The 72,089-nt window shown below is 47.8% G+C and overlaps 2 protein-coding genes across 3 annotated transcripts; one reads left to right on the forward strand and one right to left on the reverse strand.

Moving 5' to 3' along the window:
• The first annotated feature begins 33,816 nt into the window (after window positions 1–33,816).
• LOC119301631 (AT-rich interactive domain-containing protein 4-like) lies at window positions 33,817–40,732 on the forward strand. Of its 2 annotated transcripts, none has more exons than XM_037578627.1 (16): window positions 33,817–34,901; window positions 34,999–35,236; window positions 35,325–35,513; window positions 36,037–36,090; window positions 36,284–36,372; window positions 36,463–36,739; window positions 36,820–36,876; window positions 37,589–37,620; window positions 37,992–38,127; window positions 38,202–38,372; window positions 38,611–39,210; window positions 39,306–39,443; window positions 39,550–39,648; window positions 39,966–40,066; window positions 40,153–40,243; window positions 40,322–40,732. In XM_037578627.1, exons 2-16 carry the CDS (start codon window positions 35,066–35,068, stop codon window positions 40,457–40,459), a joined length of 2,343 nt encoding a protein of 780 aa, XP_037434524.1. In that variant the 5' UTR covers window positions 33,817–34,901; window positions 34,999–35,065; the 3' UTR covers window positions 40,460–40,732. The 2 variants fall into 2 exon arrangements, with proteins under 2 accessions (XP_037434524.1, XP_037434525.1); XM_037578628.1 differs by having other exon boundaries at window positions 33,819–34,901; window positions 36,463–36,718.
• Window positions 40,733–40,905: 173 nt separating this feature from the next.
• On the reverse strand, window positions 40,906–45,727 carry LOC119301632 (alanine aminotransferase 2-like). The gene is made up of 15 exons (XM_037578629.1): window positions 45,583–45,727; window positions 45,435–45,485; window positions 44,993–45,043; window positions 44,849–44,914; window positions 44,696–44,757; window positions 44,408–44,486; window positions 44,042–44,146; window positions 43,837–43,947; window positions 43,522–43,659; window positions 43,321–43,395; window positions 43,119–43,239; window positions 42,866–43,020; window positions 41,981–42,055; window positions 41,626–41,829; window positions 40,906–41,275 (listed from the first exon to the last, which is right to left on the reverse strand). Exons 1-15 carry the CDS (start codon window positions 45,631–45,633, stop codon window positions 41,135–41,137), a joined length of 1,485 nt encoding a protein of 494 aa, XP_037434526.1. The 5' UTR covers window positions 45,634–45,727; the 3' UTR covers window positions 40,906–41,134.
• Window positions 45,728–72,089: the final 26,362 nt, after the last annotated feature.

The following is a 72,089-nucleotide window of genomic DNA, read 5'->3' on the forward strand; positions in this document are numbered from 1 at the left end:
ATAATCCATAGAAACTAGAAAATAAGCAAACTATGCATCAAAAACAGAACAGTCTGTAGTAATTTGTAACTCTCGAATACTTCTGTAACTCCAAAAATTCTGAAAAATTAGGACAGCCTAAGAAATTTGTTTATTAATCTTCTGTAAAAAGAATCAGTATTTTATCACGCTTCTGTTAAAAATTAGAATTGTTTTCCTGAGCGCAAAAGTTTCTGTTTTTCAGCAAGATCAAATCAACTATCACCATAGATCATCCCAAAAGTCTTACTTGGCACTTTATTGAAACAAAAGCTATAAAACATGATCACTACAGTAGCTTAATCGTGTGAACACACAAAAACAGTAGGTATAATTGTTGGGTTGTCTCCCAACAAGCGCTTTTTCTTTATTGCCTTTCTAGCTAGGCATGATGATTTCAATGATGCTCACATAAAAGATAAGAATTGAAACATAATGGGAGCATCATGAAGAATTTGACTAGCACATTTAAGTCTAATCCACTTCCTATGTATAGAGTTTTTGTGAGAAAACAACTTACGGAAGCAAGAATCAACTAGCATAAGAAGGTAAAACAAGCATAACTTCAATATTTTCAACACATAAAGAGGAAACTTGATATTATTGCAACTCTTACAAGCATATATTCCTCCTTCAAAATAATTTTCAGTAGCATCATGAATGAATTCAACAATATAGGTATCACATAAACCATTCTTTTCATGATCTACAAGCATAGAAATTTTACTACTCTTCACATAAGCAAAATTCTTCTCATTCATAGTAGTGGGAGCAAACTCAAAAAAATATCTATCATGGGAGGCATAATCCAATTGAAAATTAAAATCATGATGACAAGTTTCATGGTTATCATTATCCTTTATAACATACATGTCATCACAATAATCATCATAGATAGGAGGCATCCTTTCATCATAATAAATTTGCACATCAAAATCCGGGGGACTAAAAATATCATCTTCATCAAACATAGCATCCCCAAGCTTGTGGCTTTGCATATCATTAGCATCATGGATATTCAAGGAATTCATACTAACAACATTGCAATCATGCTCATCTTTCAAAGATTTAGTGCCAAACATTTTAATGCATTCTTCTACTAACACTTTGGCACAATTATCGGAATCCTTATTTTCACGAAAGACATTAAAAAGATGAAGCATATGAGGCAACCTCAATTCCATTTTTGTAGTTTTCTTCTATAGACTAAACTAGTGATAAAACAAGAAACTACAAGGTTCAATTGCAAGATCTAAAGATATACCTTCAAGCACTAACCTCCCCGGCAATAGCGCCAGAAAGATCTTTGTTGACGGTATGTGAGTACCGCTTACCTAGCCCCCCCCCCCCAGCAATGGCGCCAGAAATGAGCTTGATGTCTACTACACAACCTTCTTCTTATAGACTTGTGTCGGGCCTCCAAGCGCAGAGTTTTGTAGGACAGTAGGAAATTTCCCTCAAGTGGATGATCTAAGGTTTATCAATCCGTGGGAGGCATAGGATGAACATGGTCTCTCTCAAAAAACCCTACAACCAAATAAAAAAGAGTCTCTTGTGTCCCCAACACACCCAATACAATGTTAAATTGTATTGGTGCACCAGTTCAGCGAAGAGATGGTGATAAAAGTGCAATATGGATAGTACATATAGGTTTTTGTAATCTGAAAATATAAAAACAGCAAGGTAGCAAGTAGCAAAAGTGAGCAAAAACGGTATTGCAATGCTTCAAAATAAGGCCTAGGGTTCATAATTTCACTAGTGCAAGTTCTCTCAACAATGATAACATAATTAGATCATATAACAACCCCTCAACATGCAACAAGGAGTCACTCCAAAGTCACTAATAGCGGAGAACAAACGAAGAGATTATTGTAGGGTATGAAACCACCTCAAAGTTATTCTTTCTGATCAATCTATTGGGATATTCCTATAAGTGTCACAAACAGCCCTAGAGTTCATACTAAAATAACACCTTAAGACACACATCAACCAAAACGCTAATGTCACCACAAGTATCCGCGGGTTTGATTATACAATATGCATCACACAATCTCAGATTCATCTATTCAAACCAACACAAAGAACTTCAAAGAGTGCCCCAAAGTTTCTACCGGAGAGTCAAGGCGAAAACGTGTGCCAACCCCTATGCATAAGTTCACAAGGTCACAGAACCAGCAAGTTGATCACCAAATCATACGTCAAGTAGATCACGTGAATATCCCATTGTCACCATAGATAAACACATGCAAGACATACATCAAGTGTTCTCAAATCCTTAAAGACTCAATCTGATAAGATAACTTCAAAGGGGAAACTTAATCCATTACAAGAAGGTAGAGGGGGGGAAACATCATAAGATCCAACTATCATAGCAAAGCTTGCAGTACATCAAGATCGTGCCAACTCAAGAACACGAGAGAGAGAGAGAGAGAGAGAGAGAGAGAGAGATCAAACACATAGCTACTGGTACATACCTTCAGCCCCGAGGGTGAACTACTCCCTCCTCGTCATGGAGAGCGTCGTGATGATGAAGATGGCCACCGGTGATGATTCTCCCCTCCGGCAGGGTGCCGGAACAGGGTCCCGGTTGGTTTTTGGTGCCTACAGAGGCTTGCGGCATCGGAACTCCCGATCTAGGTTCTGTTCGGGTTTTTTTTGGGGATTTATAAGAGGTGTTGATGTCGGGAACAAGTTAGGGGGACCCACGAGGCAGCCATAAGGTCGGGGGCGCGCCCTAGGGGGGCCCTCCACCCTTGTGGTGGCCTCGGGACTCTTGTCTGGTATCTTTTCGTTCCACTATTTTTTATATTTTCCAAAAATAATCTCTGTAAATTTTCAGGTCAATTGGACTCCGTTTGATATTCCTTTTTTGCGAAACTCAAAAATAGGGAAAAACAGAAATTGGCACTGGGCTCTAAGTTAATAGGTTAGTCCCAAAAATCATATAAAATAGCATATAAATGCATATAAAACATCCAAGATAGATAATATAATAGCATGGAACAATCAAAAATTATAGGTACGTTGGAGACGTATCAACGAGGTAGCGGTGGCCTCCGCCATGCCTGCCTTCAACGCGCAGGGGCTTGTGGTGCTCACGCTCCTCAACTCCCCGGTGTTGGTGTCCTCCGGCCAGGTCTCCGGGAAGGAAGGGGACTCAGAGGCGACCCTGGAGGAGGTGGGGGAGAGCTCTCCCCCATGGCAGAGCGAGCTCCTCCGCGGTCTCTCTGATGATGATGATGCTGGCGAATATCTGGTTGAGGGTTCCCCGCGCTCCATCGGGGGTATCATGAGGTCCGGGAACCCCTTTGCGGAGGCCGGGATGAGGGACCCCGGAGAAGGGCAAGGCTATATTGCTTCCCTGGGGCAACGCACCCGCCTTGCCGCCCGTTGCCGCTACTCCAGAGCCAGCCGATCTTGAGGGTGCGGCGAGGCCTGTGATCAAGAAGCTTGGAGGCGCCGCGCTCCTGTCCAAGAGGCGGGCGTATGTTGCTGACGACGAGTAAGTACTTCACCTTGCATTTGCTCCCTATCTTTGATGTCGTGCTCATGAGGTTCTCGTCCTAGTGGCCAGGCTACAGCCAATGGTGAAGAGGAAGAGGGAGGAGGCCAGGGCCTCTAAGGCCACGTGTCCTGCTGTGGTCACGACGACCCCGACGCGGGAGGAAGGGCCCGCCCCACGTCTTCCCACGACAGAGCGAGCCTCTCGGGGCTCGGCAGCCCAGCCTCGGGAGAAGACTGCCTCTGTGGCCAAGCCGACTCCGGGGGCGTCCGTCTCCATAGCACCCGCTGGGGGTTCGAGGGCTCTGGAGCCCCCTGCCATCCTTGCCGCTTCTACGTCGCCAGCCCAGGCGTCGGTGTCACCTCCTCCCCAAGTCCTAAAGTTGGCGGATCATGGCTCCTATGCCTTGCCCAGTGCTTTGGAGGAGGCCTTCATCGTGTTGGGCCGGCTCCGGACAGATCTTCAGGGCGCCGACCGGCGCGTGGTGGTGGGGCACCTGGAGCTGATCTCCGGGTGGCTTCAGGCCGACTCGTCCATCAGGACGGCCTGGGGTCAGGCCGAGGCCGCCGTCACGGAGGGCAAGAGGGGGACCGGTGAAGCCATAGCAACTCATGATACGGCGCTCAACGAGGCGGCGTCTACCAAGGAGCGCTGCCGTACAGTGGAGGCCGAGCTGAAGGCCCTCCGTGACGAGCAGGCTGCCCGCACCCGTCAGCTCAAGGAGCAGGAGGAGGAACTGAAGGCCCGGGAGATGGCACTCACCAACCGCGATGCCGAATTGGAGCAGGTATCCCAGGAACAGGCTGCGGAGCGGAACCGCCTGGGGAAGCTAAAGGAGGAGCTGGAGGCGGCCCAGGCGTCCCACACCAAGCTTGTCTCCGAGGAGAAGGCCGGGCTGGAGGCCAGGGAGAAGTCCCTCGTCGCGGCTGAGCAGGCGGTCGCCACAGGGTGCAACGCCTTTGTCTCCATCGAGTCGAGGTCCCACGCGGCGCTGTAGGACCTTTACGAGGAAGGGTATGAGAAGCCGTTGGCGACTCTAGAGGAAGGCCCCGCCGGGCTGCTCCCCAAGCTTGCTGTGGTGCTCGAGGGCATCATCGTCGAAGGGGGCCCCATGGTGGAGGAAGAGGCTCGCACGCTTTTTACCTTGGTTGCGACGGGCATCTTCAGCCACCTCCACCTTCGGGCCCCCATCTTTCACCTTGGTGTGTTGCTCGAACCCGTGGCCCCTGAGCTCCACGATGCTGCCGCTGAGGCCGTGAAGAAGCAGGTGGAGGCCCTGCTGCAGAAGTTCCTCTGCGTTGACCCCGCGACCGCGACTGGTGGCAAGGACGGCGGCCGTTGTTGATGACGGGCCTCCCCAGGCGAGCGATGGCGGTGTCCAAGGCTGAGGAAGAGGCTCGAAGGTGGCGCTTCCCCCTATTTTATTCCTGCAACATTTTATCGTGCCTTGTGGAGGCGTAAAAACTTATGCTTTGAGTTTCAAGAGACATTATGTTTTGTAATAATTTGCTAGGATTTCGTGACTTCCTTTCCACTTGCTTTAGTGTTCTGCGTCGGCAGGGCCCAGCCCTGCGCATACCTCAGCCGCCGTTGGGGCGTCCGGATCACCAGGACGAGACCAAGGGGTGAGGGGCTACGTGACCGGTTAGGCCCCTGGGTCGTGATGCCCAGAGGTCCTCCTTGACATATGGAAAGCTTTCAAGAAGGAGGCGTGACTGTTGTTTTTAGTGTTCTGCATCGGTAGGGCCCGGCCCCGCGCATACCTCAGCCATCGTTGGGGCGTCCGGATCACCAGGATGAGACCATGGGGTGAGGGGCTACATGACCAGTTAGGCCCCTGAGTCGCGATGCTCAGGGGTCCCCCTTGACGTACGAACAGCCCTCCATACCTTTCCTCACCGGGCTTTCTCTCAGGAGGGACGCGAGAAGACCAGGTCCAAGGGACCTGTTGAGGTGGCGTATGCCAGACATGACCTGACCATAGCCCCCGTGCACAGCCCCCTTGCGCGACCCTCCTGAGGGGAAGGCATTGCGGTGAGACTGAGCAACGAGCCTGGTGGCTCTCCTGAGGTTGATGTAGCCTCTAGGTTGCCCTCAGTTGTTTATTCACTAGCACGGAGCATGGTGCTTCCGCTCTTGCATGGGCATAGCCGCTCCTCGACCATGTCATCCACCAGCCTGGAGCATGGGGCTTCCACTGGTTTGTGGGTGGGAGCTCCCTCTGAGAGGAGACTCTAGGATGTGTACAACCCCGTCCTGGCACATGGCTTGCACGACAGGACTAGAGGAGGTGTATATGGGCACTCGTGAGCCTGCACGGGACTGACGAGCCCCTACCTCAAGGAGGGTTGCGCCTGAATTTGATTTGGAACACTTGTGATGGTCCTGCGAGATGGTTAGGCAACCTGCACCGAGTGAATCTATGAGGATATCGCATGAGAAGGCCAAACACCAACGACCCCAAGAGGTGACGTGAACGGGACCGGGCCGCCAGACAGAGCTCAACCGTTGGGTTTGTCGATGCTGCAGGGACTGACCTGAGAACAGACGTCGTGCCCAGTCTTCTCATGCGAAGGTCCTCAAGAAAGACAACCGGCACGCGGCTCCCGCGGCGGCGAGGCACCGGGTCGTGCACCCTAACTTATCTGTTCCCGATTAGCTCATGCGAGAACAAGGCACCAAGGACCATGGGAGGTGACGTGCACGGGAGCTGGCCCACGAGCCAGAGCTCAGCCACTTGGGTTTAGCGACGCTGCAGGGACGGACCCGAGCACAGATGCCGTGCCAGTCCTTAATCACGAGGCAGGCGTGGGGGGGGGGGTTTGTAAGGGCATACGATGTTCATGCCGACGAAGCGCCGGACAGACAGGTTATAATCATAAAGCAACTCATGGAAGGGTAAGGCCAGTTCTGATAGATGCAAAGAACGATAATGCCGCAGGGACAGACCCACATGACTTGGGTATAATGCAGCCCAAGGGGCGCCCCCAACTGAATAAACCAAAAAGTGTCACCTGGCACCGTTGCTGAAGAAGTGTTGGAGTAGCTGAAGACGCGCACTGCAGAAGTCGCTCCTCATGAGTCGTCCAGGTCCTGAACCTCATGAGGCTCTGGAGGCCCGGGGGCTCGCGAGGATCCAAGGCTACCTCCGCTAGGATCACTTGGTGCCTGGCCTCATGAGCCGCCAGGACGCCCCGCATGTGGTGCTGGTGTGTGGCAGCCTTGTTCAGCAAACCGAAAGGCATGCGAACGTAGCTGCAAGGGGGGCCACCGCACCGACCAACATGGGACGGCCAGAAGAGCTCCTGAGACACGACTCTGTTGAGCCCTGGGATGTTGACGCAGACACGCAGCTCACTGCCCTCGTCAGGGGAGGGAGCCGTGTTGCGTGGTGCAGGGCAACGGTTGCCTCGCATGGCTCTTGCCTCCTGAAGCTCCTTGGTTGCCTTGGTGATGAACTCCTGAGCACTTGGCGCCTCGCGCCCTGCGCCCTCCTCATGGAAACACGCGTTGAAGCACGCCTCCACATGGTGCCCGAGTGCCTCCCTCGTGACGTTGGCCAGGCCAGAGGCCCTCCAGAGGAGAGCCCCCGAGCCCAGCTATAACACCCTCGATGTGACTATATCTCCCACGTGTCGAGGCACGACTTAGAGGCATAATCGCATTGAAGGCATATGTCGCAAGTTAGGCAATCTTCACAACATCCCATGTAATATAAATAATAAAGGGGAGATAACATAGTTGGCTTACACTCGCCACGTCAATCAAGTACATAAATAACATTACATCATCCAAACACTCATGGCCCGACTACGGCACCAAAATAAAAGATAACCCAACATGCGACAACGGTCCCGTTCACCCCCAACTGGGCACCACTACTGATCATCGGGAAAGGAAACATAGTATTGTTGAGGAGTCTTCGTCGAACTCCCACTTGAGCTCATACATGTCTCCTGGAGCGGAATCATCAGGGCCTGCATCTGGTGTAATAGTAATCTGTGAGCCACAGGGACTCAGCAATCTCGCACCCTCGCGATCAAGACTATTTAAGCTTATAGATAAGGCAAGGTAAATATATGTGGAGCTGCAGCAAGCGACTAGCAGGTATGGTGGCTAACTTATTCGCAAAAGAGAGCGAGAAGAGGAGGCAAAGCACGAGCGAGAAACTAGAGAACAACCTGCGCAAACATTACTCCAACACCGTGTCCACTTCCTGGACTCCGCCGAGAAGAGGCCATCACGGTAACACACTCGGTTGATTCATTTTAATTAAGTTAAGGTTCAAGTTATCTACAACCGAACATTAACAAATTCCCATCTGCCAATAACCGCGGGCACGGCTTTCGAAAGTTCAATCCCTGCAGGGGAGTCCCAACTTAGCCCATGACAAGCTCTCACGGTCAACGAAGGAATAAACCTCCTCCCAAGACGTTCCGATCAGACTCGGTATCTCGGTAATTCAAGACACTTCGACAGGTTAAAACAAGACCAGCAACACCGCCCGAATGTGCCGACAAATCCCGATAGGAGCTGCACATATCTCGTTCTCAGGGCACACTCAGATAGGTCAAGCTACGAGTAAAACCAACCCTCAAGTTTCCCCAAGGTGGCCCCGCAGGCTGCCCGGTTCGGACCAACACTCAGAGGAGCACTGGCCCGGGGGGGTTAAAATAAGATGACCCTCGGGCTCCGGTAACCCAAGGGAAAAAGAGGCTAGGTGGAGAATGGTAAAACCAAGGTTGGGCATTGCTGGAAAAGCTTTAATCAAGGCGAACTATCAAGGGGTTCCCATTATAACCCAACCGCGTAAGGAACGCAAAATCCGGGAACATAACACGGATATGACGGAAAACTAGGGCGGCAAGAGTGGAACAAAACACTAGGCGAGAGGCCGAGCCTTCCACCCTTTACCAAGTATATAGATGCATTAAGATAGCAAGATAATATAATGATATCCCAACAAGTAAATAATTGTTCCAACAAGGAACGCCTTCAATCTTCACCTGCAACTAGCAACGCTATAAGAGGGGCTGAGCAACGCGGTAACATAGCCAATCAACGGTTTGCTAGGACATGGTGGGTTAGAGGTTTGACATGGCAATTTGGGAGGCTTGAAATCAAGTGGTAGGCATCGTAGCAATGGCATAGCAAAAGAGCGAGCAAACTAGCATAGCAAAGATAGTAGTGATTTCGAGGGTATGATCATCTTGCCTGCACAGTTATCAGAGTTGACTAGATCCTCGAAAGCAAACTCAACGGGCTCCTCATTAGCAAACTCATCTCCCGGCTCTACCCAAACAAGACAAACAAGCAACAAGGGCACAATCAACCACGTGCAAACTCAAACAACACAATGCAAAGATGATATGCTATGCGGGATGCGATGCGGGATGCAAAATGCAAGATATGACAGGAAATGCATGAACCTGTCCTCAACTTGGAAATCCAAGTGTGCCACTGGAAAGATGAGACTAAATCGCTTGAAAACTATATAAAGAACGTCGGAATCGGAGTTACGGTTTGGAAATGGCAAGCGATTCAAATATGACACCGGTCTGCGATTTACAGCAAGTAGCCAACTAAATGCAATGAGATGAACATGCTACAGCAACCAAACATGACAAAAAAAGGCATGGCAGGGATGCATTCAAGATGCTTAACAAAAGTCTAGCACTGAGCTACGGCCAATTCATCCATTAACAGGTTCAAACAAGCATGGCAAAAATGCATATGGCAAACAAATCTCAGACTTAGTGAAATTAACACTTGTCTGGAATTTCAGATCAGGTAGCCCTCTTCGGAGCCACAAAACTACAAGCTACAGGATATGAACATGGCAAAGTAAAGCATGGCATGGAGCTACTCAAAGATCTTAACAAAAGTCCCTTAGTGACCTTCAGCCAAAAGGGATCAGAAAATACAATTGCAAGCATGTGAACATAGCAAAAACATAATCAGTTTTCAGACTTAGTGAAAACTGGCACATGCTGAAACATAACTCAAGTAGGCATGTTTATGAGCTCGATGCACTCACTACGGTGCAAGTCATGGCAAGACAAGCATACATCCATCAAGAAGGCACAAAATGCAAGCTAGACATGGCAAGAACAATAGCATAGCATGCACGGATCGACTACAACACCATCGGCAAAATTGCAAACAAGTTGACAATCTGCCCAGATTCACAGAGTAGCAAAAGTAGAGCTCGATTAACTCAAGCTAGGGTGCTCCATAATTGCAAACAAAGACATGGATGGATAGAGCACTACAAGATTAACAAAACATCCTTACTGATCATCCTCAAAAGAGGCACGGATCACTAGGAAACAACATGAACATATGGCATCATGAGATAAACAGCTCCAGGACTTAGTGGAAATGCTAAGTCCCTGAAAACAGAATTACTAAGTGCACCACTTTGCAAGCTTGCACTAGTCACCTCACACATCACAAAAATACATGGGTTGCACCTCTGGAAAGATGACAAAACCCTTAACAAAACACATGTAGAGCATCAGGGCATATCATGCACACATTAATCATGGCAGAAATGACAAAAACCTAAACGGAGCAGCAGATCTGACAATAATCTCAAGTAGCCCTCTTCTAACAGCATTTAGGGCATCAAGATAAACTCAAATGAAAATGATGCAATGGAATGAAATGATGTACTCTCTGAGATGAACATTTTGATATGCTATATGCATGAATCGGAGCTACGGATGCAAAGTTACGGAGCCACGAACATGAGCACTTGAACTGAAAATTTCAGGGACTTAGACAAAAATTCAACCTCCCAGATCTAGGGTTTCGGCGGCACGCAATCCGAGGCAAGTCCAGCGAGCTCCTGGCGGCTCTGGCGAGTGAAGAGGCGGCGGGGAGGCGAGGGAGAGGTGGATCCGGTCCGTCCCGACCGGATCCGGCGGCGGGTGGCGGTCTCCGGCCACCAGAGATGGTGAGAAGGCGCGGGGCAGCGATGCTCGCGGTGGCCGGGGCGAGATCTGGCCGGTGAGGGCGGCGGGGAGGCGCGGCGGGCGAGGGAGGCGAGTCCGGGCGGCGGCGGCGGAGAACGGGCCCTCGGGGGCCGGCCTTGGGCTTCCCGGGCCCGGCGGTGCGGCGAGCGGCGAGCGCCACGTGGCAGAACACCACTGGTGCGGGGGCGACGGCGCGGAGTGTCCGCCCCGGGCGGACAATGTCCGTCGACGGCGCGGTGGATTTTAGGGTTTGGACGGGGGAGGATCCGGATTTTTCGAGAGGGGTTTATATATAGGCATAGGAGGAGCTAGGAGAGTCCAAATGAGGTGCGGTTTTCGGCCACGCGATCGTGATCGAACGCTCTAGATGATGGAGAGGGCTTAGGTGGGTTTTGGGCCAAATTGGAGGGGTGTTGGGCTGCAACACACATGAGGCCTTTTCAGTCCCTTGGTTAACGGTTGGAGTATCAAACGAAGTCCAAATGATACGAAACTTGACAGGCGGTCTACCGGTACTAAACCAAGGCCGCTTGGCAAGTCTCGGTCCGATCCGGAAATGTTTAATCCCCACACACGAAAGAAAGCTAGAAATGACCACCGGAGGAGAACGAAGCGCCGGAATGCAAAACGGACAACGGGGAAAATGCTCGAATGCATGAGACGAACACGTATGCAGATGCAATGCACATGATGACATGATATGAGATGCATGACAACGACAACAACACACAGAGACAAAGACCTGAACCCGAGGAAATAAATATTAACTTAACACCGGAAATGGCAAGAGTTGGAGTACAAATTGGGAAAGTTACATCCGGGGTGTTACACCAGCCTAAGAGGGGCGCCAGGCGCACCTTCCTATGGGAGAGGGGAAGGCGCCCCGTTAGTGGGCGCAGGTCCCGGAGCACGGCCGTCAAACGCCCCATCCTCCTGAGGTCCTAGGTGGAGCAGCTGCTTCTTCTTCTTGGGGACGGCCTCAGGAGGGTAGGCAGCGCCCTCGTCATCTGGGTTCTCGACCGCCGCAGCTTGGTAGGCGCGCTCGAGGGAGCACACCACGTCCTTTTCATCGCAGGCGACCGTGATAATGCCTCCGCTCCCTAGCATCTTGACGACATTGTAGCCATGATAAGTCATAGCCATGAACTTGGCCAGGGCCGGATACCCAAGGATGACGTTGTACGGGAGGCGAATGTGAGCAACGTCGAAGTCGATGAGCTCAGTGCGGTAGTTGTCGCACTTGCCAAAGGTGACAGGGAGGCGGATCTGCCCTATCGGGGTAGTGGAGCCATCAGTCACCCTCGAGAAAGGCTTGGTAGGCTGAAGCTGGTCATACGGCACCTGGAGCCAGTCGAACGTCTTGACAGAGAGGCCATTGAGTCCCGCGCCGCCATCGACGAGTGTCTTGGTGACCAGGACGTCACTGATGGTGGGCGAGAAGAGCATCGGGAGGGCGCCGGCAGTGGCCGCGCACTTGAGCTGATCAGTAGAGTCGAAGGTGATGGCGTACTGGGACCACCTGAGCGGACGTGTTTCCTCGAGCTTCGGGTGGGCCGCATTCACCCCGCGAACGAACTGCTTGAAGATGCAATGAGAGGCAGGGGCCTGAGTGCCGCCTAAGATGCAAGCGATGGCACAAGGCTCTTGGAAGCCCATGGCCCCATCATCTTGGTGGTGTTCTTCATCCCTCCTTGGTGGCGGTGGCAGCGGAGGAAGGCCAGTGTTGCCATGAGGACGGTCCTCACGAGGCTGATCCCTCCAGGCGCCCTCGCGAAGCTGGCCCTGCCAGCGGTCCTCACGAGGCTGATCACGCCAGTCTTGGCGGGGTCGCGGTTGTCCCAGCGTCCCCTGCCTTGGCCTCCACCACGGCCATAGCCTCGGTCGTTGCGCTCGAGGCGGCAACCGAGGTGCCCGTCGCGGATGGCCTTGAGCTCTTGGCAGTCATTGTTTGTTGTGGCTGTGCACATTGTAGAAGATGTAGAACGGGCGGTTGCCCTTGGATGACTCTGGGTGGTCGCAGCCACGCTTCATCTCAGGTTCAGCCGCGAGCACATCTGGACCCTTGCGCTTCACGTCCTTGGCCTTCTTATCTTCTAGGTCCTTCGAAAGCTCAAGGAGGGAGAGGCGACCTTCCTTAGCCCTTGCACACCTGGTTGCCATGTTGAACATCTCCAGAGCCGAGCACAGGTCCTCGTGTATGGCAAGCTCTTTCTTCATCTTGACATCTAGGACGCCATCGGTGAACGCCGAAATGATGGCCTCATCTGATACCTTGGGAATCTTCAGGCAAATGTTGGTGAAACGTTGGATGCATTTGTGCAAGGTCTCCCCTGGCTACTGCTTGATGCACCGTAGGTCACCCGCGGTAGGAGCGCGGTCGCGAGTACCCTGGAAGTTGGCGATGAAATGCTCGCGCATCTCATCCTAGGAGGAGATCAATCCTGCGGGGAGGTTCAGGAGCCACGAGCGCGCGCCATCCTTGAGGGCCATGGGAAACCAGTTCGCCATGACCTTCTCATCGCCGTTGGCCGCCTCGATGCTAAGCTCGTAGAGCTATAAGAACTCGGCAGGGCTGGGGGTGCCATCGTAGCGTGGAGGCAGGTCTGGCTTGAACTTCTCAGGCCAGACGACGCGGCGAAGCTCTGGGGTGAATACACGGCAGCCTGCCGCACTCACCGGAGCCCGCCGTGGAGGTGGGACCTGATCTTTGTGCTCCCGCACCATCATCTCGGGCGGCACGCGGTCTTGACGTCGCGATGCTGGGAGCACACACGCCTCTCCTTGGGGCCGCTGCACCACCTAGCAGCTTTCCTCGTCGCTTGTCGGCGCCTTGCACGGTGGGTCACGCCGAGGAGCCTCATGACTTGGCTCAAGGATGAAATCTTGCTTGGGAGGTGGAGGGGGCGCATCGCGGGCCACGTCGCCCACAAGAGGCGGCGGGGGAGGCAGCGAGCGGGATGGCGCAGGGGCCTCTCCCGCGGCGCTGACGAGCTCGACGATGCGGTCCAGCCAGTCCTCGTAGAGGTCATCGGTCGGGCAATAGCGCAGAAGCTCGCATGCCATGAGCAACGCAGCCTGCGCGTTCACCGGCTCACGACGAGCATGGGAAGATGAAGCAGCCGCCGGAGTCAGCGATAGAGTGGCGGTGCATCCATCGCGCCGCACAGAAGGCGGCAGTGATGAAGCCTGGTGCTCGTGGGCCACTGGGCCGGTCGTGGCGTTTGCCGCTGGCGATGGGGAACGACGGGAGCGTCGTTGCCTGCAGGTGCTGTTTGGGCGACACGGGCGGCGAGGGCAGCCCGACACTCAACACGAACTCGACGAGCGTCAGCCATGGGGTCGGCGGAAGGGTGACGAATCAACCGGCGAAAGAGAGGCTCCGACGCACCCTTACCTGGCGCACCAAATGTCGGATTTGGGGCTCCGCGGACCCAAGATAGATTCAAACTCTGGGGTGCGTGCAAAGAACTCAACCTCCCTAGTCTGCCAACTCGTCGATCTCACGGCCTAACTCGATGAACTGAGGAAGAATAGGACAGGGCAAATTACCTAGGTTCGGGCCACCTTGCGGTGTAATACCCTACTCCCGCTTTGTGGTGGATTAGCCTCGAGGTGGGCTGAGGATGAACTAGTACAGTGGAAGAACAACCTCAGGAGGTGTGTCCTTGTGCATGTGAGGGTGTGGATGGTCTGAATGATCCGTCCTCCTCTATGATGGTGGCTATGCTATACTTATAGTGGCCTTGGTCCTCTTCCCAAAACAGAGGCGGGAAGAGATCCCACAACAGCCAAAATCGAAGCGGGACAACTAGTACATCTTATCCTGACGAAAGGTGGTCTACGCCTACAAAGCTTCTGGGTGTGACGTCATGGTGGGCTCGGCGATGACCTCCATCCTGCCGTCCGGACAATCTTGGTATTGTAGCATGGAAATGAAAACCTTTGGTTGAATCCTCGGGACTCCGCGCCTGCGCTTGCCTCTTTAGCACCAAAGAGGAAACATGCTGTATTGCGCCCGCTGGCGCCCGCCCGGCCTTGGTCGTCATGGCTTGCGTCATCTGAGCCTCACGAGGTGAGGGCTCGCGTGGAAATCTCCACTCCTCAGGAGCCAGCCTAAGGAGGCCACTCCCTCTGGAGGTTTTGGCGTCGTCCACCTCGCGAGGCTTGGCCCCTCGCGAGGGTCTTGTGCTGTTGGTGCTGAAGATGGGCCGTACCAGGCCGTCGATGGAGCCACGTCGTGGGCCGCAGGCAGGAAAGTCTGGGTACCCTGGTTCCTAGAACACCGACAATAGAAGTAGACCCGGGGTCCATAGTTTTGACGAGAGGCTTCTCTCTTGAAAATATCATCTGTCCCAATGCTCGGCTGACACATGGATCCTCCGGCGAATCCGAATTTACACGTGGAAAATCCCCATTGGTCCTGGCTGTTAACGGGTTGTCAAATCCAAACCGAAACCCGATAGCTTAACGGCGACCTGTTACGGTGGATGCCACGTGTCGGTTACACTTGACGAAAACACTTCCATGACGCATCATTTATTGTCATGGAAGTGTCCCACTTCCGTGATGATAATTTCGGTACTGTCATGGAACAGTTCTATGACAGCACATGTATGACTATCTTGATTCTGTCATAAAATGTCATGGATGTACATGCATGACAGAAAACGTGACCTACTGTGACAAACACGTATCATCACAAAAGTGTTTTTTTGTAGTTCTAGCTACTAGATACGGACCTGTAGGTCTGTGGTAAACTACTCACATATCATTGGAGGGCAACAAGGATGATGTAGAAGCCCTCCGTGATGGATTCCCCTTTGGCAAGTATTGGAAAAGGCCTCCAGATGGGATCGCAGAAGAACAGAAGCTTGCGGCGGCGGAAAAAAGTGTTTTGGGTGGCTCTCTATTGGTTTCAGGATTTATGGGAATTTATGGAGTTGGGGGTCAATCGGAGCTCTGGGGTCCCACAAGCTCAGGGGGTGCACCTGGTGAGCTTGTGGCTCTCCCGTAGCTCCCCTGGTATCCTCCAAAGGCTCCTAGGGTCTCTTCTAGTTCAGAAAAAATCATCGTAAAGTTTTATCATGTTTGGACTTCGTTTGGTATTGATTTCTTGAAAAAACAAAACAGGAAAAAACAAGAACTGACTAGGCACCGAGTCAATAGATTAGTACCCAAAAATGACATAAAGGTGCATATAAATTATGTAAAATTGGTAATATAATAATATGAAACAATCAAAAATTATAGATGCGTTGGAGACGTATCACCACACGACTTGGAAGCTCTCTGAAAACACCAACCATTTAGGGTTCCCCACAAACCCAAGAGTAACAATATTTGTGAGGATCTCGCAGGGAATCAACGAACTCATGTTTTACTTGGATGGATTTGTAGATCGGGTGTTCCTCTTTCTCTCTCTAAAGTATAGAGTAGATAGATTGGCCAGAGAGGGAGGAATCAAATATCGTAGCTTTGAAGAAGAAAGGGTGCTTTATATAGGCCCCCACGATATCTATTTGTTATGCACACTATACAAATAAGTCGGATAGTCCGACTTGTCAGACAGCCTAGGCCAAAGTTCGACATTGTATTCGACCTAATACAGAGAGCTGGACAAAGTCGGAGCCTATGATGAACAGTCCGACATGTCAGATAGTCCCACGCAAGTCGGATTTTCTGGCCTGGCCCAGGCAACCAAAATAGCGGCAAAATAAATGAACATTTGGGTGCTCTTCCTCGCATGTGATGTAGATGTATTTAGCTTGAATTATTCAGTGATTCCCACACTTGATCCATGGTGTGTCCCCTCTTAATAATACAACATACTTCACTCAAAACTGATAAATCGTCGGTGCAAGTTTGACGTGTTGCCTTCTTTTGTCCTATTAGCTTTGGGGTTGCCGACCAACAATATGTTTCTTTTCCAGAGGTGTGGAAGTTGAAAGCAAGCTCGAAACATAGTTTTCTAATCTCTATTGCCAGTAACACCGAAACCCTTATTAGGGGTGGATGTCCTTTTAGGAAGCCATGTCGCGGTGTGACGGTTGGACATGAACCGCAAGTTTCCTTTGACCATGTACCCTGATACCATGGTAGTTGTGTTGCTACCTCTCAAGAGAGATGCATCGATAAGATGTAGGACCTTTAAGACTTACCACAGTGGGAGTAACTTCAAGAGTAACATTGGGTCCAAGTCAGCAAATTTGCATATGTGGCAATGCGTTAATGAGGAGAGAGATAAAATGAGTAACTTAGCTAGTTACTCATTATATGAGTAACATCTCACTTACAAAGACAAAATGAGTCTATAACCTAATAAATGAAACTTTGCATGACACTACACATATGTTACTATTCACTATGAAGATAGTAACATAGTCTAGGATAGTGTGTATGTTACTAGTGTAAGTTACTCTCCACTGTGACTAGTCTAAGGGGGAGAAACACATGGAAGAGGAGAGCTCGGGACCTCTTCGCGCTACAACTGCAATAGCTGCTTTGTCTAAGCGCCATCGCTATCGGCACTCCCTTTGGGAGCCGATACCACTGGTCTCGCTCGACTCCACCGCCAGTGCCAAACTTCTCCTCTCGGAGTTGCCGACCATCACTGCTTTTTGCTGTTGGCGTAGGGGTGACGGGGCGAGGGTGAACAACTAAGGGGAAAAGCCGAGCAGTGCAGATAACTAGGAGTGGAAAAAAGAAGAAGAATTCAGTGATGCACAATTCAAAACTTTTTACATCCAAACATAAGCTGGGAATGGCGCTCGTTTGATACAAACTACCAATGTTTTATACAACCAAACAACAAAATTGGCCTTGAAACTCGATACAATGTCCTGGGATACCTGGCATTTGGAACCAATGCAACCAAGCCCTCCAATGTCTATGTCCAAACCGTGCCTTAGGAAAACTCATGGGTTAATAATTTTAGTATATCTACCAAGCATACTGCATATTCGAATTTGAGTACGAATTGGCAATCATATCTGTAAACTGCCGTAAATGCAAAAGAGAAAAAGAAAATGCAATAGCCAACCAAAAAGAAGATGCTCCGGCTCCTAGCGCTCTGCGGCCTCCGCTGCCCTAGCGGCTCCGCTCTCCCCTAGCACTCCGCTCCCCTGCATTGCGCTCCGGCCGGCTGCCACTCCGGCGCCGACGGCCACCATAGCACCGTCCCCGCTCCGGCGGTGGCGCCCCCTCCTCCTCCTCCTCCAGCCATGGCCTCTCGAGTCTCCCTCTCGGGCTCGCTCTCGTCCGGATCTGGGTTCTCTTCCCCATCCCCCGCTATCCCGCCGGCGCGTTCCCCTTCCCCTCCCCCGCCGCCCCGTCAGGATCCTCCCCCGTCCTCCTCGGCAAGGCCGTGCCCCCTCCTCCGCTCCATCATGGTGCCACCCGTCCTGGGCACGGCCTTTGGCCCCATCGTCCAGGGTGGGGCGGCTGGCCCGCCCCGTCCCCCTGCGTCGCGGCCCGTGGAGGAGCCATGGCATACCAAGGTGAGCCGACGCCCGCGCGCGCCTCCTAGGCGGACCTGGCGGCAAAGGCATCACCTTCCGGCCGGACGGGCCCGTGCGCTACCGGCCCCTCGTCCTCATCCTTCCTCGCGGCTTCCGGCGGAGCTCCATGGGTGCTGCTACAACTGTGGGAGCGATGGTCACATCTTGGTGGATTGCCCCAACCCTCCCTTCTGCGTGCGCTGTCGTGGGGTCGGCCACATCTCACGTGGATGCACCAGGACGCGTAGCCCCTCCCCGGTCGACCAGCCTGCGCTGCCGCCTACCCTACGGCGTCGTGTGGGGGAGGCGGATCCCTCGTCGCCGCGGCGCTCGGACGCCTCGCTGTCTCTGCCGCCGCCGCCTGGCCCCCTCCTCCGGGCACTGTTCGGCTCTGGTCCGATGTGGTGCGTGAGCCTTTTCGGGGTGCAGTGTCGGTCCTGGGTGCTGCTTCATGGTCGGCCGCTCCTGGGGCTGGAGGGCCGGAGTTCTCGGTGCCTTTCGACCAGCGGGCCCCTGGCGTTCCGATGGCGGTGGATGAGCGCGACGATCTGGTGGAGGCCTGCTTCCTTGAGGCGGCCAAAGACACCCGGCAGATGGAGGCTGAGCTCGCCCGCGCGGTCCTGGTCACGGTGACTGGCCACCGGCCTACGGTGGATTTGGAGTCGGCGGCGGAGGCCCTGCACGCTGAGTTTGACCTGGGTCCGACGGACATGTCCATCCGGGCCTTCTTCCCCGACGACTTCCTTGTGCTCTACAGGGAAGGGGCGACCCGGGATAGGATGGTACGTGCTGGCCATGCTAGTTCTTCGTGGTTCGAGCTCAACTTGCGGCCGTGGAATAGGCAGGCGCAGGCCACGGCGGCACCGTTGCCTTTTCTGGTGCCGATCGCCCTGCGCGGAGTTCCGGCGCACGCGTGGAACCAAAGGACGGTGACTGTGATCTTGTGCGGCCTTGGGTATGTCGTGAGGGTGGATGACAGCACTGCTCGGCGCCTAGACATGACGGATTTCCGAGTTTGGTTGCGTACTTACCGGCCTCGCCGGATCCCGCGCCGTCGGCTACTCTTCATCGACGAGCCAAGGCAGAACCTTTGGGCGGGAGATGTTGGTCAGCAGGTGGTCTCTGGTCAGTGTACTAACACGCTGTGGTATCCGATCGATATCTCAGTCCTCGCTAAGCCGGTGCTGGTTGACGATGGCGCTGCGGGCGTTCGCCTCCCTCCACTGCCACCGCCATCGCCATCGCCCTCTTCCGGCAGTGATGATGCGCCGCCCGATGGAGGCGCGAGCAGACCCGCGAGGGGCGTTGGCGGCGTCGGCAATGCTTCGGTTAGCTCTGTTGGGTCGTCGACAGCGGCGCCGCCACCGGCCGGGTGGCAGGTTCGTGTCGCCCCGGGTTCGGTCGCCAGGCCGGTCAGCACCAGCCGCGTGGCTGCCGTCACGGGGATTCGCTTGGGTCAGGGTGTGGGGACGGAGGATTCAGCTTTTCGGCAGCCAATCATCGAGCAGTCCTGATCGCCCGTTGGCCATGCAGAGCAGGTAGGGCCCGTTGCGATCATGATTCGAACTGATCAGACGGAGATACAGCCTGTCTCCCCCGCCTTGGTTCAACTGATGAGGTGGGCGCATGCCGACAATTCTGATGGTGGGCATGCGAGGGTCCGGCCTAGGGAACTAGAGAATGCTGGGAGTGGTCAAGACCTAAACTCCATTCTGATTGGCTCCTGCCAAATCTCCTTTTTTGGACCAAGCGGTGTGGACAGGGACAGCGGCAGCCTTGCAACGGCATCCTGGGAAGAGCTGGAATCTTTGCCCCACGAACCAGGGGACAGCACATGCAGGATTGGATGGGATAAACAGGTGGAGGCCTTGCAGACCTTCCAGGTGTGCCTATCGGAGAGCAGTTGCACCCATGCAACATGCAACGTATGCAGTGTACGTAGTGCGCAGCTGGATCCTGAAGTTGCGCCCGCGCCAGCCCTTGATTCTGGGGTGGAACTGATGCCGGACTCAGCGACCTGCGGTGGTATGGACGCACTGCAACCTGGTGACATAGAGAGGATGCGGGCTGACATGTGTGTTTCCCTTTCCCCGCTGTTGCCATTACCATCAAGTCGGCCTGTCGCGGTGCAAGCGCGCAACCAAAGAAAGAAGAGGATAGTGGAGGGGACACCAAGGAGGAGTGCGAGACTAGCCAAACACGGTGCATCAAAGCAACAGCAAGTTCTCATCCGCAAATTGTGTTTGGCGCATGAAGGTGAAGTGATTTCGGAGGATGCCCTAAAGATGTATGTGGAGTTGTTCTCTCGGCCGCTTTCAGATGCCCACATTGCCGCAATCCTGGTGCTATTTGGTTGGGAGTCGCCGCCGGTGCCCCTAGAGGAGGCAGCAATGTGCTGAGGAGCGCGTAGGTGGTTTGGTAGGCCTTTATCATGAATACTCAACAGTTGAGAATGTTAGTGTGGAACGTTCGTGGGCTAAACGCTTCGGCCCGGCGAAACACTGTCTTCCAGGTGGTCACGGCGGCCAGCCCGACTATCGTGTGTCTTCAAGAGACTAAACTTCATGATGTATTCGTGAATGTTGTAAGACAATGCCTCGGGGCTAAATTTGAAAACTTTTTCTACCTTCCTGCGTTAGGTACGCGTGGTGGGATCTTGGTGGCATGGGTTGCCACTTCGGTTCAACTCTCTAACCCGCACCGTACCAACCATACCTTAACGGCTCTGGCTAAGTGTCCCGATGATGAGCAACCATGGTGGCTCACTTGTGTCTATGGCCCGCACGAGGAGTCCGACAAGGTGGAATTCCTCCAAGATTTGGTGGATATTAGAGACTTGCACGCGGGGCCTTGGCTTGTGGCCGGGGACTTCAATCTCATTGCCAACGAGGAGGACAAGAACAATGCCTTGATCAATCGCCGGATGTTGGGAAGGTTTCGCTCCAAGCTCAACTCCCTCGAGCTAAAGGAGATCTACCTGAATGGGAGAAGATACACGTGGTCGAACGAAAGGAGAATTGCCACTTTGGAGAAAATCAACCATGTTTTCGTGTCGAATGAATGGGATCTGGCGTACCCAACCTGTTTTCTTTCAGCCCTGGGTACGGCTATTTCCGACCACTGCCCGTTGGTGCTGGACGTGAATACTTGCATCAGTTCGAAAAGCCAGTTCAAATTTGAATCATTCTGGACCAGAGCGGAAGGGTTCATGGATGTAGTTAAACTTGCCTGGACCTCAACTCCGGTGGCTTCTAACGATTATCTCACGCTTCAAAACAAACTAAAAGCTACTACAGTGAGCCTCCAAAGGTGGAGTGCCAGGTGGATTGGGAACGTGAAACTACAAATCGCTATTGCTCTTGAGGTTATTAAGCAGTTGGACACAGCTATGGAAATGAGAACCCTCTCTGATGTCGAGCAGGAACTAAGATTGTCCCTGAAGAAAAAGCTACTCGGTCTGAGCTCCTTGGAGAGGACTATTGCGAGGCAAAGGTCTCGGTTACTTCATCTGCGTGAGGGAGATGGCAATACTACGCTCTTTCACCAACAGGCTAGCCACTGGCAGCGGAAGAACACCTTGCGTGTGGTGAAGCACAACGGCAACCTCTATACCGGGCAAGAGGAAGTAGCGTCGGCAGTTGATGCATATTTTGGCGCAACATTTGGCACCTCGGAAGCTAGAAACTATACCATCAACCTAGGTATCCTTGAGCTCCCACGACATGACCTATCACATCTCGAGCAGCCGTTTACCGCAGAGGAAGTGGAGAAGGTAATCAAGAGCATGCCACTGGACAAGGCCCCGGGGCCGAACGGGTTTACTAGCAGGTTCTACGCCGGGTGTTGGAGCATTATAAAAGAAGATTTCATGAAAGCAATGGAGTGTTTCTACAAGGGCGACATGAGGGGTTTAGCCGCCATCAACAAAGCCCTTGTTTCCCTCTTGCCGAAGAAGGACGGAGCACTGGAAGTGCGTGATTTTCGGCCGATAAGCCTTGTGCACGGGGCTATCAAGATTTTTGAGAAAGTGCTCGCCTGTCGTTTGGTCGAGGAGCTACCCATGCTAGTTGGCAACCACCAAAGCGCGTTTGTGATGTTGGGGAACGTTGCAGAAAACAAAAATTTTCCTACGGTTTCACCAAGATCCATCTAGGAGTTCATCTAGCAACGAGTGATTAGATGCATCTACGTACCTTGTAGATCGCGAGCGGAAGCGTTCAAAGAACGGGGATGAGGGAGTCGTACTCGACGTGATTCGAATCACCGAAGATCCTAGCACCGAACGGACGACACCTCCGCGTTCAACACACGTACGGAACAGCCACGTCTCCTCCTTCTTGATCCAGCAAGGGGGAGGAGAGGTTGAGGGAGATGGCTCCAGCAGCAGCACGACGGCGTGGTGGTGATGGAGCTGCAGTACTCCGGCAGGGCTTCGCCTAGCACTATGGAGGAGGAGGAGGTGTTGGAGAGGGAGAGGGAGGCACCAAAGATCAAGGTAAGAAGTCCTCCATCTCCCCCACTATATATAGGAGGGCCAAGGGGGGGGGCGCCGGCCCTAGGAGATCTAATCTCCTAGGGGGGTGCGGCCAAGGGGAGGAATCCCTCCCCCCCAAGGCACCTAGGAGGTGCCTTCCCCTCCTAGGACTCTTCCCTCCTTGAAACCCTAGGCGCATGGGCCTCTTGGGGCTGGTGCCCTTGGCCCATGTAGGCCAAGGCGCACCCCCTACAGCCCATGTGGCCCCCCGGGACAGGTGGCCCCACCCGATGGACCCCCGGGACCCTTCCGGTGGTCCCGGTACAATACCGGTGACCCCGAAACTTGTCCCGATGCCCGAAATAGCACTTCCTATATATAATTCTTTACCTCCGGACCATTCCGGAACTCCTCGTGACGTCCGGGATCTCATCCGGGACTCCGAACAACATTCGGGTTACTGCATATACATATCCCTACAACCCTAGCGTCACCGAACCTTAAGTGTGTAGACCCTACGGGTTCGGGAGACATGTAGACATGACCGAGACGACTCTCCGGTCAATAACCAACATCGGGATCTGGATACCCATGTTGGCTCCCACATGCTCCTCGATGATCTCATCGGATGAACCACTATGTCGAGGATTCAAGCAACCCTGTATACAATTCCCTTTGTCAATCGGTATGTTACTTGCCCGAGATTCGATCATCGGTATCCCAATACCTCGTTCAATCTCGTTACCGGCAAGTCACTTTACTCGTACCGTAATGCATGATCCCGTGACCAGACACTTGGTCACTTTGAGCTCATTTTGGTGATGCATTACCGAGTGGGCCCAGTGATACCTCTCCGTCATACGGAGTGACAAATCCCAGTCTTGATCCGTGTCAACCCAACAGACACTTTCGGAGACACCCGTAGTATACCTTTATAGTCACCCAGTTACGTTGTGACGTTTGGCACACCCAAAGCACTCCTACGGTATCCGGGAGTTACACGATCTCATGGTCTAAGGAAAAGATACTTGACATTGGAAAACTCTAGCAAACGAACTATACGACCTTGTGCTATGTTTAGGATTGGGTCTTGTCCATCACATCATTCTCCTAATGATGTGATCTCGTTATCAATGACATCCAATGTCCATAGTCAGGAAACCATGACTATCTGTTGATCAACGAGCTAGTCAACTAGAGGCTTACTAGGGACATGTTGGTGTCTATTATTCACACATGCATTACGATTTCCGGATAACACAATTATAGCATGAGTAAAGACAATTATCATGAACAAGGAAATATAATAATAATGCTTTTATTATTGCCTCTAGGGCATATTTCCAACAGTCTCCCACTTGCACTAGAGTCAATAATCTAGTTACATTGTGATGAATCGAACACCCATGGAATTCTGGTGTTGATCATGTTTTGCTCTAGGGAGAGGTTTAGTCAACGGATCTGCTACATTCAGGTCCGTGTGCACTTTACAAATATCTATGTCTCCATCTTGAACATTTTCACGAATGGAGTTGAAGCGACGCTTGATGTGCCTTGTCTTCTTGTGAAACCTGGGCCCCTTGGCAAGAGCAATAGCTCCAGTGTTGTCACAGAAGAGCTTGATCGGCCCCGACGCATTAGGTATGACTCCTAGGTCGGTGATGAACTCCTTCAGCCAAATTGCTTCATGCGCTGCCTCCGAGGCTGCCATGTACTCCGCTTCACATGTAGATCCCGCCACGACGCTCTGCTTGCAACTGCACCAGCTTACTGCCCCACCATTCAAAATATACACGTATCCGGTTTGTGACTTAGAGTCATCCAGATCTGTGTCGAAGCTAGCGTCGACGTAACCCTTTACGATGAGCTCTTCGTCACCTCCATAGATGAGAAACATTTCCTTAGTCCTTTTCAGGTACTTCAGGATATTCTTGACCGCTGTCCAGTGTTCCTTGCCGGGATTACTTTGGTACCTTCCTACCAAACTTACGGCAAGGTTTACATCAGGTCTGGTACACAGCATGGCATACATAATAGAACCTATGGCTGAGGCATAGGGGATGACACTCATCTCTTCTATATCTTCTGTCGTGGTCGGACATTGAGCTGAGCTCAATTTCACACCTTGCAACACAGGCAAGAACCCCTTCTTAGACTGATCCATATTGAACTTCTTCAATATCTTATCAAGGTATGTGCTTTGTGAAAGACCTATGAGGCGTCTTGATCCATCTCTATAGATCTTGATGCCTAATATATATGCAGCTTCTCCAAGGTCCTTCATTGAAAAACTCTTATTCAAGTAGGCCTTAATGCTGTCCAAGAGTTCTATATCATTTCCCATCAAAAGTATGTCATCTACATATAATATGAGAAATGCTACAGAGCTCCCACTCATTTCCCATCAAAAATATGTTCCAACTCCGAGATGCTTGCACCAGCCCATAAATCGAGCGTTGGAGCTTGCACACCTTGTCAGCATTCTTAGGATCGACAAAACCTTCCGACTGCATCATATACAATTCTTCCTTAAGGAAACCATTAAGGAATGTCGTTTAGATGGACGTTTTGATGTCCATCTGCCATATTTCATAATCATAGAATGCGGCAATCGCTAACATGATTCGGACGGACTTCAGCTTCGCTACCGGTGAGAAAGTCTCATCGTAGTCAACCCCTTGAACTTGTCGATAACCCTTAGCGACAAGCCGAGCTTTATAGATGGTCACATTACCATCCGCATTTGTCTTCTTCTTAAAGATCCATTTATTTTCTATGGCTCGCCGCTCAACGGGCAAGTCAGTCAAAGTCCATACTTCGTTTTCATACATGGATCCTATCTCGGATTTCATGGCTTCTAGCCATTTGTCGAAATCCGGGCCCGCCATCGCTTCTTCATAGTTCGAAGGTTCACCGTTGTCTAACAACATGATTTCCAAGACAGGGTTGTCGTACCACTCTGGTGCGGAACGTGTCCTTGTGGACCTTCGAATTTCAGTAGGAGCTTGATCAGAAGTATCTTGATCATCATCATTAACTTCCTCTCTAGTCGGTGCAGGCACCTCAGGAACATTTTCTTGAGCTGCGCCAATTTCCGGTTCAAGAGGTAATACTTCATCAAGTTCTACTTTCCTCCCACTTACTTCTTTCGAGAGAAACTCTTTCTCTAGAAAGGACCCATTCTTGGCAACAAAGATCTTGCCTTCGGATCTGAGGTAGAAGGTATACCCAATAGTTTCTTTAGGGTATCCTATGAAGACGCATTTTTCCGATTTGGGTTCGAGCTTTTCAGGTTGAAGTTTCTTGACATAAGCATCGCATCCCCAAACTTTTCGACAGCTTAGGTTTCTTCCCAAACCATAATTCAAACGGTGTCGTCTCAACGGATTTCGACGGTGCCCTATTTAAAGTGAATGCGGTAGTCTCTAAAGCATAGCCCCAAAAAGATAGCGGTAAATCGGTAAGAGACATCATAGATCGCACCATATCTAATAGAGTGCGATTACGACGTTTGGACACACCATTACGCTGAGGTGTTCCAGGCGGCGTGAGTTGTGAAACTATTACACATTTTCTTAAGTGTGTGCCAAACTCGTGACTCAAGTATTCTCCTCCACGATCTGATCGTAGGAACTTGATTTTCCTGTCACGTTGATTCTCAACCTCACTCTGAAATTCTTTGAACTTTTCAAAGGTCTCAGACTTGTGTTTCATTAAGTAGACATACCCATATCTACTCAAGTCATCAGCGAGGGTGAGAACATAACGATAGCCACCGCGAGCCTCAACACTCATTGGACCGCACACATCAGTATGTATGATTTCCAATAAGTTGGTTGCTCGCTCCATTGTTCCTGGGAACGGAGTCTTGGTCATTTTACCCATGAGGCATGGTTTGCACGTGTCAAATGATTCATAATCAAGAGACTCTAAAAGTCCATCAGCATGGAGCTTCTTCATGCGTTTGACACCTATGTGACCAAGGCGGCAGTGCCACAAGTATGTGGGACTATCATTATCAACCTTACATCTTTTGGTACTCACACTATGAATATGTGTAGCATTACGCTCGAGATTCATTAAGAATAAACCATTTACCATTGGAGCATGACCATAAAACATATCTCTCATATAAATAGAACAACCATTATTCTCGGATTTAAATGAGTAGCCATCTCAAATTAAACGAGATCCTGATACAATGTTCATGCTCAAACTTGGCACTAAATAACAATTATTGAGGTTTAAAACTAATCCCGTAGGTAAATGAAGAGGCAGCGTGCCGACGTTGATCACATCGACCTTGGAACCATTCCCGACGCGCATCGTCACCTCGTCCTTCGTCAGTCTCCGTTTATTCCACAGCTCCTGTTTTGAGTTACAAATGTGAGCAACCGCACCGGTATCAAATACCCAGGAGCTACTACGAGTACTGGTAAGGTACACATCAATTACATGTATATCACATGTACCTTTCGTTTTGCCGGCCTTCTTGTCCGCTAAGTATTTGGGGCAGTTCCGCTTCTAGTGACCACCTTCCTTGCAATAAAAGCACTCAGTCTCGGGCTTGGGTCCATTCTTTGGCTTCTTCCCAGCAGCTTGCTTGCCGGGCGCGGCAACTCCCTTGCCGTCTTTCTTGAAGGTTTTCTTACCCTTGCCTTTCTTGAACTTAGTGGTTTTATTCACCATCAACACTTGATGTTCCCTTTTGACTTCTACCTCTGCTGATTTCAGCATTGCAAATACTTCAGGAATGGTCTTTTCCATCCCCTGCATATTGAAGTTCATCACAAAGCTCTTGTAGCTCGGTGGAAGCGACTGGAGGATTCTGTCAATGACCGCGTCATCCGGGAGATTAACTCCCAGCTGAGTCAAGCGGTTATGCAACCCAGACATAGTGAGTATGTGCTCACTGATAGAACTGTTTTCCTCCATCTTACAGCTGAAGAACTTGTCGGAGACTTGATATCTCTCGACCCGGGCATGAGCTTGAAAAACCATTTTCAGCTCTTCGAACATCTCATATGCTCCATGTCTCTCAAAACGCTTTTGGAGCCCCGGCTCTAAGCTGTAAAGCATGCCGCACTGAACGAGGGAGTAGTCATCGGTACGTGCCTGCCAAGCGTTCATAACGTCTTGTTTTGCAGGGAGAACAGGTGCATCACCTAGCGGTGCTTGTAGGACATAATCTTTCTTGGCAGCTATGAGGATGATCCTCAGGTTCCGGACCCAGTCCGTGTAGTTGCTGCCATCGTCTTTCAGCTTGGTTTTCTCTAGGAACGCGTTGAAGTTGAGGACTACGTTGGCCATTTGATCTACAAGACATATTGTAAAGATTTTAGACTAAGTTCATGATAATTAAGTTCATCTAATCAAATTATTCAATGAACTCCCACTTAGATAGACATCCCTCCTGTCATCTAAGTATAACATGATCCGAGTTAACTAGGTCGTGTCCGATCATCACGTGAGACGGACTAGTCAACGTCGGTGAACATCTTCATGTTGATCGTATCTTCTATACGACTCATGCTCGACCTTTCGGTCTTCTGTGTTCCGAGGCCATGTCTGTACACATGCTAGGCTCGTCAAGTCAACCTAAGCGTTTGCATGTGTAAATCTGTCTTACACCCGTTGTATGTGAACGTTAGAATCTATCACACCCGATCATCACGTGGTGCTTCGAAACAACGAACTGTCGCAACGGTGCACAGTTAGGGGGGAACACTTTCTTGAAATTATTATGAGGGATCATCTTATTTACTACCGTCGTTCTAAGTAAACAAGATGCAAAAACATGATAAACATCACATGCAATCAAATAATAATAGTGACATGATATGGCCAATATCACATAGCTCCTTTGATCTCCATCTTGGGGCTCCATGATCATCTTGTCACCGGCATGACACCATGATCTCCATCATCATGATCTCCATCATCGTGTCTCCATGAAGTTGCTCGCCAACTATTACTTCTACTACTATGGCTAACGCGTTTAGCAATAAAGTAAAGTAATTTACATGGCGTTTCTCAATGACACGCAGGTCATACAAAAAATATAGACAACTCCTATGGCTCCTGCCGGTTGTCATACTCATCGACATGCAAGTCGTGATTCCTATTACAATAGCATGAACATCTCATACATTACATATAGACATTCATCATTCATCACAACTTTGGCCATATCATATCACAAAGCACTTGCTGCAAAAACAAGTTAGACGTCCTCTAATTGTTGTTGCAAGTTTTACGTGGCTGAAGTAGGGTTCTAGCAAGAACGTTTTCTTACCTACGTGAAAGCCACAACGTGATTTGTCAACTTCTATTTACCCTTCATAAGGACCCTTTTCATCGAATCCGCTCCAACTAAAGTGGGAGAGACAGACACCCGCCAGCCACCTTATGCAACTTGTGCATGTTAGTCGGTGGAACCGGTCTCACGTAAGCGTACGTGTAAGGTTGGTCCGGGCCGCTTCATCCCACAATACCGTTGAAGCAAGATAAGACTAGTAGCGGCAAGAAAGTTGACAACATCAACGCCCACAACAAATTGTGTTCTACTCGTGCAAGAGAACTACGCATAGACCTAGCTCATGATGCCACTGTTGGGGAATATTGCAGAAAACAAAAATTTTCCTACGGTTTCACCAAGATCCATCTAGGAGTTCATCTAGCAACGAGTGATTAGATGCATCTACGTACCTTGTAGATCGCGAGCGGAAGCGTTCAAAGAACGGGGATGAGGGAGTCGTACTCGACGTGATTCGAATCACCAAAGATCCTAGCACCGAACGGACGGCACCTCCGCGTTCAACACACGTACGGAACAACCACGTCTCCTCCTTCTTGATCCAGCAAGGGGGGAGGAGAGGTTGAGGGAGATGGCTCCAGCAGCAGCACGACGGCGTGGTGGTGATGGAGCTGCAGTACTCCGGCAGGGCTTCGCCAAGCACTATGGAGGAGGAGGTGTTGGAGAGGGAGAGGGAGGCACCAAAGATCAAGGTAAGAAGTCCTCCATCTCCCCCACTATATATAGGAGGGCCAAGGGGGGGGGGCGCCGGCCCTAGGAGATCTAATCTCCTAGGGGGGTGCGGCCAAGGGGAGGAATCCCTCCTCCCCAAGGCACCTAGGAGGTGCCTTCCCCTCCTAGGACTCTTCCCTCCTTGAAACCCTAGGCGCATGGGCCTCTTGGGGCTGGTGCCCTTGGCCCATGTAGGCCAAGGCGCACCCCCTACAGCCCATGTGGCCCCCCGGGACAGGTGGCCCCACCCGGTGGACCCCCGGGACCCTTCCGGTGGTCCTGGTACAATACCGGTGACCCCGAAACTTGTCCCGATGCCCGAAATAGCACTTCCTATATATAATTCTTTACCTCCGGACCATTCCGGAACTCCTCGTGACGTCCGGGATCTCATCCGGGACTCCGAACAACATTCGGGTTACTGCATATACATATCCCTACAACCCTAGCGTCACCGAACCTTAAGTGTGTAGACCCTACGGGTTCGGGAGACATGTAGACATGACCGAGACGACTCTCTGGTCAATAACCAACAGCGGGATCTGGATACCCATGTTGGCTCCCACATGCTCCTCGATGATCTCATCGGATGAACCACTATGTCAAGGATTCAAGCAACCCTGTATACAATTCCCTTTGTCAATCGGTATGTTACTTGCCCGAGATTCGATTGTCGGTATCCTAATACCTCGTTCAATCTCGTTACCGGCAAGTCACTTTACTCGTACCGTAATGCATGATCCCGTGACCAGACACTTGGTCACTTTGAGCTCATTTTGATGATGCATTACCGAGTGGGCCCAGTGATACCTCTCCGTCATACGGAGTGACAAATCCCAGTCTTGATCCGTGTCAACCCAACAGACACTTTCGGAGACACCCGTAGTATACCTTTATAGTCACCCAGTTACGTTGTGACGTTTGGCACACCCAAAGCACTCCTACGGTATCCGGGAGTTACACGATCTCATGGTCTAAGGAAAAGATACTTGACATTGGAAAACTCTAGCAAACGAACTATACGACCTTGTGCCATGTTTAGGATTGGGTCTTATCCATCACATCATTCTCCTAATGATGTGATCTCGTTATCAATGACATCCAATGTCCATAGTCAGGAAACCATGACTATCTGTTGATCAACGAGCTAGTCAACTAGAGGCTTACTAGGGACATGTTGGTGTCTATTATTCACACATGCATTACGATTTCCGGATAACACAATTATAGCATGAATAAAGACAATTATCATGAACAAGGAAATATAATAATAATGCTTTTATTATTGCCTCTAGGGCATATTTCCAACATGTGAAAGGAAGGTCTTTGCATGACAACTTCATTCTTGTGCAAAGCATGGCGCGGAGACTGCACGCTCTCAAGAGCTCTTCTATTCTGCTCAAGCTCGACATCTCTAAAGCGTTTGACTCGGTAAAGTGGCCCTTCCTTCTCGAGGTGTTGGAACAAATGGGATTTGGGCCGAGATGGAGAGCATGGATTTGTGGGATCCTTGCAACTTCAACAACTAAGATCATGGTCAATGGCGACCCAGGCAACACGATCTACAATTGTAAAGGATTGCAGCAGGGTGACCCCATCTCACCGATGCTTTTCATCCTAATTATGGAGCCCCTGCAAAAGATGTTTGAGCTGGCTATGAGCCGAGGTGTCCTTACACCTCTTGCGCGAGTAGGGATGAGGAAGCGCCTATCCATCTTCGCGGATGATGTGGTTCTGTTCATCAAACCCAGTCCACGGGATCTCCGTGTTTGCAAATTGTTGTTCGAGATGTTCGGCGAGGCAGCTGGGCTCAGGATTAACTTGCACAAGTCTGCGGCCCTACCTATCAGGTGCACTGACGAGGAGGTATCCATTGCATGCACCGAGCTTGACTGTCCGTTGGGAGTGTTCCCTATCAAATATCTTGGGCTACCGCTTTCGCTAAGGAAGATATCTGCAGCGCAGCTGCAATACTTGGTGGATCATATGGCAAGCAAGCTGCCAAAATGGAAGGCATCTCTAATGCCAAAGAGTGGCCGGCTAACTTTGGTTCAGTCCGTGTTATGTGCCATGCCCATTCACACTATGATGGCGCTAGACCTCCCGATGAAAACTATTGCTGCCATGAACAAAATCTGCAGAGGGTTCTTGTGGTGTAGGCGAGCGGAAGCTAATGGAGGCAACTGTGCCGTTGCTTGGGACATGGTTTGCTCCCAAGTGGGCTGGTGGACTGGGGCTGCCGAATCTACGGTGGATGAACGTGGCCATGCAGGCTCGTTGGCCATGGCTACAGAGAACGGATGAGACGAGACCATGGAGCGAATTTCGAATACCGGTCGCAGAGGAGGCAAGGCTTCTATGCCAGGCAGCTATGAGGAGTACCGCGTAGTCAGGCCACACAACGCTCTTTTGGGAGGATCGGTGGTTGGATGGCAGGAGAGTGCAGGAGGTGGCACCGCGTGTGTACGACTCGGTCCCGCCGCGAATACGAAAGACGAGGCTGGTTTGCTCGGCCGTGGAGAGCGGATCTTGGGCGATAGACTTGACCCCAAACTTGGGCGTCGATACTTTGCATGAATTCCTCACACTTTGGGAGATGGTTAGCACTTGGGAACCAGCTCAAGACGATGTGCCTGACGTGATTAAGTGGTCGTGGGAGGAAAACGGCCGATTCTCGGTGAAATCAGCGTATGCGGCAGCATTCTGGGGAAGAGAAGTAATCCCAACGGCAGACTTGACATGGAAGTCATGCGCTCCCTTGCAATGTAGGTTCTTTATTTGGTTGGCCATGAAAGACCGATGCTGGACCTCGGATCGTCTTGCACGACGAGGCCTGCCACATCAAGCCGCATGCCCTTTCTGCGATCAGGAGGACGAAACGATCAACCATCTCATGCTCACATGTGTGTTCACTAGAACAATCTGGGCGGCCATTTGTGCAGCGCTGGGCTCTCCGGCTTGGATTCCAACTACACAGGATTCGCTGGTACAATGGGCCATTGACAAGTGCGGATCGGATGAGGTGAGTACAAAGGATCTACAAACCATCTTCGCTCTTGTGTGGTGGGAGTTGTGGAAGCATCGGAATGCAATAGTGTTTGACGGTGCGAGACCGTCGGTCTTCCAGTTGCTAAACAAGATTCGTAGCGAGGGCTTAGTTTGGATATCGGCTGGGCTACTAAAAGGGCATGTAACTCCCTTCTTCCGTAGGGTAGAGAGGTGGGTGAGTGGTGAAGACTAGTTTTGTACCGGTAACAATGTAAACTTTGGTGGAGGCACTCTTTGCCTTTTCTTCTTTAATATATGATATGCACACTCGTGCATATTCGAGAAAAAAAATGTGAATTCCGAAAAAACACGAGACACAAAGTGACTAATATCCACATCATATTTTGTCTGATAAAGCATTTTGTTTTTTGCAGAATTTTTCCAACAAAATTTGGATTTTTTTTACAAAATCCACACAACTTATTTTACAAACTAGCAAGAACATCAAGATGCATTTATTTTATAAAACATCAGTTGTGATTGATCCATGCGGGAGTAATCCCATGTGTAAAAACCAACGACATCGTCAGGTTTTTATAACTCAGCACGTACACCATTGATGCAGATCCTCTCCGACACCGACCTCCGCAAGCACGTTGACGGTGCCGTGCGTGTCCCAACACCTCAGACCGAGCGGAGTGGGGGAGACGAGAAAGAGGAGAGATAGGTGAGGAGGAGTGAGACGTGGTGGTGGTTGGTGGTCGGACTGAGCGGAGGCATGGGGATGGACGACGCCGGCAGCGGCCACCATGCCACATTGTTCGAGAGGCTTCTTTTTTTAATTGCTCAACAATGAGGTCGTGGGAGATAAGAATGAACGAGAGAAGACCTTATCTGTAAATATGAAGAGAGGTGCAGATATCTTTTTGTAAAATTATTATAGTTACTTTTTATCCATTAAATATAGATCGGACGGTTTATATTGCAGGATGGCAAGCACAACATCATCATCAACTCGTTTTTTTATAAGAGTAGAGACTTTGTACAAGAAGAAAATAAGAGAGGCAAAACTTCAGAAGAGCACATGGGCTGCTGCTAGTGGGCCCACCTCATGTATGTGCCAGCCAGGAGACAAACCACAACCTTCTCCTAGGATGGGACCCACAGTGCAGAGACAGAGAGCAGCAGCACACGTGCCCGCCCGCTCGCTCCATCGTCCGGGACGGACATTGGGCGAAACGGATCAAACGGGTCGTCTCCTCCCCACGCCACGAACAACAAACCACGCGACGCAAGCACGAACCCAACGTCCCAGCCAGCAGCCGAGGAGGAGTCCCATCGTACGCTGCACCACGCCTCCAGCACAGACTCCACCCCGATCCGATGGCGATCAAATACACTACATACGACCTCTCTCTACCCTACCAAGACCAAGACCAAGACCAGAACCAAAACAAAAAGCAGCAGCATCCATCCGATCGGGGCAGCCGGGAAACACAGAAGAAAGAAAGAAATTCCCCAATCCCATTCCCAAAATCCCGTCTACTAACTCTAATCTAATCTTTTAAGTTTTCTGTTTTTCCTTTCCGTCGCCCCAGCAGCAGTAATGAGGACGAGGCAGCGGCAGAGAAAACGAAAAGCGCCAAGAGAACAACAACAACAACATCAACGCACCAGGCGGCCGCAGCATCATCATCGACGGAGGAAGCGCGGGCAGATTAGATGCGCGAGCAAAGCACAAAATAATCCATCCATCGCATCCCAAAGGGAAGGCAAGGGATAGAGAAAGAAAAAGTCCCCACTGCCCGCCCGAGCCGTCAAAATCCAATCTTTGACGGGGGACGCCTCGCCCTCCCCTACTGTTCTCCCCTCCGGTTTGTTTTGTTCGCGGCTCCGCGATAATTATTATTGTCAGGCAGGGAGGCAGCCCCTGGTTGGTGGTTGCTGCTAATCAGGCTGCCGCCGCTGCCTAATCCGCGAATCCCCGCGTGATTCTCGTCCCAGTTTGGTCGGCTTCTTTCTTTCTTTCTTTCTTTCTTTCTTTCTTGGAGGTTCCTTGGATTCATCCGTTCATCGGGCGGGCGCGCGGGCTCGATCGGGATGGGCGGGGGCTGCTGCGGCTGCTGGGTTGGGCTCGCGTCCAATTCCCCACCACCACCACCGCCACAAGTACGCCTCTTTTTTATTGTTCCAGGAGTGGGATTTGCCTTTGCGCTGTGAGAGAGAGGGAGCTATTTCCGCGATTCCCATTAGGGCTCCTCCCTCTTCGTCTCCTCCCCCACGCTTTACTCTTTCGTTATCCTCCTTTGCGCCCCCCGAATCCAATCCTCCCCCCTCCGCCGCCCCCCGTCCGGATCCGGGGTTCGCCCTCGATTTCGCCCCGCCGGCCCCCGATTCGGCCGCCGAAATCCGTCCCCAGGTATGTTTCTCGCGCCGATTTGACGGTTCCTGCCTCAGATTTGGTCGGATTTTTCGGGGGATTTGTGGTCTGATCCCCTTGTGTTTCGCGGTTGCAGGGTTCCATGAAGTGACGCCCCCCGGAGGTGAATTTCTGGGTCTTGCTGAGAGTTTTTGCTTGCGGCCATGTCGCAAATCCAGAGCTTGTCACGGAGCTGCGTGCTACTTGCGGTGCTCTGCGGCAAGCACGCCGATAAGCAGCAGCAGCGTGCGCCGCCGGGGAGGTCGGGGCCGGAGGCGAAGCGGCTGCGGCCGTCCTATCCGTTTCCTGAGCTCAGCTCAGCGGGGAGGTTGGAGGTCAGTTAGCAGCGCCCTCACTTTGTTGTGCCTGGGGATGGATGGATTTTGCTTGGTAGCTCACATGGAAGGGGGCTTTTCGATGCAGGTGCACACGCTGGTCAATCCAACGCCGGAGCAGTTCCTCGAGGCGCAGCGGCTGGTGCAACCCAACTTCTTCTACATCCAGGGCCAGCAGCTGGAAGATGAGGAGATTGGTTCGCTCGTCTGGGGGGATGCCGACATGTCTGACCCGCAGTCGTTTGTCTGTCTCATCAGCCCGCCGTTCCCAACGATTGTAAGCGCAGAAATTTTCTCTCAACTGTCTGCAATGCTGTTTATTCCTTGGTTGAGTGGTGGCGGCAAGTTCCAAGTTGCAGTGCTGTTAGCTGTTGATGGAATTGAGTTCCTAGTTGCATGATACTCGCTGACATGTTTTGGAGTCAACATTCTAGTTCCATAACTAGCCTATCCCAACTTGTTTGGGACTGAAAGGCTTTGTTGTTGTTGTTGTTGTTGTTGATTCTAGTTCCATAACTGCAATCGGCAATTTTGATTGCAGCTGCTGTATGAATCTGAAGAAACTTGCCCAAGGATGTCTGTTTGATTTGTTGCAATAAGACAGTTTGTCTAAGATTGCCCATGCCACTAGGGTAGCTAATGTCTTCTCCATTTCATTGCATGATGTACATATTAGCTATTATGTTTTCACAGGCAGATTTTCTCTCCATACTGCATTGGATTTTCTTTGCCTTGTATTCTTTTGATTCTTTTTGTCTGTGTGTGGGTGATGGTAACACTGCGGCTTGGTTATAACACAGGTTTATCTGGAGGTTCCTATTGGTGAAAAACTTGCCCAAGCAGTTCACTCAAAGGTAGACACATTAATCTTTGCAATATTTTGCCCAAGCAACTAGAGTCCCATTGTCCATTTCTCTGAGTGTAGTTGGAGGTTGCACACAGAAGTATCTAGCAACCTGTCTTAAGTTTCACAAAAGAAAATCACTTTATTTTAGTTATACAATATTGTAATTTGCTAAATCATTGACTTTGGTTGTTTCATTTCAGGGTATTCCATATGTAATATACTGGAGAAATTCATTTTCATCTTATGCAGCATCCCATTTTCGCAATGCATTGTTGTCGGTAGTTCAAAGGTACTGCCATCCCCCTTTCACTTTTCATCAGCATCATATGTCAATGACATGTAACGAGACATGTAACAATGTGTTTATGCTTGAATGTAGTTCGGTGAGCCATACATGGGATTCCTTTCAGCTTGCTCATGCATCCTTTCGACTATACTGTGTAAGAAACAACCATGTTCAAAGTGTTAAACTCGGCCCTCGTCTGCTTGGTGATGCTCCAAAGGTAAATGTAGTCACTCCCGAGAATGAAATGGCTGAGGAAGAAGGTTCTTCTTCTGAAGTGTCCCCAGCTATAAAAATATATGATGATGACATCAACATGAAATTTCTTCTCTGCGGAGTACCAAGTGCGCTGGTAAGCTTCGATATATTAGACGTACGGATTATCCACATCTCTTGCATATTGTTTGTTACTTGATTCAACTATGTCTTAATTTCATCTCTATTCTTGTGCAGGACTCTTGTTTGCTGGGCTCATTAGAAGATGGTCTGAATGCTCTTCTAAATATCGAAGTATGGAGTAAAGCATTGTAGTTCAACAATACTTCTTATCCTCCACGTCCTTCTATGTATGGAATAAACATGATTTCTGAGTCATGGAATCTCACAAATGTTCAACTATTTGCTAAAGAAAAAAAAACGTGGTATTATGATTCTAACAACAACCTTCATTGACAATCTAAGAAATCTTGTTTACAGAAGTATGAGATTTGACTAGGTTACATTTTGTCAAATCTGTTTTCTCAATTGCATGGATGTTATCACATTTACACTTGTTCAAAACATTTATGCTCTTGTTTCAAGAGCCAGAAGAAGCTACACTCCTCACTGGACAATGGTTACAAGCAAGAACTACATAAAAATAAAATCCGTCATGATGTGCGGCACCAAACACTGCACGTAAATGAAATACTAGATACAAGACTAGTAAGAATATGCATCCTTTTGTCTTATATGTGAAGCGGCAAAACCATATTACATTTTGATGTTATGATCGACACACATCCAAAAACACCGTACTATTTAGCTATTTCTTTTACTACTTGTCGGTAAACAGATGGATACACAAATAAAACAAATGTGCTAATCTTAGATGCTCCAGGATTTGTTCAGCTAACTCTTATCTATCAATTTTTGTGCCACTTCTGTAATTCTGTTTGTTTCACTATACTTTTCATATGTATTATTAATAGCTCCATGTAACGTTTGATTCTGTTTTGGACAGATTCGTGGGAGTAAACTTCAGAACCGAATCAGGTGTGTTGATTTTCTGTCTGTTGGGTTTGAGAATTATTACCTGATAACCTTCCTGTAGAGTGCTGAATCAAGTTTATTTGCTATACATTATGTATTCTCAGCTAGCTCTTAACTGTTGTTGCTTATTATTCTTACTAAATGAAAGAGAGGGAGGGGACAAGTAGATTATTGTTAAAATGAACCAGTGAGCCTTTGTTGGTAGAGTTGCTAACTAAAAGTACATGTGTACTACTTTCTTTGTAAATATTGGGGTCACCCTGTGCAAGAAGTCTTTTTATCTGTAGTTTTTTTTTTCTGCTGCCAACTTTATCTTCGTCGAAGATTCTTTGTGGGTAAAGCAGAAACTGATCGGGTGTTCTCATACGTGGCAGTGCTTCTCCACCACCTCTTGAAGCAGCGTCTGTACCACGTGGAATGGTTACAATGCGTTGTGATATGACAACTTGCAGTTCTTCTCATGTGTCACTTCTTGTTTCTGGGAGTGCACAAACTTGTTTTGATGATCAGGTACAGATTAGCCCATACTTGAGACCTTTCTTGACTGACCACACAAACTCATATGGTGCTTACTATGTCTGCAGCTTCTAGAAAGCCACATAAAAAATGAACTCATCGAGAAGAGCCAGCTAGTCCGTGCTCTACCAAACAGCGAGGATAAGCTCTCATCGACCGAGCCTTTCACTTCTATGTCCACAGCTTGTGGTGCTTCTACCTTTGAAGTCTGGATGACCCTTCCTAAGTGGGCAGCACAGGTTGGTTTAATAGATTGAATGCAACAGATATGCAACAAATTTGAATTCCATGGTGTGCTGATATCGCTTGGCTACTTCTATTCGTATTGTCTACGCATGTGATTCAGTTTGCTACTTCTAATGCTCCTATTATGTGGACTCCTTATGACCTTTTTTTATGCCCCACGCCTGAGTTGTTTACATATGAATCTTTTTTCGTTTATATCTGATGACCGAACATTATTTTCTGGATATTTAGGTTTTGAAGCATCTAGCACCAGAAATTTCATACAGGAGCCTAGTTGCACTTGGAGTTGGCTGCGTAAATGCTACTCCTGTTGCTTCATTCGAGAGGCAAGATGCAGACCGCCTTCTTTTCTTCTGCACCGGTCAAAGGAAAGATTCAGCTGGTGAAGGTGGCCCATATTTTCATCTGCCAAGATGGTCAGCCTCCCTTACCAAGGACAGAGCAAAGACGGGTTCAGAATCAAAATCAAATTTGTTAGTTGTGAATGGAACTTCAGAGGACAGGAAAGCTCCAGTTGAAGGGCCTTCCTCGCTGACATCCTTCAAGGGAAAATTGAAGCCTGCAACTATGAGGCCTATTCCTCACTCTCGACAGCAGCAAATGCATCCTTTTATGGGTTTCCCTGAAGCTAACGTTCACGAAACTAGTCAGGCCAAGCCAAACTTGCCAGTTGCTCCACCTGTTAAGCATCATAATTCAGCACCTGCTTCTACAACAGCGCATAGGAAATCTACTTCAGGGCCATCTCATGCTCAATCGATCATTCAGCTGAATCCACTTCCCATGAAGAAACATGGGTGTGATCGGTTGCCTATCCAAGTGTGCTCCGAGGTATGCTTCTTTGAGCTTGATGAGGACGGAATATCTCTATACTAAGACCACTACACCAAGCTAGAATAATGGGTCTGTTCTTTGACCTTTTGCAGGAGGACTTTCTGAAGGATGTCATGCAATTTTTAATTCAGAGGGGCCACCATCGACTCGTTCCTCATGGAGGTCTAGCTGAATTTCCTGATGCAGTCCTTAATGCAAAGCGCCTTGATCTCTATAACTTGTACAAAGAGGTAATTCTGCACTTCTGCTTACAATGTACTCTAATGATTATAGAGGTACAAATAAATGTGCATTTTGTTAATTATTGTTCCCTGACAAAGGTTTTTGTTTTTTCAGGTGGTGTCCAGGGGTGGCTTTTATGTGGGCAATGGTATAAACTGGAAGGGTCAAGTCTTTTCGAAGATGCGAAACCACACCGTAACAAATAGAATGACTGTAAGTATCCACTATTCACTTCGCTTAGATAGAATTATTGAATTTTGTTATATCTTTTAGCTATCAAAATGCTGGAGAACAAGGGAACAACCTGTGTGTTGGCCATTTCTAAAAGTATTTTTCCATTTCAATTTTAACATGTGCTTACTTAGGTTTGATCTGGTCTCCATGATAACAATTAATTACTGCCTTCAATTTTTCTCTGAAATTTCATGATCACTTCCATTAGCTCCCTTCATAGCAAGTTAGCTTTACTGCTGCTGGTCGAGTGAAATGCTGAACGTGTTCTAATTTTGCACTTGCCTGTGTATATTTAGGGTGTCGGGAACACACTGAAAAGACACTACGAGACTTACTTGCTGGAATATGAGCTATCACATGACGACGTGGATGGGGAATGCTGTTTGCTTTGTCACAGGTCCGATCCTTTCTGCCATTATGTTTGCTTTGGATTTCAAGTTTGTCACTGAAACCTAACACCATCTTTGTACATAATAATTTCAGTAGCGCTCCTGGAGATTGGGTGAACTGTGGTTTATGCGGCGAATGGGCTCATTTCGGTTGTGATAGACGGCAAGGGCTGGGCACTTTCAAGGTAAAAACTTGTCTTCTTTGATCCCCACCCCCTCTCCATGATAACTCGTCTAACGATTGGTCTTCTTCTACCTTGCAGGATTACGCGAAGACAGACGGGTTGGAATACATCTGCCCGCATTGTAGTATAGCGAATTACAAGAAGAAGCCTCCGCCGCCCCAGAAAGTAGCCAACGGGTTTGCGAATACCGTGCTGCCTGTATCACGGAATGTTTAATCCTCTTCTTTTCTTGCTTTTCCTTTTTTTCGCCTCTCTGCCCTAGGTTTCGGGGTGATGCGTCGGTGGTAGGGTATAGGCCTGATAGAGGGGGGAGGCTTTTGTAGTGTTGATCTGTATTATCCCATTAATTTGGTTCAGTGTAGGAGCTCAAGTCTTTTATAGCCTGTAACAACCGACAACACAGGGAGGCTACTTACTGCAGTAGTTGGCCAGATTCAGTGTAAGCACCTGTTGATATAAGTTAATCTGTATCCCCGGTTCCAGCCACCAGACTGCTTGTGTTGTCCTTCGCTCGCTCTAGTCGTCTCGGAATTCAGATCTTCTGAATGTTGGATGTTGTGAATTGAGGTGCAGAATCAGTGTACATTGAACTGCCAGTTTCGTCACGATATGACTATGATCATCGCGGCAATGAGACAGGCAGGTGGATATACCAGGTTTGCACTTCGCAGAGCCAAAGTGTATTAAAGCAACACAGGCTTAATTTACAGGGAAGGACCAACACACTGCTGGCAAAGTTTATTTATTTGCAGTACAACACAGGCTTAATTTACAGGGTAGTGAAAGTTTATTTATTGGTAGTACAACACAGGCTTAATTTACAGGGTAGGGTAGATCACACCGCCTTCAGGGCTCTGACCGGCCTGTGGCTTGTGTAGCTGAAGATGCACATCAGCTTCGGTCGCGGAACTCGTTCATGAAGGACTCGTGGAACTCCTTGAGGCGCGGGATCATCTCCTTGATCTTCTCCTCGCCCGGGAGGATCGTGCACCGGATATGACATGTCCCGGTGGCCTTGTTGCGCCCAGACACCTTTGTTGCGTCCATGGAAGTCGTTTGCAACAAGATGAAAGGCCACCAGAGTCAGGCAACTAACAACATCTTGTAACATATACGTCCTCCATTTCTAAATATAAGTCTTTTTAGAGATTCCTATAAGGAACTACATATGGAGCAAAATGAGTGAATCCGTACTCTAAAATATGTCTATATGCATCCGTATGTAGTCCATAGTGGAATCTCTAAAAGGACTTATATTTAGGAACGGAAGGAGTACATGTGCATGGAAACAACTTCAAGTACTAGACAACACCATCTTCCTTCTATTTTTTTCCCCTTCCAGATGCAGTCCTGATAAATAGATAAAACAAAAAAGGACTGACCTGGTGGAATCCAGAGCCAGGGACGACGGCGATCCCGGTGGCGTCGAGAAGGCGGCACGCGTAGAACATGTCTGGGGACACGCCCTCGGCCTTGGCGGCTTTGATCGCCGCTGCAGGGAGGTGGATCCGTGGGAAGGCGTAGATTGCACCTTCTACTTTGTTGCAGGTCATTCCCTCCAGGCTGCTGAATGCGCTCGACAAGGTCTGTGAAGAGCACATGAGGGCCAGCCACATGGTTTCTATTTGTACAAGGTATGCAAGACTTGTGTCTCACTGAGTCATTTCATCATTCCTCTGATAGAGGAAGAAGAAAGATGGTGTGCTTGTTGACAATGTGTATGTAGGAGGAGGATACCTTGGCGCGCTTGGCGAGAGATAAACGGATGTCTTCCTTTTCAGCCATAAAATTCTCAAAACAACCATCTCCCAGCTGCAAATATCAAGATGAGTCTGGTAGAAACAAACACATACATATCTATTCTTTTCTAGGTAGGGGGTTGTCTATTTTGTGACAAAATTGAGGCAGCAAGGGTCAACGGGCAACTAATATTGCAAAGGACACAAAAACCTCTTGTCTAAAAACCAGAACGAAAATCTCATCAAAGCTGCATCAAATCAATTTTGATTACAAGTATGCGAATGGTAGGAATAATTACATTAATAATAACCCAATAAAAACAGCCCAAGAAACTTGCAGCAAAAGTCAATAAGGACTTATTTAAAAAAGTCAATAAGGATTTTTTTTGCTGAAAATAATTATAATCTTTTTGACATTTTTTGGGTACTGTCATGTAAGGACTTCAATAGCTAGCGAAGGTTCGTTGGGGGGGATGGCATTTGCGTATGATTTCCATGCAATTTTAGTTATAGGGAGGCAGCAATTTCTTCAGACTAGTATGACAATTCCTTCCTAGAAAAGGCAAAATTTTCAAAAAAACTGTCACGTTTGATCTTGATCAAACGACTGCGAGGGTGTTCACTGGGAGTTCCTTCCCAGCGAAGGTTCACCAGCTAGCATTACCGATGAAGGATGGCAGCTTTACAATGCTTTCAGGATAAGACAAGATATACTCCCTCCGTCCTGAATTACTTGTCTTAGATTTGTCTAGATAAAGATACAGACACGTTTTACTGTTAGATACATCAGTATCTAGACAAATCTAAGACGAGTAATTTGGGACGGAGGTTGTAGTAATTAAAATAAATTATAACAAACACAAGAAGGGCAGGACGAACAAACCTTCGGTGGATCCATAGCAAGGCTAGTAAGAATTTGACCACCTATGTTGGGGCAAAGAGTCACGGAAGCCACTTTGCGAATCTCACCCATCACATCATCTCCAAAACCACATATCTCCATGTAGCCTCCCCTTCTGCCACATTCTCCAGAGAACCCTGTCAAGTTCAGAAGATGAAAAAATAACCATTAGTCTCTGCTCTAAGGCTTATTTTCCAGAGGCTACGAACTATGTTTCTGATGAACAACGGTTTACCCATTGAGACTGAGTGAAATGACACTATGGAGATGTCATTCTCGTCATACCCAAGTGATCTGGCTACTTTCTTGAAAGAATGAAATTTCCTATCCTCCACATAGACGTTATCTTGGTATACCTGTAAATACATTTACACAAATGTAGGATGTCTACACACGCGTCCGCGTCAGGAAACTACTGCAGCTCACCAAGTGCAAACCTCATCGGCAAGCATAACCAAACCTTCTTTCCGACAAAATTCTACTATCTCCTCCTGGTTGGTGATAGACAGTACCTACAGCAGAGCTTGCAGATGTTGAGTTTCAGCAGTATTTTAGGGAACCTTCTAGATATTTTTTTGTTTTATCCCATGCATTCACATTTATGGTATTGCAAGGTACATAAATATCTGTTTGCGTACCTGTCCCGTCGGATTTCCGGGGTTTATGATCACCATAGCCCGAACAGTCAAACCTGCGATGCGTGCCTCCTCCAAGCACCTCTTTACTTCGAAGATCTCAAGCCCCCAATCACCGTCCTCACTAAGATTGTATGGCACCTACAAACCAAATTCAGTAACTTGGTCATTTCTTGCATGTAATAAAATGAGCAGTCCTTTACACTTTTTATGTAAAAATGTCAGGAATCTGATCTATAGGTTTGAGATGCAATGAACAAATTAAGTACTGAAGAATTGCGACCGCCGATCAATTATTTCATAAAGCTAGCACCATACCATAGTCCCACCATGAAGTATAATGGACGCCGAGTATAACGGATATTCAGGTAAAGGGCATAAAACGCCATCTTCTTGGGACCTAATGAGTATCTGCATACTCAAATTAATCTGGAAGGAAGAAATGAAAAATGCAGCCCAATTTAGCACGTCGAGATAGACGAAGTGCATTGATGTGATGGAGCTGTTGAATGTAGAGTATTACGGCTGAACTCGCTCCATCTGTCAGAAAGATGTCTTCTGGTCTTGATGGAAAACCATCTCTTGCAGCGATTCCACTTGCGACTGCTTCGCGCAAACTTCTGATTCCCTGATCATGTTAGAGGAGTTTACAACAACGTGGTGCAGAATAATATGGAAAAAAATATTACTGTCTCCGTTCCTAAATACTCCGTCCGTCCCAAAATAAGTGTCTCAACGTGGTGCAGAATAGTATGGGAAAAATATTATCATCGCCGGACAAGACAACAACACCAAGACCAGGGTGTTGGTGCACTAATGCGGCACCGCCCCAAAAGTCGAAACATCAGGCACCTGGTTGTAAGATTATCTTGGTATTCCAATGTAATACCTGACTGTTAGTATATGCACCGGAGTTTCTGCCAGGCATGGACTCAATAATCTTCCGCGCTCTATTTATGGCACATGGGCTGTAATAGCAGGTTGAAACAATACTGGTCAGGTTTCGACGAATCAAATCGTCACAGCAAGATGGTGCATGATACTACTAGCAACTTTTCTGCTAGAACTGAAAGCAAATGCATCAATGGCAATTTGCTTTTCTTCTGAAGAGAAAATTGTGAGAGATGGGAAAACAGACTTTGAGCTAGCAGTACAGTATTATTTAAGCCCAACAAACCTGAATAGCATACGAGTTTCATCCCTGCGCAGGAGAGCTGGATTGTCGCACAGGGAAAGAACCTGAAGGCAGATGATGATATTTGAGGCATAAGACAGCAATTAATGCCTCCCGGATTAATATTTTTTGGAGAGTGTGATTAAAGGTTGTAACCTCACGGAAGAAGGTTATGGGTCGCTGGCCGAGAGCCTGGGGGTTCCCAAGGTTGCAGTATGTTATCTGCAAGGAAGCAACTTATCATCATTGACTAGTGATTTTGGCCAGGATTGAATACATTGTATGTAAACAAAGACGCACCTCTGGGAAAGGGCGAGAACCGGGGCTCTTCTCCATCTCCTGCTCCAACCGCTGGATAACACGAAAACCGGCATATGCCGAAAGAAAATTTGTACAGTCAAACCAGTGCTTTTGCAGATTTATGGGCCAGGAATGTCAGATGATACCAAAGATCAAAGTTGGATGCATCATCTGAACTGGCTGTAGTGCAAAATGCAGTCTAGCTCTTAGTTTCAGTTTACAGAAGTCATTTCTTTAGTTGGCTTGTGCACTACTTGGTTTCAGTTTACAGAAGTCATTTCTTTAGTTAGCTTGCGCACCCGGGTACTACTAGGTCAGGGGTAACCCACTGCCACTGACTGTGTCGATAGACAGACAGTCTGACTGGACTACTGCGACACATACATACATACATGGACAGTTGAACGGCGAGGGTGAGTGCAGGTAGAATTGTTGCTGTTACCTCTGCGTGCCTGGCGATCTCCCCGCAGGGCTCGTAGTCGAAGATCTTCACCTGTGAGCGAGGAAGAAAGGAAAACATGGAGAATCAAGTCAGGTTTGGCGTACGTGAATCAGGGCAAGCACCGGATGAGGAGGCGTCCGTCAGGTACCTTGGGGTTTATGGTCTCGGCGGTGATGGAGGCGGTCTTGTTGTACGACATGGCGCGGGGCGGCGCCGGCGAGGAGAGAGCGCGCGCGGGGAAGGAAGGAGGAGAGCTTGGCTAAGGTGGCGCAGAGGAAATGGGAGGAGGCAGAGAGTGAGTGATTGTGCCGTGCTGGGTGGCAGAGCCCGGGTCAAGGGGGGAGCTTAGGCGGTGGCGGTGGGCACTGCTTGGCAGGCTGCGGCTGCCACGTCCAGCGTGGGAACGAGCCTCTGAGTCCGGGCCTTCGGCGGCGTGTAAAGCAACGGTGAGACTAGCAGTAATATGAATAGTAACATCGACATGTTACTAGTCTTTGTTATTATTTTTATAGTGGGGAATAATATATGTGGTAACATGCAATCTTTTATTTATTAGGTTATAGACACATCTTGCCTTGATAGATGTGATGTTACTACTAGTAACTAGCTATGTTATCATTTTTCTCTCTTTCTTCATTTATTACTTACCACATCATCTATTTTATCTAGATATTTATGATGTTATTATCTATATTACTCTCATTGTGGATGGGTAGTCCCCTGCCGCGCGTCCGTCCGACCCGGGGCTCGGCTGCCATGCTTTTCCGAAGCAGTATTGCGACAGTGGTATAGTATGGCGCTTCACTGGCGTGTACAGTACAAAATTAAAATTCACACTAACTTTTATTTCATCTATTTTATCGTATATAAAAAGAGGATGAAACATGGGAGACAACCCGCAAAAATGCTAGACTTATGGAAAGATGCTATGGAATCGACCTACGCGCTGATCCTCCCAGTTGACTTCACCTTAAAGCTGCCTCCTGATTTCAGCTAGACCCCAACCATCCATTTGTTTTCTTCCACATAAGCCCGTAAGCAAAATTCCGTAGCCTCCCTCCCGTAAGTGTAGCATTGTTGGACAACCCGCGTCCGCCTGAGGGGAACATGCGAGACAACCCGCGCCCGCCTGAGGCGGCGCCACTCGCATCTTCGCCTATCCCCTACTACTAGGAAAAGGCCTACTAGTGGCGCATCAATTTTGCCTACTAATGACGCATTACTGGTGCGCCACTAGTACCACGCCACTAATATTATATAGTATCTGGTGCGTCACTGGTGCGCCATTAGTATCTGGTATACTAATGGCGCACCACGCCGTGCGTCATTAGTATAGACCAATATGCGTTATTAGTATGCCTCCCAGGGGGCCATATTTATTCATGTGCTTTGACATACTAATGGCGCACTGTGGGGTGATGCGCCATTAATATTCTTTGGCATACTAATGACGCACTGTGTAGTGATGCGCCATTAGTATGAATATTAGGTTTTAATTTTTTTACTTTTCTGATTTTTGCACAGATTACAAAATATATTATTGGACATAATATAGGCAACACCACACAGCAACAGCAGATTCATCGAATACAATAGAAGATTAGTCTCTGAATATAATTCATCATATTAGTCTCCGAATTCAAAAGACCGAACAAAGATAGAACATTACAAGTCTCGAGACTGCGAGTAGCGAGGTTGTCTTCACATTACAAGTCGATATCGATAATCTAAACTACAATCACATAGAAGAGAGCTGCGGTCATCACGATGAGTATCATCGCGATGAAACTGGTCTTCATCCAGTTTCTCCAACGCTCCCTCCTCTCTCCCGCTAGATAGCGGGCGTATCTAGATTCCGCCTCCGCCCTAGTGGTGTACCCTTTGTAACTGTTACCGCTGAAACGGTGAACCTGTCTCCGACACTCCTGACAGTCGTCGTAGACTCCGGAAACCTTACCCTTGTACACAACATACGACGACATCTCTATGCACAAGCCAAACAACAGACAATACATAAGCAATATATAAGTATGCAACAAAAGAATCGGAAGAGAAAAGTAAGACATTAATAGCACGATTCATGGTCCTACTAATAAATATCATCGATTACATCTAAGTTGAACGACTGTCCAAACCAAAGAGACATACAATTCATTAAAGTTTAATTACAACATGAGCCAATCAATGTTTCAGAACTACACATAGCATCACTACTTTCGACTCGACTCATGGGACCGGAGTGTGGATGAAGCCGCCGTCTGTCGTGATGGTCATGAAATTGTGGGCGTTGTCAGCCTGCATTTGTAGCGTTGTGTCTATCTCACTATTGGATGGTTGATATCTGAGGTAGAACTGCCCCGAGGTATGAAGGACATCTTGATGGATGATTTCCGCAAACTCCGACTGGATGCGAAAGAATTCTTGTCTGATGTCCGCGTCCTAGATTGCCGACAAGCTCACGGCCCAATCTTTGAGATTATCTGGTAGCAGAAGGTGATGATGGTCTCGTATGATCGCCCGCATGTGATGGAGGGCGTAGTAGGCATCCTTCTGACTGCCAGGCGGCTGCTTGACGCAGCAGAACTTAGTATTGTGGGCGAACACGTGCCTGCCGTACCTACGAACTGGCCTGGTGAAGGTGCCTCCAGATTTGGCGTAGCCGGGGAGAACATCATCAAGAACTTTCTTGATATTTGTGTAGTCTTTCTTGGAGTCACGGTTCGGGTCGAAATACGTGGCCATGGAATATTTCGGGCTTAAGAGGATGAGTGTGCAATGTGTGTCACTGCACAGAACACGGAATGTTAGAAAAAAAAGAACGATCGAAATCTAAAAAATCATATGTTACGGGGCGGTTAGGGGATGACTTACTCAGGAAAGTAAGGCACGAGGAAGTTATCCTTATCTGGGTTTACCAGAATGACGCCTTCGAGGTATGAACTCGCGACTTGGCGGTCCCCAGCGCTGCCCAAGAGCTTGGCACACATGTAGAAGGGGTCGACTATCACGATGTCCGGGGTCTTGTCTCTAATGATCCGCATCTCCATACTCAGCGAAAACAGCCGAACGAAGGTGTAGTGCAGCGGATGAAAGTTAAACATAGCAAAGATGTCATCAAACCGCGGGACGATCGTACCCCAAATGTCGCCATCCACAAAGCCCTTGCCCTCTGGCACCTTGGCCACGAAAACTGTGTATGCCACATCATTCTCTCTGAGACGCCGCTTCTCCATAGAAAGAACACTGTCATGCAAACTCCACATAGCACCGGTTGCAACATTGAGCATATTTGTTGGTAGCATCGCCCTACCCGCCACATGCACCCTCCTCGAGATATCCTTAGGTGAAGGTGGCCCGTCCTGAGCACGGATCGTACTCGGTGTCGGCTGGCTCGCAGCGGCGCCCTTTTTAGCCTTTCGTTTCCGTCCCTTCTTCTTGATCTGCTGTAATGGGACCGGGTTCTGCTCACAGACCGCCTTCTTGAGCGTGTTGGGGCTGATAATATTTTGCACCTCAGCTATCTGAGGCTCGGTGAAGGCGGCAGCTGGAGGCGTCTCCTGAGAACTGAACGCCAGACGACACCTATTGCAATTGGGTTTCTCCGCCGTACCAGCTAGATCGCGGTCGTCTTGGTTGGGTTCTTGAGAAGGAGGCCCGTAGAACTCGTTACCATACCCATGTTCGACAAAGTACTTATCGACATTGGTAAATATACCGTTGTCGTTGTCGTCGTCGTCCGGATCCTGTGCCATATGCATGTTCGGATCCTGTGCCATAGGGATGTCTGACATGTCTGGCAGCGTTGCAGCGTTCTTGCCATGGCTTGGCGCCGGCACGACTGGCGGTCTTGTCTGTGGGGTGGTGTCCCCCGTCCCCAAATGAATCTGGCTCTTCGGCCAAAGTAGGGGCCAACTTACGCAGGCGCTGTGGGTCATCTCATCTTCTTCGTCGGCCCTAGCGGGTCGAATAGGAGGTAACAACTCGTCGCAGCCTGGCAGCACCCGAACCACTTCAACCCTATACACTATGGGTGGCATCGGATTATCGTGGAACACGGGGTTGCCCGGTTGAACGATTCTGCCCTTGGCGACATCGACCAACTTGCCGCCCACGAAGTGCAGGAGAGTGCAAGGAACGTCGGCGGAGCCCTGTGAAAACATGTAGGGCGTCAGGGATGCCCAGTCAAAGGCAAGGAGATGAAGTCATCGGCCGAGAGGCTTAGTTACCGTGATGTCGTCGAGCTCGGCTAATGTCGAGGCACCGCCAACGGCGGGCGTGCAACTGACGGAGGGGCCACTTGCTGGCGAGGTGCCGACCGGCGTACACCCGGGTGCATTAAGCTCCAATGCCCATGCCGGCGCCGGAGACACGAATACCGCCTCCGCCGGAGACGCCGCCTGCGTGTTGTACGAGTTGCTGGCCGTGAAGCTGGGAACCGGGGGAGGCCCCTGTTGGCCGCCCGCAATCCATGTCGCCAGCCCATGAATCAACGTAGGCACCATGGTGTTGAGCGTCGTTCCCAGTTGTTGTTGCACTTGCTCTTGGAAATTCTCCGGAATCCGCGCCACTTGTGCCTTGAGTGCTTCAACCTCGCGCGATTGGCTTTCCGAGCTGGTATTTTTCTCCTTTCGCCCACCAGCGGTATAGTATGACGACCCATTTTGTGGACAACCCTTTGCCGGCCACACGACCAGCTGACGTCGGCTTACTGAGCTTATCCTTGTTTTTCATTATGTTCAACACCCTATTTAAAGGGGTGTCGAAAGGGGAGCTCTGAGACGACCCCGCGCTACTGCTTTCATTGTCCTGCGGAAGGAACGTGAACCATTTAGAAATATTGGAGATTAATTAGAATGCAACCATATGAAGCTAATTACGCGGGGATGTATTCCTTACCAGAACAAGCTCAAGCGCCCTGGTCTTCAGATCCGTGGTAAGCTCCTTTGTTACCGGGTCCTCCTTGTACCGGGCCCTGAGAAAGTTCCTGGTCTGCTTGTCACGGTATTTCTCGAAGCGGGGCGGTAGGCCTTGCTCGGCACGCTCCGCGTCCTCCTTGTCCCATATAGGCTCCGCCACTTTGTAACCGCCGGGACCGAGTTGGTGGACCCCTAAGTTCAACTGCCGCATTTCTTTCCCCCACTGACTTGATTCGGAGGTTGCGTTGCTCTCGCACTTGATCTTGAACTCCTTGTAATCATCTTCGCTCATCAAAGGATATTTCGCCTTGATCTTCTCATAACTAGCACCTTTTTCAATCATTGCCTTCACCGTGCTTCTCCAAGTAGACAGGGTCGTGCTCATCCTCGTGAGGGCGGCACTGTTCACTTTATTCCCTGAGAGGCATGTGTTTGCAAACTCAGCGGGGAACTTGTATTGTTCGTGCAGCTTCATGAAGAGGAGGCTACGCAAATTCCCTCGGTCCTTATGCCTTAGGTTCTCGGTGTTGATCGAGACGGTGCTCCGGAGAATGCACCCGAGCTGAACCGAGTACCCCTTGACTACTTCTTTGGGCGCCGTCGGATGCCCGTCGGAGTTCACTTCAGTAAATTCCTCCTTGACGGTGCCGAGCATGCTCGGGCGCCGGTCCTTCCGTTGCCTCTTCGGTTGGCTGCCATCTGTGCGTGCGCCTCCATCATCAGTGGTGGCATCCTCGGCGGCACCATCAGTGGTGTCATCCCCAACGCCACTAGGGGTTGTGTAGTCAGGATCGGTGTCTTCCGCGGCGTCCTCATAGCGGTGAGGTTCTTCCTCCAACTCCTGGGACAGCTCCCAGAATTGCTTGCCGCCTGAACCGCCGGCCTCATCATTGTGGGCCATGTTTCGCTCTAAATAGGAAAAAAGTTTGGTCAAAAAGTTGGTTATTGTCAAGGAACAAGATCATGGTCTCATCATTTAGGGTTTGTCGACACCGAGGCATCCTAAAAGCTAAGCTTTTATCATTTAGGGTTTGTCGACGCCGAGGCACCCTAAAAGCCTAAGCGTACATCATTTAGGTTCTCATCGACACCGAGGCACCCTAAAAGCCAAGGTTTCATCATTTAGGGTTTGTCGACTCTAAGTTGGGCCTAATCACTTGGCTCTATTGCCACCTATGGTTTAATGCAACAAGAATAAAGGGGCAGTTGATCCTGCTTAATTAAGTACTAAGATACCCCGACCCATGCATTAGTAGCAAGTACCCCATATGTTCGATTTTTAGCAAAGTCATGCTAAAATTCACGAAAAATTTCAGCATGACCTTTGTTGAAAATAGGACATATGGAGTACCCGAATTTGCCAGAACGGAAGTTAATCGACATTCCGGCAGACTCAAGGGCCTCTCGGGGTACCTGCAAAATCATCATGACACAAAGGTCGGAGACAAAACCCAGCAAACTAGCACCACAATGTGCCTCTACTTTCATATGGATGAAAAGGCCACAGACCATATGGTCCTCTGTTTCATATGGACAAAAATCAGCTCAGCTTATGCGAGCTTCCATTCCAGATCTAATAGGTCACCCAACAAAAAATCATCAATAGTTTAGCAAGTCTGTACAAACACAGAAATAATAGAAAGTTTGCTGCCTATTCAAACACAGAAACAAAACACTACTTGAAACTTCTGCTACATTTGGACCATGGAAATTTACTTCCATGGAGCATGTGCATTGAGTCCAGAAGCAAAGACTCTACAGTGAAATGAAAAAAAACCTTGGAAATATATTTATGATAACTCTGAATGGACCAGAAGGTGCAAATGCACTTGTAAAAAAAGGTATGCATTTGCAGCAACTTTGTTCTGATGATGACACCATTATGTTAAGAAGGCAAGATAAACATACATACAGGTAGGAGCTGCAGCTATCAATTGCAATCTGACCACCATTATAACATGTGCCTCCAAAACCTAGTACTGAAAGGTGGAAGCAGGGCAGGAAAAAAGTGCTGATGATGATGCAGAGATGGCTGGCTGTCTCGCTCCATTGACACACACAATCAATGGGCCTCCCAAATTAAACTAGCCACCCAACCAGCTAGCTAATGATACTAGCCCATGATTATGCCCTGTTTTTAGCCATGAATTTCTCTAGAGATGATTCATGACACTGCACCAACGGTCAGAGCACATCTCTCTTTTCTTTTTTGTAGCCCAAGGTATCCACCAAATAAGATCCAATTAAAAAGAAAAAAAATGGAGTTGTCTGCTTCAAAAAAATATGCTGTCCCAGTGTTGTAAGATGGACCAACTATATCAAATACCACCAGAGATTATAGTTGGTAGCGATAATCAGTATCAAGTTATTCAGAGAAAAGAACATTTTGGGGAGCTTTTTTAGCATATTTGTTATGGTTCCTGTGGCAGCTCTCAGCTTTCATATTCTAATGATACATGGCCATTGTCATTGAAGATGTCATGAATCTTGAATGGCAACCTTGCTAGGCTTGCCTCCGTTGCATACTCCATTGATACTTGCATTGTTCATGACTCTACCCTTGCTTAGAGTTGTGTTGGTGGGTTGTAGAAATATGCTATAGTAGATGGCTACGCAAAGTGGGTCAGGGTTATGGATGGAAAGAAACAAGTGTGGGTTGACATACTTGCAAACAGCCAGTGGGTGCCACTAATGCCCCTGGGAGATGATGATAAACTAGGTCACTACTTGGTGGAGAGGTAGTGTACCGAGGCTCGATAAAAGTGTTGTTTACAGAGACAGATTAGATTTAAGATTTGTCGACTGTCCCAACCTTACATGCGCAACCACTCTACCCTTGTATGGGAAAGGGCATTATTGATTACCTAGGCCGATACTAGCTTGGAGCCCGCATTACTAGTGACGGGAGAGTTGTTGGTGCGCTCTCTCGGGACGGGGTCGTGCCAGGTAGGGCGGCCATGAATGTTTTCACAGGGCACCGGATACACCGTTGTGTCCCCTCTCGGATGTTACGATCTCGAGTGAGTCTCGTATGATGTACATCGGGAGGATACGGAACAACGAGTGGACTCCTTGCTAGTGTCGTCTAGGGAAAGATAGTGATCGGGTGCTTACCCCGGGTACTTGAGGTACCGCGGGTCGTGGATGACACGGAAGTTCCCCGGATCTTGTGGGTAAAGTGTGCAACCTCTGCAGAGTGTAAAACTATTCGAATAGCCGTGTCCACGGTCAAGGACAGTTGGGTGGTGCTTCTTAGACTACGTCCATATGTTTCTGACGAACAACACGGTATGGTGAATCTGTTGACGTGATTCATGAGGAAGTCACGATGAGCTTGAGTATGAGTTGTTCACAACTCTATCCCGATGTTGATGTCTCTAACCTCCTGATACTTGTTGCAGACGCATTCATATCCTTGATAAATGTTGATCATACTTGCATGAGAAAAACTAGTTTTCCGCAAATGCCAAATTAGCAGTAGTGCCTTGCATAACTATTCTGTTATCACCCTTGGGTTGCTTGCGAGTACATTCAAAGTACTCATTGGCTTGCCACTGGTTATTTTATTGGCCAGGCATGAGAGAACATGATATGAAGAAGAATACTTCGGTGACGAGCATGCGAGCTAGGACGCTTCCCAGTCAGAATGCCTGTAGGGTTAAGGCAGATGGCATGGGTCCAAGTTATCGACGAAGATTTCTGTTGCGATGCTATACTCAAGACTTGACCATAATGGTCCTACTTGTGTAATACGGTATGTATGGATGTAAGTCTCTTGTTATTCAGCTTCTGTGTGTTCAGTGAGCATTGATCTCTGGGATCACTGTACACGTGCATTCGGTGATCACGACTTATGAGTCGGGGTCCCCACAGAGCTGGTATCAGAGCCATCCTGACTGTAGGAAGCCTTAGTTAGCATGGTCATTAGTTAGGGTAAAACTATTTCCAAAACTATTACTAGTTTTCAGAAGTATCTATACTTCTCTTCCCTTCTCAGTTTTTAGAAAACTAAGGTATACTTTCCCTATCGATCTCTTCCCTTCAAAACTATTGCAAACGGTCGCTAGCACCCTCAAGCCCCTGACGACAGGATTCCTTGTAATCCTCGTGGATAGCCTAGAAGGAGTACACCTTGCCAAACACTCACCCACCTCTTCTGAACCCAAGATTGGCGACACCACGGCAAGACAGTGCCAACAGAAGATACACCTTTGAAGAATGAGGACATGAAGACCGAGAGGATGGTGACACTTTTGAATTTGCCCCAGGATGATGCAACCTTGTCCTATGACGATCAGGGTGTAAGACATGCAAGACCATGATAGACATCGCTAATAGAGCAATCATGTCCTTACCGTTGTTGTATCGCCAACCACCAGTGGATGAGAACCTCGCCATTTGGTCCGCCTCACTATAGTGAGCAGGAAAACGGTTCTCTTCATCCCCGCTCTTGGTGTCGATATTGTCATCAACGTAACCGACATGTTGGACCTCTACTATGCCTTGATAATGTCATTGCATAAAGGATTACCTACCTGGTACCATCGACGCCTTAGAAGACAAAACGGGTTCATTAGGATTAAGAAGACAACAGAAGACCGAGTCAATCCCAGCTACGAGGAGCCACATTCACCCCGTCACTTCAACAGACAAGAAGTTGTTGAAGAATCTTCAGGCTCAACCTGGATCGTTTCATCGAACAACTACAAGAGACGTAGAAACACCTGAGGAAAATTCAGAAGACTACATGAGGCTCAAGGCACGATTACTGGATCCGAGAACCCCTAGGGTAGGATGAGTCGTGTACCCCCTATGCGCAGTCGAGTCCATATGATGGTTCAAATAGAACCATGATTGTGTGTTGCGTGCTTTTATTTGTTTGTGTTTTGATATCAGTCGCCCTTTTTGCCCTAGGCAACAAGTACGCAACTATATCACCTGCCTTATTTTGTTGTTTGTGTTTGGCCCTTTTTGGCACTTGTTTGTTTGCACCTGCACTATAGAACCCCCTTTAGGCATCCCCCTTTATGCTACTTATCCCTCTCATCTCTCTCCTCAACTGAAGGCCAGCAAGACAAGATACACCAAGGATTCTACCTCGGCGACCAACTAGTACCGAAGACTTTTGCTACCGTCTCCTCGACCAAGTGAAACCCCGTAGAGTTATATTTAACCCTCCAGACTAGAAACCCATTCCTAGACCCTTCGGGACTTCACAAGATACCCCATCTCGAGTCCTTAACCATGTGCTTAACCCACATAATTGCAAGAGAACCAGTTAAGCCTCTGTAAACCTTGCACAGCACTGGGATCATTATGGAACTAGTGGACATAGTGAGCAAGCACATTGTCATCCTAATATAGCACAAGAGTTGATGCTTTCGGTGGTATAAGGTTATTTGTTTAAAGGACTAGATAGAACAACTAGCATCTCAGGAACCGTGCTTAAGGATAAGGTGGCAAACGTTCGCTCGCACACTAGATCCTTGAAACCCTTACGCCTTACCAAGCCACAACAATGGTCGGATCCTGACCTTGGGCTTTGGCTCTAGATCGATAAGACCTTGGCCAATGCTCAACCGTGACCATCACCAATGCCTCAGCCCACTTTATGTACCCCATGAACAGAAACTTCATGGAGTACTTGGACAAGTTGGTTGTCGTCTTTATTTGGTGACCTACTTGCCTACCCGAAGACGGAAGAAGAACCGTTCAGCTGGTCAAGGAACATCTGAAGATCGTCATGTCTAGGAGGAAGAACTACACCAACCACCATCTTCAAGAAGTATACCTCCGCATCAAAGACCAGGCATATCTGCAAACCACTTCTCTCAAAGGAACCAAGCATTTCCATGTCAAAGGGAAGCTCACACCAAGATTTATCGGCCCTCTCCAAGATCACTGCAAGACGAAGAATAGACGGCTACCAGCTAGAGTTATCACCCGAGTCACCCACTGTGCACAACATTTTTCCACACGACACCACTCCGGAAACGTTTCCAACTTCCCAACTAGCCCGGTCTCTACAAGGACATCGACCACGAGCCATCGACCTCCAGCCCAATCTGACCTATCACGATCTACCCATTAGAAACCTGGATCAAGAAGAACGTCATACACGAAGACACACCAACAAGTACTTTAAGTTCAATGGAGCACCAAACGGAAGCAGAAGCAGTATGAGGACGTGAAGACTACCCCAAATCCAAGTTTCCGTACTTCCTTTCCGCGCCTAGTCTGGGAATCTCGGGGACGAGATTCTTGTAAGGGGGGTAGGTCTGTCACACCCTGATTTTCATGCCACAATGCTTAAGCTAATAAGTCATGATAAAATGTGGTTTGACAATTTTGAGTGTTTTGGACCTTGCCTTGTTTGGATTTTTGTCTGTTGTTTGCAAGTGCTCTAAAAATCAAATAAATTCTCCAACTCCTATACTTCATCTCCTTGCTCCAAACTCTTGAACCAATGATCATGCCATGTGTATAGGACATAAAAATAATTTCTTACAAAAATAATTTGGCCAAAAAGTATTTTCCAAAATTAGTTTTCCAAAAACCCTTGAATTGAGATTTGCACTGCAAGTACTTGATTTGAGGTGTAAAAAATCTTTCAAAAGGTATATTTGAAACCTATTAGATATAGGATTCCCAGAAACCACAAAAATATAATTTTAAAAGTTATTTTCCTATTTTATTTAAAAGATTTTTCTTAAGGCCAGAAATGGTCTTTAATAGGGAAAAATTATTTTATTGTTTCAAAAATATTTGACAAAAATCAGGGAAACTCAGGGGGCATATATTTCCCATATATAAGAGTTTCAACACATGGTCATGTTCAAAATATTGGTCAAATCCCTCAAAAACCCTTTCTGGATATTTCAAGCTTTTGAAATATTTACAAAGGAAATATTCCCCAAAATTCCAAGAAAATTCTATCATGTCACATATGACATGTTTGATGATATTGCCAAGTATCATGTCATGGAGAATAGTATAACCCCATGAGATCTCCTCAAAACCATTTCTGTCCATTTTGAAGTTTGAGAAACTTTACATTGCCAAACATGTCCAAATGTTCTCAAAACTTGTGAACATGCTCAAATGGTCTAATTATTCATCTAGACCAAATGGCACAAGTTGGAGAGAATGTTATCTTGCTCAAAGTGCCCCAAAACCCTTCCTGTTCAGAACCAAATTTGAACAACTCTACATTGGCAACTTTGTCCTTTTGATCTCAACTTTTGTGGACATGTTCATAACCTCAAATGATGACACTACACCAAGTGGTGAATCAAGGAGAATAGATTTGCATGACTAAATCTTGGTAAAGCCATTTCTGTTGATTTCTAGGGTTTACCAAAGTTACATTGGCTACTTTGCCCAAATGAGCTCAAACTTGGTGGAACATCCTACTTCTATGTGCCATTCCATCCTTTTAATTCTCATGGCAAGTGGAATTAATTTTCTTGCCCAAACCATCATCAAACACCTTCTGCCATTTTTCCAAAAACACCATTTTGACCCCTTCCACTAATCTCCTTGAGCTCAACTTTTTACCACAGCTCCTCCTAGTCTTCTCCTACCTGCAGTAACTCTCCCCTGGTCATTGCTCAATTATTGGAGGGGTATAACCCCATTTTCTCTCTCTGGACAGCCCATTTCCCTCTCTCCCTCAACCTCTCTCCTCTCCTACTGGCTGTCCAGGGCATCCAAGGCCCTCTCCCCTTTGTTTACTCCTCCCTAAACAACCTAGACACAAGTGGCCATGCCCTACAAGCCAAAGGCATGCCCTGGCATGCAATTGGCATGCTCCAGAGCGCGCTACAGTGCGCTCCCGCACTGTAGCCGCCCCCTGCCAAGCACCTCCGGCCACCTCGGGCCTCCCCAGCGCGCCCGACGATGCTCCTCGGCGTCCTCAACACGACAGCCGGTCGGCCCCCTCCTCCTGCTCCCTCCTCCTGCCCCTGCTCGCACGCGCGCCAGCCGCCCGAGTGCACCAGTGAGCAAGCTCACATGCGCGGTGCCCCTGGCCCCCCTGCTCTCTCTCTTCTCTCCCCTAGCTCTGGACCGAATCCAGGAACGCCCCAGACACACCACGACGAGCTCCTGTGACCCGTGGTGACGGCAACGAGCTCGCCGGCGCACGAGTCCTCGATGGACCGTCGCCCGCCTATTTAAGGGCCTCCCTGAGCCCTCCTCTCCTCATCACTCGCCCTTTCTCCCTCCCAGAGACCCACGGGACGAAGCCAAACCTCTCCCCGAGCCCTCCATTGCTCCCCATGGCCGGAGCCGAGCCGCCGGCCTCCACCTAAATTCAGCCGAGCCCGAGCTCTTCTCCCTCTCCTCTCTCCACCAGCAGGCTCCCCTGAGCAAGGCGAAGCTCCCACGCTCTTTCCCTCATCCGAGGACACACCGTAGCGCCGTGCCTAATCTCGTGCGACGCCACCGTCCGCCGGCATCCAAGCCACCGTCGCCTCGACCATCCCCGGCAGCCGTGGCATACACGAATGGATGCGGCGCTCGACGCCGAGCTCATCCATAGCCAGAGCGTCGCCAGAGGTGCTCCGTAGCACCGCCAGTCGTCGTCGGGGCTCTCTGCTCCCTCGGCCAGGCGAGCGCGCGGGAGGAAGACGAAGACGATGACCTGCGGGCGGGCCCCGCTCGTCAGTGGCTTCACCCACCGGGCCACGCTGGCAAGTGGACATGGGTCCAGCTCGGGGTTGCCTCCCGTGCGGGAAGGCGTATTACCCCGGTACGCCTTCGACGTTGCCCCTGTCGCCGCGCGGCCGAGCAGCTGGCCGGCCCACGGCTATCTCTCATCTGTGCGCAGGATAAGGGTAATGCCTTATATTTCTTTTTATTCTTTTCCAGTGAGTTTCTAAAATCCATAGTTCATTCATTTCATGCCCAAATTCGATGATTCAAATTTCTACTAGTTCATAAATTCATTCTCTATCAGAGGGTGCAATTTGCACATTTTTCCAGAAACATTTCCTTCACAAATGTTTATGAAATCTTACTTTTCCATTTCTGTCATAAACTTTAGAAAATCACAGAGAGCCCATTTTTGATCCAAATTCCATGATTCAAAATCCTAGATGTCTATAAGTTCAAAACTTAGTTTTTGAACATTTTTACTAATACTTTCTGTATCACCTCAAATAATGGTCTATTTCTTCATATATAGCCAACTTTGTAAATTCATAGGAAAATCATTTGAACTCCAGATCCAGTGAAACCAACTCCTAGATGCTTCTAAAATCATGGTTTGTTAAATGGGTGCCTTTGCTCATTTTTCAAAAATATGTTTCTCTACACTTCTTGCAATTCCATAAACCCCTTGATTCCATCATATCAAAATGTTTAGAAATATCCATTGATCCACTTCCAATGAAATCACTTTGGTCATTTCTCATATGACCAGAGGTATCCAATAAAAGTCAACTTCATATTTTTAGAGCACATTTATTCTTGCCTTGTTGTGTTGCTTATTGTGATTGTTTCCGACGTTAGTTGCCGAAGTAGACGGAGTACTTGGAGAAGGACCAGAAGATCTCAAGACTCTGATGATCCAGGCAAGCAGCCCTTTGACCATGATGAACCATTTTTTTCATCATAATAGCATTTTCGTTGTTTCATCGAGTGCATGATATATATCTTGAATGGCAACCTTGCTAGGCTTGCCTCCATTGCATACTCCATTGATACTTGCATTGTTCATGACTCTACCCTTGCTTAGAGTTGTGTTGGTGGGTTGTAGAAATATGCTATAGTAGATGGCTACGCAAAGTGGGTCAGGGTTATGCATGGAAAGAAACAAGTGAGGGTTGACATACTTGCAAACAGCCCAGTGGGTGCCACTAATGCCCCTGGGAGATGATGATAAACTAGGTCACTACTTGGTGGAGAGGTAGTGTACCGAGGCTCGATAAAAGTGTTGTTTACAGAGACGGGTTAGATTTAAGATTTGTCGACTGTCCTAACCTTACATGCGCAACCACTCTACCCTTGTATGGGAAAGGGCATTATTGATTACCTAGGCTGATACTAGCTTGGAGCCCGCATTACTAGTGACGGGAGAGTTGTTGGTGCGCTCTCTAGGGACGGGGTCGTGCCAGGTAGGGTGGCCATGACTGTTTTCACAGGGCACCGGATACACCGTTGTGTCCCCTCTTGGATGTTACGATCTCGAGTGAGTCTCGTATGATGTACATCGGGAGGATACGGAACGAGTGGACTCCTTGCTAGTGTCGTCTAGGGAAAGATAGTGATCGGGTGCTTACCCCGGGTACTTGAGGTACCGCGGGTCGTGGATGACATGGAAGTTCCCCGGATCTTGTGGGTAAAGTGTGCAACCTCTGCAGAGTGTAAAACTATTCGAATAGCCGTGTCCACGGTCAAGGACAGTTGGGTGGTGCCGCTTAGACTACGTCCATATGTTTCTGACGAACAACACTGTATGGTGAATCTGTTGACGTGATTCGTGAGGAAGTCATGATGAGCTTGAGTATGAGTTGTTCACAACTCTATCCCGATGTTGATGTCTGTAACCTCCTGATACTTGTTGCAGACGCATTCATATCCTTGATAAATGTTGATCATACTTGCATGAGAAAAACTAGTTTTCCGCAAATGCCAAATTAGCAGTAGTGCCTTGCATAATTATTCTGTTATCACCCTTGGGTTGCTTGCGAGTACATTCAAAGTACTCATTGGCTTGCCACTGGTTATTTTATTGGCCAGGCATGAGAGAACATGATATGAAGAAGAATACTTCGGTGACGAGCATGCGAGCTAGGACGCTTCCCAGTCAGAATGCCTGTAGGGTTAAGGCAGATGGCATGGGTCCAAGTTATCGACGAAGATTTCCGTTGCGATGCTATACTCAAGACTTGACCATAATGGTCCTACTTGTGTAATACGGTATGTATGGATGTAAGTCTCTTGTTATTCAGCTTCTGTGTGTTCAGTGAGCATTGATCTCTGGGATCACTGTACATGTGCATTCGGTGATCACGACTTATGAGTCGGGGTCCCCACACATATGGTGAAAAATGGAACATAAAAAAATAGATTAACAAATAATAAAAATACATATGCAACACTACTGTGTCAAAAAGAAGTTTTGAAAACATCCTTTCTAGTCTAAAAAAATATGAACTACAAAGTTTTTCATCTCAAGAACCTTTGGTTCATCCAGAAAAAATGCTTCGATTACATAATACAAAAAATGAGTAAAAATGTCTACAACTAATTTAGTGCATAAAATTGCTAAGAGATTAGAAAAATGAGAACATTTATTTTCCCTAGGTAGAAGTCTAGACTAAAAAAAGTTCACATAAATTAATGAATAAGAAATGAAAAAAACTAAAGGAGTAAGAGAATTAACTATTTACTAAAAAAATTAAAACCAAGTTGGAAAAATGTTAGCTGGCGGACCCTCTTTCTGCCAAGACACGCTAGACTTTCTAAGAGTTCTTTGTGGCAAAAAGCTAGCGAACCCGCTCCTTTCGAAAACCCCACCACCAAACCAAATGTTTTTGTTCCTGAGCCTACGCCATGGGATCTTTAAATCAAATCCCAGCTGTCCACTTTTCAAATTCATAGGACAGTTTGTATTTTGTTGAGAGGGTGCTTTTGAAGTTAGTCATATGACAATTTTACTAAAAAGATTGTTAAAAGATGATGTTTATTCACTAAGAGATTAGAGAAAATGTCTACAATTATTTTTCTAGGGTAGATGTCTAGACTAAAAAAAGTTCAAATAAATTAATGAATAAGAAATGATAAAATAACTAAAGGAATAAGAGAATTAACTATTCTTGGAAGGTAGGCTTCGTTAGATATTTGGTAAAGAAGATATCCACTTCCCGAGATATTTTGAGTTTCTTGGCTGGATCGGGAGATTAAAGTTTAGCTGCTCTTCTTTTTCTGTTCTTCTTTTCAATTGTATTAGGTCCTGTGCTAGGTCCAGCTTCTGCATTATTCATTGTAGAATAGCTTGCATATCACAGATAGAAAAAATTTCAACACTAAATACTGGAATGTCGCCTAGACTCATATTAAAAGAAAATGAAAAACACAGAAAGTACAAAAACATAATAAGCAACAATTGTAACCTTGTTGGGCAGCAAAGTGCATGTTCATTGGAATTCCTACATTAGCATCACAATGAGAGGCTAATATGTCTTCATTAGTCACAGGAGCAGGAGTGATAGGAGAATCATCCCCAATAAGGATTGGAGTCCCTTGGAAGCGGTTGACTCTTTCATTTCCAGAGGCGGAACTAATGAGTATAAAACTTCTTTTAGCATTAACTCCAGTGGAAAATTTGATATCAGGTGCTTCAGTTGATAGGAAAACATCTTCTTGCCGAGAAATGAAGTTGAATTGTTGTTGTAAGTTCAATCAAAATTAGGATTACGAAAAAAAGAAGAAAGACTTCAAGCAGACCTTAGGTTGTGAAGTAGTTGCTTTCTCAACAGAGTTGGTATTCAGAGGTGTAGTATGAAGAGGGAAAATTGGTATTTTATACAGCGAATCCAGGACAGAAATGTTCTGGACAGAATAAAACAAACAGATTTCAGAAAACCAGTGAACTAGCCAAAAGGACAATAAGCTACATGCAATATCCATTCCAAAAAAGAAATGTTGTACATTAGTTCAACTGCAAAATGTAGTATTATTACTGCTCCTCATGATCAGTCATAAAAAAGAGTGAAATGCTATTATCAAATTACCAAAAAAGCTGTAGTAAAATCAGCTGCAATCAATACTACACTACTTATCCAGTTAATCTATAATATATAGTCCTGCAACATTCAAATTGGCCATTTACAAAAACAGGACGGTGTTAATGGAGTGAATACGAAATCCTTAGAACCGGCACTACTTGACCGAATATTCATAGCACACAATATGCTAAAGCATCAGCCCAATTATTAAGCTCTCATAAATTATTAAGCACCAATGCAAAAGGAAACAGACAGAATACGGGCTGAAAATTCAAAAAAATGAGATAAACAAGAAATATCTCACAAAAAAAATGAGCAATACAAAAGAAAGTACCTCAAATTTCGGTCCAATTGGCTTCGGCTTAACGGCATCATTGGAGGGACCCTGATTACAAAAATGTTAGTAAACGTGACACTTCTTTCAACAAAACACTTACATGTGAAGTGAAACAGGCACAACACAAAAAATAGCTCTGATTTTAGATGTGGCTCTGGTTTCGCTTTTATGTCTGGCCCAACTTGTGCATTGCAACTGGGACCTTCTGAAATGATATGAGGACTTTTTGAATCAATTGGCGGGTTCTGATTGAGAGCTTCAGGAACACTATTTGCATTGTTGACCTACAATTGACATTAGAAATAAATTTTTAGCTATAACAAGAAAAAAAAGACAAGAAAGAAGAAACCAAATAGAAAATGAAAGAATCTACTAATAAGAAATACCTGCACAAAAGGAATTGAGTTAAACACACCAGCAGCATCAGGAGCATTGTCAACATGCGCCACATTGGCATATGGGGTGGGTGATATGTCTCGCAGCTGCAAAATGCAGTTGAACAAATGATGACAATAAAATACTAGAACTAAAAATGTAAGTCAAAAAACAATATACTGTATGATGCTTACTGGTAAAAACCCATAATTTTTCCTAAACTAATAATTCCAATCAACCAATTCAAGATAGTCGAAATTTTTAGCCTTAACATGAGATATCCGTGGAAGAGAATAATCCACAGTTGACTGATGATTCTCAATAATGTTGAAATCAACAAAATCCAGATAAATGATCTGCCATTTAAAAAACAAAAAGGTCACTAAATATAAAGTGGAGAGATAGGAAATAGTGGAAGTCAAGATTGAACTTACTCCCCAAATAGGAAGACACCCACCAATATATGAAGACTTGTTCATTTCCTCAACACTTGGTCTGTTCATTATCATTTCAAAGTGACGTTCTGATTCCTCATGCATGAAATCCAGTGCCAATTGCCCAAAGTCAAGTGATGGGATAGCAGAAACATCTCTTAGAGAGTACAAGAACTGGTTGTTGGCAAAGCAGTATGACGCAGGGCACACAAAAGATGATAGGAAATAAAATGTGAAGCTCCTAATAAAACCACCTTCTGTCTGGTCACTAAGCATCACCTCCTCTATCTTGTTGATTGGCACTTTGTTCCGATGATCAAGATACTTGTTCCTTAACTGTGTAACCTCTGCCTTCACTTGGGGATCGTCACTACTGAATACAAAAGGCTCGGTGCCGCCAGGGAAATCGAAAATTTTGTCAACCATATCTTTAGTAATCTTGATAACTTTATTCTTATGCTTGAAACATGGCTCTTTACTTCCAAACATATGCTGATCTATCCATTCAAGCAGATTCATAGGGATTTTAAGTTTCTTTGGCATATGAAGAAGAGTTTGCATTTTGTATTTTCTGACATGGCCTAACTGAATATCACTAAATTTCTTCACAGTTTTTTACCAACGCTTGAAAGACAGTCTGGTAATGTAAGTAGGCTTGCATAATTTCCTAGGGAACACCCGGGCTACGAACAGAAAATAACAACAACTAATAAGACGATGCAAAAACTAGAGAATAAATAAATAAAGATGGAATATGAAAAAATCATAGCCTGATATCACAAGAAAACGCTAGAGGACCAGCAAGACAAGTAGCTATATTGAATTATATGAAAACACACATAAGGAAAAACATTTAGATAAAAAGTGATTAGATGAACATGGAATTCAAGAAAAAAATGAGAAGAAAAGATGTTACTATAGAGAAGGAAAATATGTGATCTATATTGAAGTATACCATATTTGAAAGCTATAAAACTGAAAGGAGAAAAACTAACATACCACCTGAGTCATTGCGGAGACCTCGTGGAGGATATTCAGTTGGTTCCTCCCCTTCTAGTTCCTCAACTTGGGCAACCCCACCTCCTTCTTGTGCTGCAAATATGGATTTAACAACAACTATTAACAAAAAATGAGCACTACTTAAGAATCTATAAAAATTGTAGATAATATAGAAAACCATAACAAACTAAGTGGATTGGACAAGAAACCATAGCAATACTAAGAGGAAATGTTTCTACAATTCCAAGTTCTAGTTGAAAAAACAAAAACATTAATGGTAAAATAAATCTACATGTGCCATAACTATAGCTCATTCTAAGTTTTAGGCCACTGTTGAGCGGGTATCTTCATATATATATACATTTGGCTATGATTGAATAACTAAGATGTGTAATAACTAGGGCACATCTAGATGTCCCTTAGACAACAACTACTACAGGCATAAACACGAACTATCAAAAAAACAGTAACGTACTAAGGGGTTTTTGCCAACACTATGTTGACCGGTCACTGTTCTAGACCAGACCAGCAACGCGAGCTAGGTTGGAGTTTTCATATAGTGCAACAATGCCACGTCTCATGGCTTTTCTAAAAAGGGTCAGATTGTGAAATGTTAAAACATATAATTGCCTATTCAACCACACCGACTCACATGTTTGAGACATTTTTTGTTCAAATTCTACCAATTAAGTTCAAGACTTGAGAAAGGATATGAACCTAGGCGGAGACAGAATATAACCATCATAATAAAACATTAGAATCAAAGCTATATAGAAAAAAACATTCTTGTTTTGATGTTTTCAGTAGTTAGCATTCACACATCCTCACAAATAAAAAATATGCAAAAAATGAAACAAATCAGACCACAAGAAACATGGAACGGAAAAAAACCATAACCTATTATGTGATTATATATAACCGGCCTAAAAACAATGTCTTAAAAACTAACCTAATCAAAAACCTAATCTACAAACTTAACAGATTTAGTTCCCCTAGACAGCTCTAGCAGAACTAGGATGAGGTCGACGGACATTTGAGCAAAAGAAATGCCCAAAAGAACAGTCTGGTTCGAACAAATTTTTTGATAAACTCACAGAGAGGGCTCTGTGAGTGATGGAGTAAGTACATACCTCCTTGGTCATCACGGAGACCCCTTTCAACCACATGTTGTGTATCTTCGGCTTGCGCATCTTGAATACCATCTACTATTGCAAAAAAGAAATGCATAAGAAATAGTGAGCATGATCTGTTGCAAAAAGCATAACACTTCTGCTATTGTGAAGAACATCAAGAGTCTTAAAAAATGCCAAAAGTCTCCATTCAACACCAGATCTAGCTAAACAAGCAAAGTAGAATAAACATTATTAATGCACCTGTACACATATATATTATCTAGTTGTCTGTGGTTGCACCAGAAACATACAAGTCTTGATGTCGTGACCAAGTTAGTAGGAATTATCCGCATATATAGTGGGCTTGGTATGAAAGGCATCAGATTATCCCCTAAAATCCTAAATGACAATGTTGAATACAGTAGTACTACTATCAGTCTAATGGACAAGCGGTAATAGGAACACGATGAACCCGAACATCAAAAGTTAAGTAGCCACAGACAACTGAAGCAATTAGTAGCACTGCCCTGCTGGAAGAAAACAATGTAAGCTCGACCACTAATACTTTTGTGAGCTTTCCTGATAACTTTGCCAGGAAAAATCGATGATATGGGCAAAAAACTAGAAATACAACAAATTCATAGTTATGCTAGGCACACACATATAAACCCAACTGTAACACTTGACCAAAATCGAGGCCCCAATATGGTTTTCACTTGGTTGTGGAAAAATGCAACTGTTATTGAACCAATTTGGCTTACAAACTGACTAAATAGAAATTTCTGTATCCACCTACAAACAAAGAAAAAGAACTGCAGAAAACCTATGCTCTGCTACACCCACATACATACATGAACAAAAATCACTAACCCTACCATCCCCACCATGCCCCCTTCTAGTACTAAAACGACCGTGAGCACAACTTCCTACCAAACACATAAATCAATAACCCCCTCCCCCTCCCCCTGTCGGATTTTGGGTTCCGGCAGACCCTTGAGGTTCGAACACTGGGGTGCGCGCGGAGATCTCTCCCCTACCGATCTACTTCCAATCTCCTCGCGTGATCTAAGCTGAAAATAACGAACAACACAAGGGACACAAGGTTTATACTAGTTCGGGCCACCGTTGTGGTGTAATACCCTACTCCAGTGTGTGGTGTGGTGGATTGCCTCAGGGGCTGATGATGAACAGTACAAGGGAAGAACAACCTCGTGAGAGGTGTTCTTGAGCTGGTGCGATGAACTGCTAGGGTGAGTTCAGCCATCTCTCTCTCTCTCTCTCTCTCCCTCTGCTAGGGCTCTACCAGATTTCTAGATGTCTCTCTCCCTCTCAATCATTATCCCGGGACCCCTACTCTATGGTGGCTACCTCTATTTATAGAGGCCCTGGGCCTCTCCCCAAATAATGAGCGGGAAGGGCGCCAACACTTGGCCATTTGGAAGGGGAACATATAGTTATCCTGACCAAAGGTGGTCTTCGGATGCCAAAAGCACTGGTGATGACACCGTCTTGGGCTCCACGGTGACCTCCTGTAACGCCCTCGATGCGGCTATATCTCCCACGTGTCGAAGCACGACTTAGAGGCATAACCGCATTGAAAGCAATGTCGCAAGAGAGGTAATCTTCACACAACCCATGTAATACATAAGGGAAAGAGATACATAGTTGGCTTACAATCGCCACTTCACACAATTACATGAATAAAGCATTACATCATCCAGATACAATCAAGGTCCGACTACGGAACCAAAATAAAAGAAGAACCCCAAATGCGACAAAGGTCCCCCGATCGACCCCAACTGGGCTCCACTACTGATCAACTAGAACGAATCAACATAAAGGACAAGATCTTCATCAAGCTCCTCTTGAGCTTGGTTGCGTCATCTGCACGAACTCATCGGCACCTGCAAGCTGGTTTTGGAAGTATCTGTGAGTCACGGGGACTCAGCAATCTCACACCCTCGCGATCAAGACTATTTAAGCTTATGGGTAGGGTAAAAGGTATGAGGTGGAGCTGCAGCAAGCGACTAGCATATGTGGTGGTTAACATACGCAAAGGAGAGCGAGAAGAGAAGGCAAAGCATGTTCGAGAAAGTATGATCAAGAAGTGATCCTAAAACAACCTACGTCAAGCATAACTCCAACACCGTGTTCACTTCCCGGACTCCGCCGGAAAGAGACCATCACGGTTACACATGCGGTTGATTCATTTTAATTAAGGTCAACTTCAGGTTTTCTACAACCGGACGTTAACAAATTCCCATCTGCCCATAACCGCGGGCATGGATTTTGAAAGTTCAAAACCCTGCAGGGGTGTCCCAACTTAGCCCATGACAAGCTCTCACGGTCAACGAAGGAATAGACCTCCTCCCGAGACATTTCGATCAGACTCAGTATCCCGGTTCTTCAAGACATCCTCGACAATGGTAAAACAAGTCCAGCAAGACCGCCCGATGCGCCGACATCCTGATAGGAGCTGCAGATATCTCGTTCTCAGGGCAACACCGGATGAGCGCTCCGTACAACTAAAACCAACCCTCAAGTTTCCCTGAGGTGGCGCTGCAAAGGACTCTAGTTCAGACCATCACTTAGACAAGCACTGGCCCGGGGGGTTTAAAATAAGATGACCCTCGGGATGCGCGACTCCCAAGGGAAAAAGGCTAGGTGGCGAATGGTAAAACCAAGGTTGGGCCTTGCTGGAGGAGTTTTATTCAAAGCAAACTGTCAAGCGGTTCCCATTATAACCCAACCGCGTAAGGAACGCAAAATCCGGGAACATAACACCGATATGACAGAAACTAGGGTGGCAAGAGTGGAACAAAACACTAGGCATAAGGCCGAGCCTTCCACCCTTTACCAAGTATATAGATGCATTAGTTAAATAAGATATATTGTGATATCCCAACAAGTAACATGTTCCAACAAGGAACAAACTTCAACCTTCACCTGCAACTAACAATGCTATAAGAGGGGCTGAGCAAAGCGGTAACATAGCCAAACAACGGTTTGCTAGGACAAGGTGGGTTAGAGGCTTGGTTCAACAATATAGGAGGCACGATAAGCAAGTGGTAGGTATCGCGGCATAGGCATAGCAAAAGAGCGAGCGTCTAGCATAGCAAAGATAGTAGTGATTTCGAGGGTATGATCATCTTGCCTGAGATCCCGCAAGGAAGAAGAACGAGTCCATGAAGAAGAAAAACGGACGAAGTCGAACGGATCCTCACAAACGCGACGTTACCGGAACCAACCCGAAGAAGCAACACCGGAAAGAAGCACACAAACATAGTAAACAACCACCACATAATCATGGCATGATGCACAATCAAGTATGATGCATGTCCGGTTTAATGATTCATGGCATGGCATGGCAAAATGCAACAAACAACACTACAAGTTAAGTGGAGCTCAATATGCAACGAGTTGCATATTGACGGAGCACCACATCAATTATTTAGTTCGATCTCGTTTATGTACCCTACAATATTAAATGTTGTTAAACATGGCAAGAGGGTGAAGCAAAAGAAAACTACCCATCTAGTCAAGTTTAAATGAGGCCGGGAACAACAAACAGCAAATCCGGAAACTCCTCATGTGCATATATTAGGTTAGGTCCTGTTCTGCCCTAAACCATATTTTAGAGTTGTTAGGCATGCAAAACAATGTCACCATGATAAACTAGACAAAATTCTACCCCATTTACATATAAAGTTTATTAAAATCCGAGTTACGGTTATTTAGTTATGAATTAAAGCATTTTAACATGGCATAGGAGCAAATTTAATCAAACAACAATATAAACATCTCAAACATGGATGAAAGTTGCATATTATGAATCTAGACAAAATTCTAAACAAGTTTCATATATAAGTTGTTTAATTCCGATGCATGGGTGAGAAGTTATTAGATGCATGGTTCAAGGGGCTAAACTGCAAAACTGGTTTTCCCTGGATAAATGGACAAATCATAGAACGGAAAAAAACGTGACATGGGCCGAATCTGGCTGGCCTAGCAGGAACAGGAGCTGGGGGGGGGGGGGCAGCTCACCACGGGCCAAGGCCCAGGTCGATGGAGCCGGCTGGATCGCGGGCTTGGTTGGCCCACATGCGCGTGAGGAAGGTGGCCCAGTAGGGAAGCGCTCGTCCTCCTCTGCTCGAGCAGAGGCAGGAGCATGGTGCGGCGGCTGCCGGTGATGGGGACGGCGGCGTGACGCATAGGGAGCCGGAGGACGATGGGGATGGATGGATCCGAGGACGGGTGTTCCAGATCCGGTGACACAGGTGGTCAACGTCGCTCGGGGATGTGGGATCCGGCGAGGTGGAGCTCGTCCATGGAGGCGGCGGCGGTTTCCTGTGGCAACAGAGGGAGGGAGAGAGCTGGTGAGGAGAGGAAGGAGAACGGGAAGGGAGAGAGAGGGAGGCGAGGGCGGCACTGGCCTGCTGTCGAGGTGCTCGCCGGCGGCGAGGCTCCGGTGGCCGACGAGTGCATGGTGGCGAGGACGGGCGGTGAAGGGGCAGAGAGGCGGCGACGCAGGGAAGCTCGGGCACGGGGCTCTCGCAGCTTGGGGCGCGGGGGAGTTGCGGGCGTGCAGCGGCGGCTCGGGCCCACTTCGGCCCAGGGGCAGGCCGCGGATGGGCCAGGGCGGGCCGCGGCGAAGTGGGGGCACTGGGGAGGCGATGTGGCGCGCTGGGGTTGGCTGCAGGGCGCCGGGAGGTGACGTGTCGCGCCCGGATTGGTCCGGGACGCGGCGGCGGCGGCGACAAGTGGCGGAGGTGGAGTGGGGCGGCGCTGAATCCGAGGAGGAGGGGGGGTTGGCTGCGGCAGGAGGTAGGGGAAGGGGTCTAGGTTGCCCAAAATGGACTAGGGGTGTCCATATATAGCAAATTTGCTAGGGTTTGGGGGTTAGGAGGGGTTTTCGAGCCGTACGATCGCGATCATGCGGCTTCGGACAGAGGGGGGACTAGGTGGGCTGTGAAGAGAGGCCTCGGGCTGAGAGGAGAGAAGAGAAGTGAGGCCCGTCGACTGTTCCGGAGACCGAAACGTCCCGCGAAAATACCGGCAACGGTGCCGCTATAAATTTAACGGTTGGGCTATCAAACGAACTCCGAATGTGATGAAACTTGACAGGCGATCTATCTACACTATAATAAGACCGCACGTCAACTCTCGTCCCATTTCGAGAACATTTTCTGGCCACTTATAAAACACTATTTCGGACATGCCGCGGGCGCGTGCGAGTGGTCTGGACCCAGAACGGACAACAGAGGGAACTGGGGGAACCCGGACGGATGCAGGTTTTGAAAACATGATGACATGATATGCAATGCATGACACGCAAGCAATGACAAGGCAACAACAGCGAAAAACTAGAGGACACCTGGCACATCGATCACGGGGTGTTATAACACTCCACCACTACGAGAGGATCTCGTCCCGAGATCTCGAATGGCACCGGAGGGAAAAACGGAAGAGAAAGAGAAGAGGTAAAACTAAGTTGCTTCTTTGACAAACGAGTGAAACCAAAGAACCTTGAAAAGGTTGAGCAAAATGAAAAAAAGAAAGCAATTGAGAAGAACAAAGTTGAAAGCACTCCGTTAGGAAAAAGGAACAAGGAAGAACAAATTCAGACAGCACTCCGATTGAAAAGAAAAGGAACTGAATAAGAACTTGATAAGATGAGAAGATACTTGATGAAATCGCAATACACTGCCTCCGTAACTATTGAATGAATGGAACAAGGGGTAAGAAAGA

This window comes from Triticum dicoccoides, chromosome 5A, assembly GCF_002162155.2.
Source record: "Triticum dicoccoides isolate Atlit2015 ecotype Zavitan chromosome 5A, WEW_v2.0, whole genome shotgun sequence".
NCBI classification, from domain to species: Eukaryota; Viridiplantae; Streptophyta; class Magnoliopsida; order Poales; family Poaceae; genus Triticum; species Triticum dicoccoides.

Coding starts and splice junctions, on each gene's coding strand:
- LOC119301632 (XM_037578629.1), bottom strand. CDS start 45,633: ATGTCGTACAACAAGACCGCCTCCATCACCGCCGAGACCATAAACCCC. Junction 44,147..44,407: donor GTGCATATACTAACAGTCAG/GTATTACATTGG, acceptor TAACATGATCAG/GGAATCAGAAGTTTGCGCGA. Junction 43,660..43,836: donor TACTTCATGGTGGGACTATG/GTATGGTGCTAG, acceptor TTTGGTTTGTAG/GTGCCATACAATCTTAGTGA.
- LOC119301631 (XM_037578627.1), top strand. CDS start 35,066: ATGTCGCAAATCCAGAGCTTGTCACGGAGCTGCGTGCTACTTGCGGTG. Junction 36,091..36,283: donor CCCAAGCAGTTCACTCAAAG/GTAGACACATTA, acceptor GTTTCATTTCAG/GGTATTCCATATGTAATATA. Junction 39,211..39,305: donor CTATCCAAGTGTGCTCCGAG/GTATGCTTCTTT, acceptor GACCTTTTGCAG/GAGGACTTTCTGAAGGATGT.